The sequence below is a fragment of the Pollachius pollachius genome (assembly GCF_949987615.1).
Source record: "Pollachius pollachius genome assembly, chromosome: 3".
Lineage (NCBI taxonomy): Eukaryota > Metazoa > Chordata > Actinopteri > Gadiformes > Gadidae > Pollachius > Pollachius pollachius.
The window spans coordinates 38610398-38682486 of record NC_136936.1 but is presented as its reverse complement, the minus strand read 5'-3'; the positions used below and the strand labels follow the sequence as shown (position 1 = coordinate 38682486).

The window sequence follows — 72089 nt, the reverse complement described above, 5'->3', positions numbered from 1 at the left end:
TGTGTGTTAAGTTTTCTTTGCCAAAATTTATTTGAGGACTCAGTATTTCTGAAGTTGTGTTAGAAAACCTTATTCCATGTGTGAATTAGGCCATATTATTTGGCCATAAACTGAGCCATTTGAAGTTTGAAATTCATGTGCATCTGTCTCATCGGAGACTGCAGACGTGCTGTCAAAATATCAATTCGTCAGACTCAAATGCGCTCATGGCTCTTAAAGGGGATGGGAGCTGGCACTCTCATTGGTATATTGCACGTTACGCCCAAACCACACCTACGGGTAATTAGGCTACTTCAGACCAACCCTTTTTAGATTTGCGCCGGGCGCAAGAGTCATTTTTGCGCCGGTAAACTAGCGACATCGCCATAGAACCGCCCACAAAGCTACTTGCGCTTGGCGCTTCTCACTTGCATTTCAGACCGTTAAAATAGGGCCCATAGTGTTACGAGTAGCGTATGTGTGTGCGCGAGAATGGCAGTGTGTGTTTGTGAGTGACATCAGCGAGTGAGTGGACGAGCGAGGAGAGCGAGCGGTAGCTTGTGTGTGTGTGTCAGTCTCGTGAAGAAACAAATGAGTCTGGTTGTGTATAAGAATCAAGTAACAAGCCTGTCAATAATCGGTGGCCGCTTCATTCCGACCTATAAGCAGACCAACTGCCGGTCAAGCACACAAAACACTAGAGACAGTGATCAAACAGGCTATTTTTGCGCACTTGGCCCACTCTCGATAAATGTTCATATCGCATATGAGGACTTCGCAGGCTGTGGAGAAATGCAATCCTCCGTAGCCACGGAGCACTGTCATCACAGCGAGGGCATCTCGTCGCAGACTTAGGGCATCGATAAGAGGAGCGGTGTCAGCAGACTTTTATTTAGACAGATTATTAGCTATTTCAATCTGACAATTTGACCGGAGTGATACAATTTTGACATTAAATTTTTCTATTACCGGACAACGGAAACCCTGGCACTAACAGCTCATATCATGTGGCTGGATCTTGACTGGAAGGATAATGGGAGTTAGAAAGGGCGTGTCGCGCTTCTGCCTTCTCACACCGCAAGACAGGTTTGTGGCTTTGAGTGTCGCGATTTTGGTTTTGATACGCATATCGTTACAGCCCTAATCTCAACACATCGGCCTGGCCTAAAGGAAAGAGCAGTTTATGTTTACTGCTTCCAATGTTGTGTTGGTCATACTAAAGAATGATTTATTGCTTTTTTTGTGAATAATACAGAACATAAGGAACTTAACAAATTAAAAGAAATCACATATTAAATCGCAATTGCAATATTGGTCAAAATAATCGCCATTAGATTATTTCCCCAAATCGTTCAGCCCTAATCTGAATGCAGCTCCAAAATCATAATTTTCACACAGGCAAGACGCCAGACTCGCCCCTTCACACTGTAGGCTCTTTCAGTGTGTTATGAGGAAACAGGGGAGATGAAACGGTATTTTGTTCGAGCCCCACACCACTTGAGATCCTGTCTTGTGGAAGAGTGATGTGCAAAAACATGGATTAAGCGTGAATGGTTATTTGCCTAACAAAGGATGAATGTTGAGATTAGGGTTAGCCCTGCCGCTGGCCTGTTAGCTCCGCCGCTAGCCTGTTAGCTCCGCAGCTAGCCTGTTAGCTCCGCCGCTAGCCTGTTTGCTCCGCCGCTAGCCGTTTGCCGTTTGCCTTCTAGTGAGAGAGAAATGGAGGAAAAGAAAGCTCAGAGTGACCACACCAAGAAGAAGGTCCTTGGAGGTCTACTCAACGGTGCAGATGCCCCTAGCAAGAGAGTCCTCAACTCGTACAGCTACAACACCAGCTATTCAGTAAACCTAGAGAAGATGAATGCGAATGGAGCGGCCAAATTTGAAGCCTGTGCCCAGAATCTTGGTTTCACTGTCAAAGACGATAGTCAGAAGAAGGCTTACCAGAATAAGAGGATCTTTTGTGACCGCATGATCCTGAAAATAGAATCGCTGTGTGACATCACATGTGGCGAATGTAGCATGGAATACAGAAACAACTCGGCAGATCAACCGCTCTTAAGAGGCCAGTTCTGTATGCAAGGTTCGCACAACTGTGATGTAGCTGTGGACAAAGCTACGAAAGGTCTGCTGCCACCGGGAGGAACTTGGCTCTGCTATGAATGTTACAATGTTTCAACATCAAAGCTACTAAAGCCCCGAAGCCACGTAACGAAAACAGCACCACAGAACCTCCCCTGGATGCTAACGAAGAGGAGGAGGAAACGGCTTAAGTTGAAGCAGAGGACAGAATTAGTCCAAGAAGAAACAGAAACGAACAAGCGGAAAGCAAAAGCCATCACGACATGCTTTGCTGAGACTATTTTATGAGAAAATGCCAAAATGGACTAACAGTTAAGCGTCTCATTGACGGGAAAGTTGTTCTTACAAGCATCCTCCCCGCTGCAGCAGATTTGATAGCTATGGAGACAACAAACAAAGAGGATGTACACGTGGCAAAGATTGCTCCTATTTCTACCTCAAGTTATGCCACAACTTTAAGCATGACGAGGACACTGGTACGTTTGACTGCCGCTTCAACACTCTGAAAACTTTAAGTTCTTTGCTGCTGCTTTTCTATTTTTCACCAGCTAGCTACCTACTTTTTCGACATGCCTTTCAATCGGCTGACCATAACCAATTACGGATAACCTACCTACTTACCTGGATCTCTCAAACAAACCTCCATGGTGGTGCTAGGCTACTGCTTCGGAACCCCTCTTAGTGTTCTGTGTGTTAGTTTGGACACTTATCGTGTCGAAGGACTTCTGCTACAGGAACCATCGCCGTAACCTGGTCGAAGGTAAACCCTGGCGGGCTTCTACCTGTACTGGTGCGGTTGCATTGGCCCTCTGCTCTGGCTGGGACCGCTGCCTTCCTTTCGAGCCAACTCAGCTCCCATCTGGCGGACATCTTCCATCGCAGCTCAGTTGGGGGTAAAGATCTGGGCAGGTTTCCACCTGTCTCAGTGCGGTAAGCCCCTGGCTGGCTGTGACCGCTACCTTCGACTTAAGCGGACCAGCTAGCTAACGTAAGCTCCCTGAGCTAGCCGGCTACGTTGGCTTCCGTTTGCCTCCACCCTGATGGGTCCAGGCAGGCTAGTCTCTCCATCTACCACGCTTTAGTTGATTATCCTGTTCCACCGTCCGCCTCTTCGCCTGTTACAGCCACCATCCAACTCCAGCAGCGTTTGCTTCTTCAAAGCCTCGGCCATGGCACTTCGCTACACACCCATGCAGCTCCGCCATCTTATTCCCCAAATGCCTCCTTCCATTGAACTTTATGTACCGTTCCACTGCTATAACACCGCCCAATCCCTATTTCCGCCCCATCAATTTCAACACAAGAGCCCACAACAATAAAGTCATATTCTCAACGAATTTATCACTGACAAGCAACTCAACCTTCTCTGCCTTAATGAATTTGGTAAAAACCCCTGGACTACTTTGCACTCAAACTACTAAAAACTACCCCTGCTGGATATTCTTACCTGGACAACCCATGCTGTGACGGCAGAGAAGGGGGTATTGCTGCTGTTTACCATCAAGCCCCCCAACCCGGCCCACTCTCCATCCCTGCTGTCCCATCATTTGAACACCTTGCTTTCAAGCTACCCAGCCCCAAACCTCTCATTTCAATCATTTACCCCCCCCCCCCCCCCCCCCCCCCCCCTCTCAGGGGCTCCCTGTAGTCGAGCCCCTGAGAGATCGACTACAGGGAGCTTGAAAAAACTGGATCTACAGATCTACCATCATCCACACTTGAAGATAGCAAACGACCTAGCCCCGAATGATATTGGATGACGTTCAAAGACCTAATCTGACAGGGGCTAACGGCTATTGTATCACCACTGAACAACAAAGCCCAGAGGTCTGTGGCCAAACACTAAGAAAACTCCTTTGCTGTAAAGGCGGCAAGACTATGGAACATCTTGCCGAAGAAAACCAGTACAATAAATAAACTGGATCCCTTCAAAGTTGTGCTAGCCAAACTACTGAAGTCATTCCCTGACACACCGCCAACCAAAGGCTATACAGCAAAGAATAACTCACTTCTCGAGTGGAACCTGCAGAAAGGATCTATTGACGGGATGATGGGTGGACTTACATGATACTGTGGCCCGCTGCGATCCTCGCCGGACCTACTCTAAGATGAATGCTCAGATGAAGAAATGGAAGCACCGCTCCATCAACATGTCCCCCTGAAGGAAGAGAAGAAGGAGGTGAAACAGGAAAGTAACCTGTCAAAGCATCACCCTTAAATCACTATCTATGCTACGCCTGAACCAAGAAGATAGCATAGCAGCTCTTGTGAAAGTGTTCGCAGACTTTATCAGCGCGAGTCGTCTTCCTATACCTGACCCATCAACATTCAACGGCATCCACTCAGATTCAAAGACTGTAAAAAAGGCCAGAGAGTTATTTCCTGCTAGGCATAGAGTGGGCCTATCACCCATCGTTGACCATCTTAGAGGAGAGATATGACAATCCATTCCTTATTGCCAAAGCCTCCAGCGAAAAGAATAGCTTTGAACTACAATAACTTTCTGACTTCCTGCGCAGCTGTGAGGCCGCCATGTCTCAGATTAAGGGTGTTGAGGTAACATAATGACTGCACTGAGAATAAGAAAATGCTTGCTAAACTTCCAGACTGGCTGAGCTAAAGATGGAATAGGGAGGTCATGGAGGAAGAAGAACATAGTCGAAGGTTCCAAAGCTTCAGCCAGTTCGTCAAGTTCGTCACACATGAAGCAAAAATCACCTGCAACCAGATAACATCCCTGCATGCTCTAAAACCAAGTAAAAGTGAGAGGAGCAAGGATCCAAGGAAGAGAGGTCCTAGAGTAAAGGTATTAGCAACAAATTAAGAAGAAAGGGCTGCCACCACAAGCTGTGTGTGCTGTGAAAGGACAGGGCACAGTCTACACAAATGTTATAAATTCATGGATGAAACCTTCTGACTTTTTTTGCAAGAAAAGATGTTGTGCTTTGGCTGGCCACCCCTCAAATAAATGCAGAAACAGAATGATCTGCAAAACGTGTGAGAAAAAACACCCGACTTGCCTCCATGATAATCGCACCAAGGAAGGAAGGATATCAACAATGCCTGACGCATCAAGTGACAGGTCAAATGGATGCGAGATTAAATGATCACAGGATAGGGCAACAAGAACCTCACGTGAGGCAACATCAAATAGGGTCCTCCAGCATGTCAAATACACTCAAACGCCTACCATCATCCCAGTGTGGGTGTCAGCCACAAGTGAGCCTGATCGGGAAGTTCTTGTGTATGCACTTCTGGATACACAGGGAGACACAACCTGTCTCCTGGACGACACTGCAAAGGCTCTACACTTGAAGAACGCTTCAGTTCAGCTCAAGTGCTCCAAAATAGCTGCAAGAAATACTTTTGTGTCCTGTAGGAAACTAACTGGGCTACAAGTAAGAGGATTTTATTCAGACAAGAAAATCGCACAGTTCCACTTTTTTCAAAACCCGAAAATCAATAACGTTTGGGCTTATCGATACCAGTATCGAGTCTCGTCATTTCTTTTTCCTCCCGTAGGTCCTGTAACGTATTTGTGTGTCCCTCAAATCGCGGCACGGCATTTAAATCTAATCAATCCAATCACTGCAGCGTGTCCACCAATGTTTTTGATTGAAATTGTAAGCAAACAGGTATTAAAAGTAAAACAAGTGAAGTCTGGGAGTTAACTTCGCTCGCGAGGATGGCTGAACGGGCGAAAAGGTCTACAGTTTGGCTTCATTTTACCAAGCACAAAGATAAAGCGGAAGCAAAACGCAACTTATGTTGCAAAATCATTTCTTGTAAAGGGGGAAACACAATGGCTAAGCACATCAGCATTGTGCATCAAATAAAGGGGTTCTCCGGGTTGAAAAGACTCTGTCTCCTCCTCCTCCTCCTGCTGCACCACAGACGGGCCCGTCTTCATCATCCACTCAAAGTACCAGCGGTTAGCGCTAAAAATAAATAAAGTAAATAAAGATTCAGACGTGCTGCGTGATGATGTGTTCAGGTTGGCTCAGTAAAACGACTATTAGGTTATCACAATGCATTCAAGTGTAACGAAAAGAAAAGGGAAATTGAGATTTTGGCGAGAAACATGAGTAATAGTTGTATAGTGCTCTAATCATTTTAGAATATATAATTAAACTACTGATGCCAATATTTATTAAAAATGACATTTAATTTAAAATACAATTATTTATTTCCTAAATATTTTCCTAATCACTAAAAACATGATGAAAAGTGACAGTAGACAATACATTAACCAACAATTGTGAAAATGTATATATTTTTTTAAACCAAAAAAAGAAATTTCTTCGAAATATAGGACATTTCTTCAAATACATACAGAGCGCAGACCGGGGAAACAGTGGCAGTGGAGATTGGGGAGGTGTTGGAATAGTTTGGCATTACTCACAAGGTGGTTGTCATGACTGTAGACAACGCGTCCAACATGGATGTTGCTGCAAAGAAGCTGGACATCCTCAAACTGGGTTGCTTTGCCCACACCTTTAACTTGGCTGCGCAAAAAGTTTACAGCATTGCTACGGTGACCCGGTGGGCAGCAAAACTAAGAGCAGTCATCGTGTGGATGAAACGATCTTCAATGGCGAAGATAGTGCTAATAGAAAAGCAGCCCCTTCTCAAACTTCCTCAGCACACCATGATACTGGATGTGAAAACCAGGTGGAACTCCCTGTTTCTGATGGTTGAGAGGTTCCTTGAGCAGTATCCGGGTCTCCAAGCTGCAGTGTTGGATCCACGTTTAAGAAAGCCCATGGAGAGGGACCGACTGGATAGGATCACAGATGAGGACTTTACCAAAGCAGAGGAGTTCATAAAGTTCATGAAAGTCCTGTACACTTCTACACTGTGTGTATCTAGTGAGAAAACCCCCACCTGTGGACAGATCCTTCCGATACTCGAAAGGAATGAAACTGAAAGCCCACATCACAGTTCAGGAAGGAGACTCTTCGTTTGTATCCAAATTAAACAGAAGGTTTTGACTGACCTATCTGGACGTTACCAGGAGGAAAAAATCCAACAGTTCCTCGAAGAGGTGACAGCGATGGAACCAAGGTTTAAAGCCAAAAGTGTCAGGCACACCACCTGGGAACGTTTGCAGGAGGCAGCTGTAGCAACAAATGCTACAGAAGCAGATGTCCCAATCCCTGAGTCCCAGGAGGACAGCGACACAACCGAGGAGGCCATGTATGAGAATCCTGGGGTTGAAGTCAGTCCACCAGCACAACCCAAGAGAGCCTTGGAGGAGCTATTTGCCAAGGAGGAACAAGAGCGACGGAACATCCATATGAATAACTCCAACAGCAGCATTCAGCAGAGAGTATGTGAGGAAATCCAGGTCTACAGAAGCCTGCCTATGATTTATATGGCAGAGGACCCAGTTCTCTGGTGGTGGACAAAGAGAGTCACTCTGCCCCTGCTAGCGGAACTCTCTCACGGATACCTTAATGTTCAAGCATCTTCCACGTGTTTTCTACTGCTGGTGACACCATCAGCCAGGAGCGTTTGAGGATCATGCCTGACAAGGCAGACATGTTAATTTTTCTGCAAAAAAATACCTGTTAAATTATGAGCTTAAATTTTATTTCCTTTTGTGTGACACAGCATAGTATTTATTTGATTTATATACATTATGACTTATTTTTCATTTGGTGCTCCTGATATATTCTTTCTATTGTTAGTTTTATGTCATTTCGAAGTGGCCTATTACATTAGCCATGTTTATTGAAGGCTAGAAGCGTTTTTGTTATGCTCACTTGTTAAGCAATAAAAGCAATACCAGTTCTGTTAAAAACATATTGTCGCATTGTCTTTCCACCAAATAATAGAAAAGTATCGATAGTGGTATCGATAAAGACTCGGATCGATAAGGAGTATCGATATCGATATCAACAAATATATAAATATTAAAAAATATTATATATAATAAATATTATCTCTCTCCCGTTCTGCCTCCGACTCACACACACACACTCTCCGAGTGAGAGGCAGTGGCTCTAACCGCGGCACGACCCATGTTTGAATTGAAACACGAGGCATGCTTACTGCAAGTTGACCGTATGTAGAGAGCGGGGCCAATCGGAAGAGGGGAGCGTTAGGAGCTCATTTGAAACATTGCCGCGGCTCATTGAAGAAAATGACAGCTCCGAAGACCTGTACCTCTGAAGACATGTACCTGGCAATACCCAGCCCTAGTATTAAAGTCACTCTGTTTATTAGTGACCCAAAAGTTAGATAGTACTTTATTTAATGTTTTATATGCAGTATATGCTCTTTAAGTCATTTAAGAAATCAAAGGTGATAGGAGGGAGTGTAACTGCCGCATATTAGCAGTTTTATTGTCCCTACCTGTTATAACGATATTTATTGGGGCAGAACTAATTGCTGCTGTCATATGTTTCCGACACCTTTAAGCGACGGACCTTGCCATACATTGCCAAAGAAGCAGCACAATGAATAAGCTAGAAGTTTAAAGCTAAAGGTTAAAAGCACTCAAAGTAGAAGGAAAAACAATAAAAGGACAAGAAAGAAGAATATTCCGTCCTTAAGTAGTTAGCAGTGGACGAGTTATGTTTATATTTATTTATATGAAGAATGTGAACGATTTTATTGTGTTGGATTCCATTACATAGTTGGTGCGTGATCGTGATTTGCATACAATGTAAATTTTGAATATGTATATGCAAGTTGAAGTACTAAATGTACAAGTTATATTGAGCTGTGGGCTGTATTTAAGGTGTGTGTAGTGTATTTTGGTGTGTGTAACACCAACGTTGGTGCTGTAGTGCTGCCGCGATTAGACGGAAATTTTCATTGTCTTACTATTGACCGCCTATTTATTTTGGCCGTCTCAAACGGCTCACTGTAATTCACCTCCACACAAGTCTGTGCGCTTTGCTCACTTCGCTGGTTAATCTGCTATCCTCTTTCTTCCCCCTCCCCCTAACTTCACTGCTTTGGTATGAAAAAGGGCTGAGGCAGGTGAGTCCTCCGAATCAAGTCCAAGAATTAGACCAAAAGCTTCCAAAGTATGGGAGTAGGGCTGCAACAACGAATCGATAAAAATCTATGACTAAAAGCGTTGCGAACAAATTTAGTCATCGGTTCTTTGAGGCGCGAGATTAATACGTCACCAGTAGGCGCGGAACATGCTTCATGCGTGCCCACAGCGAGCCTACGAGCGCTATAGTGTGAGCGACCACTGCTTTTATTTTTCGACATGAAACATGGCGGAGGCGGAGAAAACGGTTCGACGAATTCATCCAAAGTGTGGGAGCACTTCACAATGCATAAAACTAAAAAGTGTGTTTGTTGCAATCTTTGCAAAAGTGAAATAGCGTGGCAAGGAAGCACCACGGTAATGATAGAACACTTGAAAAGAAAACACGTCGGAGTCATCCGTGACGAGGAAGGGGCTCGACAGCAGGGTAAGTCAATACAAAATCTCACATTTATTCCGTTTTCAAGTAAGAACATGCAACATAAGTCTCTCCTCTCTCTCGTTTGGTGTGTTAATGTATTTGTTATCCAGCTTTAAAAGCATGCAACGTTTATTAAACTAACGTAAGCATTAGCTGGTTAATGCGTGTACAATTTCTGTAGTAAGCCGGGTGAGATTTAAAAAAAACACTGCACTGTATGCAAGTGAGTAGGACATTTTGTAGTCAGACAGGGTCAAAATCAACATATTATATCTACTTAAATGCGTGTAAATAAGTACATTTTTACTTAAACCTGCATGAGTGTAAATAAATAAATAATTATTATAAAAATGTGTATTGTCTAATTGATCTTTGGGTTACTTACTGGCCTTAACATAACAGTAATTAATAACAAACAATGAGGCATATTAAGTTTATGTAAATAGTGCTGTTTTACATACTAATATTAACTTTGTCATTGCAGAAAAAAACAACCAACTATGAGTGGCTTCCTGATTGGAAGAACATCATGTACACCACAGCAAGCGTCTGTCTTGACATATAGCATCCTTAACATGCTAGTCACTAACATGAGGCCTCTGTCAATGGTTGAAGATGACGGCTTCAGGACGATGATTCACACCTTGAATCCTGGTTACACTCTTCCCTCAAGGACCCATTTCGCTAAGCTTATGGAGAGAAAATATGAACAGACATTCAATGAAGTGAAGACTGCTTTAAACAACGGCAACAACAGCAAACTTGCTCTCACCACTGGCGTTTGGACAAGTGTAGCCGTTGAGGCCTACCTCGGTGTTACTTGCCACTACATCACAGACGATTGGGACATGAAGTCAATCTGCCTCACTACCATGCCACTGCAGGACAGACATACTGGATCCAACATCGCAGAATGGTTGGAAGAAGTCTTAGCCAGGTTTGAAATCCCTCCTAGCAACATCATTGCCATAGTCCATGATAATGGTGCCAATGTTGTGGCGGCGGCACACATCCTGGAGGAGAAGAATGGGTGGTCCTCTGTGCGTTGCACTGGTCATACCTTGCAACTTGTGATCAATGCTGCGTTAAAGCATCCAAGCATTGAAAAGGCTGTTGGGGCTGCAAGATGTCTCATGGAAGCTACGAGCAAAACAACAACAGATGGCCACACCTGAGCACAGCCTTGTTCAAGATGTAAGCACAAGGTGGAACAGCACCTTTTATATGGTCAGTCGACTGATTGTGCAAAGATGGCCTGTAACAGCAACACTTTCTGACATCTCTGTCACACAGGAAGGAAAAAGGTACCTTCATTTGAAACCAGAACAGTGGATCCTGCTAGAAGAACTTTTAAAAGCCCTCAAGCCTTTTCAATGTGCCACTGTGTTCATGAGTGCAGACAAATACACAACAATATCTGCAATACCTCCAGTTGTGAAGGGGCTATTGAAGTCCACCGAGAGGGCTGCCTACGAGTCGGGCCCGTTGGAGGCTTTTCAACTCACTGCTACCAAGCAGTTCCAGGAGCGATGGAAAAGGGAGACTTCCTTTTCAGGCACAGCAGCAAACATAGTGATTATTGCTGCCGAACTCATGCTGCCGAACTTGACCCAAGGTTTAGGAAACTGATGTTTCTTTCCCCTGAAGAAATCCTTCATATTCAAACCAAAGTGCAAAGACTGGCGCTTGGAGAGATGGAGATGAATGTGCAGCAGCCCATCACTTCCACCGATACAGCTTCTGCATCAACACCTCCTGCCACTCTACTTGATTCACTCCTTGGTTCCAGTGAAGAAGGGGATGGATCAAGCGGAGATGATGATGTCAACACCAAAGTAGGGGAAGAAGTCCTCAGATACTTTGGAGAAAAGAAACTTGCTAAGGAAGAAAACCCATTGCAGTGGTGGAAGAATAACAAGGACAAATATCCGATATTGGCCAGGCTAGCCAAGTCCTACTTATGCATCCCTGGCACCTCAACACCACCAGAGCGGCCGTTCTCTGCCGCAGTCAACATAGCTTCCAATAAGAGAGCCAGCCTTAGCCAGAAGCATGTAGACATGCTTAGATTTTTGCATTGCAATGCAAAGTTCCTGACTAAAACGGTTAAGTGAACAATGAGTTTGTGTGTGTGTGTGTGTGTTAGAGCACCAAGCAAGACCGCGTTACTGTCAATGTTCATGTTGAAACAAATACAGTGTAGACTAATTGGTAATTTGCAGTTTTCTTTATTTTTTATCATGTATTTATTGTTCCAATAGATCAGGCACTTCACTGAAAACTGAAAACCTAATTTTGTGCACTTTATAAAAGAAAGGAGCCTTTTCATTTTTATATATATATTTACATATTAAAAATGTATATCATACATTGTATGGTTTATTTGTGTTATTCCAGTGTTTTAATATTTTTTTCATCATTTAATATGACTTAATAGCTCAGGGACGTTGAAGCAATAACCTGTTGTTTTTACACGTCTGTCTGCACTGTGAATTTATGTTCAGTTTTTTATGTTCAGAAAGTAATGTTCAGTTTTTGAATAAAGATGCAGCATTTACAAAAGTTTCAATTTTTTTATCTGATTCATCGAGTAATCGACCGATTAATCGATTACTAAAATAATCATTAGTGGCAGCCCTATATGGGAGTATTTCAGGCCAACTGGTACAATAGTGGTCTGTACTATGAAGGTATTATTGTAGCAAAAGTCTTTAGCACCTGTAACTGCAGATTTTGAATGAGTACACTAAAGTCACAGTAAATTCACATTTTAAACACAAAATAGGGTCTACGAGTACGCAAGTCTGTGTTACAGGTGCACAAATCCTTTTGCTACAATCATTGCAGCGCAGTTGGTGCAAAACACATTTGCACACCCGTGTTTCATAATCTGAGAACATGCCCAAAATGTGTGCATTCGTAAACCCAAATTTTGAACTAATGCATCAGAAGTTGCATACCTGTGAAAAGTTTCCTCACAAATAAAATTATATAGAACGCTATGTTGATTCAGCATTTTACTGAGCGAGCACAAGTCCATTGTTACAACTGCTCAAACCTGCTCCTGCAAGTCTCAGCTGTGGGGTTTTTTGCAGGTAGTTTTGCAACAGTCTAGGTGGTACATGTGTAGCAAAAGTGATTTGTATCCGTATGAGGCAGAGCGTCCGTGGGTGGGACAAAATTGCAGCACTAACCAATGAAAGTCGCCAGCAGGGGGTGCATTTTTCAAACTACACTGGAACCATCCAAGCAAAGTCTTACTTTCTGGAGTCTTGAAAGTAGACAAGAGGGCATCCTACACAACGGAGTTGGGTATCTTACATTATGTCAAATTAAATTACTTAGTTCAACTGAATTCCCCCCAAATTATTGCATTAACATGCCGCAAGTGTCCTTTAATGTATTTTAATGGTCTGCTTGGATGGTCCAAGTGTAGTTTGAAAAATGCACCCCCTGCCGGCGACCTTTGCTTATAGGTCGGAATATGGTCGGAATGAAGCGGCCACCGATTCTTGACAGGCTGGGTACTTTATTACACACAACCGGACTCGTTCATTACTTCACTAAACTGACACGTACGCTACCGCTCGCTCTCCTCGCTCGTCCACTCACTTGCTGACGACACACAGACAGCCAGTGATATGCGTACGATACTTTCTCGTGCGCACAAGATACTTTCTCGTGCGCACGGGATACTTTCTCGTGCGCGCCAGACACTTTCTCGTGCTCACGAGAAATGTTAAAAACATTATTTTTACCACATGTCCCTTTTCGGGTTCCGTACTCTCTACCACCGTGTCATGCCATGTTTTTTGTTAAAAGTTTGTTGTGATGCGTAACGTGGGTGGGAGAACACTACGTACATGTAAGGGGCGGGATTGAGCAGTTTTACATGGCTTGTAGGCTCAGAGAGCAGCGGTCAGCCTTATAAAATAGTGCTCGCAAGGCAACATCAAAATAATATATAATATATAATTTTACTACCGGTATATCGCCCAGCCCAATTCTGATTGATGTAGTAGTTGCCAATAGTGGGCTGTTACCTACTATAGGTGATTATATGCTGATAATTTTGCATTATAGCGAATCGGGATGCAATTAATAGTTTTAAAATATTCACCAAAAAATAAAAAGAAATGTTGTCATACTGATTGCTGTAGTCTGCCCTATATGAATATATTAATTAATTAATTTTGAGGCCCTAGTTTTTCTTCTGTTGGGCTTGCTGGTTTGACAGCTTTGCAGCCATATTTGTTATGTTTTGTATTTGAATAAATTATTATAATTTATACATTTTCTTAATGGGCCTACATTTTCCATTTTCCATTCCATTTCCATTTTTTTGCTTTAAAACATAACAGCCAAGTAAAAGGCAAGTAAAACATAACAGCCACTTGCCCTTTGGGCAAGTGCCTTAAAAAGCTTAATGTCAAGGCCTGGTTTATGGCTCGGTGACATTTTATGTTTTGGCCCTTCATTTGAGGAAAAAAAAATGAACACAATGAAATAACAAACACCTTAATTAGTCATTTAGATTAGTCGACTTCTCTAAAAATTAGTGAAAAGATTAGTCGTTAGAAAATTAGTCGTTATTGGCAGCAGTATTGTGCTGCTGTCAAAAGCGGACATGTGCGTATTGTGAATTGTATTTGCTCATTTGATTTATTTTTCTCTCTAAACCCAGTTCTGGAATTAAAACTCTGTTTTCAAACAAAGACCTCCGGCCTCGCGTGTACTACTTGGTAGCTACAGATATTTTGGTTGATTGATTTGGGTTATTCATTGAATATTTCTTGCACTTATAGAACTGTACTTAGTTAGAGCTTTTTGTTCTGGTAAAGTTATTGTAGTAGACTCAGGCCGGTGGCACATATAAATGTATCAGAATCAAAAGTAAAATAAAAAGGTAATTTCAATACTGAGACCAACTTTGTGATGGCTCATTGTATTCACGAAAACTGCAACCATACATATATAGTGTACAGTACCATTGCCACCTATTGGTTTTTCTTAGTATTGCTGGTTGTAAATACAAATACCTGCATAGATACTTGATAAGGAACACTGCTATAACTATTATTGGTAGTAGCAGCAGTATAATGATTTAAACATTTGAACAAGTTGGGACAACCCTTCAGTTAACTACCTATCAATTATCCAGTCGTATTGATTATGGTTTCTCAACTTACAGTTAACATATTACAACATATGCAACACTACTAGTTTTGGTATCTCCCCATCCCCCAGGAATTGCTGATGAGAAAATGTCATGCAATAATTGCCCCCCCCCCCCCAGCACACACGTAAAACATTGGCTCGGTTACTTGTCTAAACCGGCAGGAGCTTGCAACCCAACATCAATGAAACACAACAATTAACGGTTAAACCGTTAACTATGACATACATGAAAGACACGCACAAAAACAAAAAGAGCGCTCGAGTCACTAGGGGGCCCGTTGGTGCACGGAGGTCTGCTCTCAGCGCAGAGAGCCAAATAGCAACGGGTAGCTACGACGCCCGTCCAAATGTCCGAGGGCGATAGAGTGTATGAGTGTCAGTGTAATTATTCTACTCACGATTCATCGGTCATGAGTTCGGAAAAACTCCCCGCGATCCCAGGCGTTGTAGCGACGTGGTCAACCAACACGCTGGCTAGCATGGCTATCGAGTCTTCCAGGCAGATAATCCCGGTGGTGGAAATCCCAGGCAAGCAGCAGATGCTAGCGATACGGGTCCAGCGTCCAACGCAGCCATAGATCTCTCGAGTAGCTCCGACGTTTCGGGCGGACACCCAGCCGTCCTTTCGGCCCAATGCACAAAATCGAATGGCAAAAAGTCTCCACGATATGGAAGTAGCCGTGTAATAAGCGGTATAATGTATAGAACGTCGAGGTCATTATCGAAAAAAATTTCCCGGTCATGACCGGCTTTCCCTTACAGATATTACATGATACATTAATATAAACCTTTTGTTAATGTCTTCTTTTTCATTATTGATTTAAATATTTCGGCAGGAAGTATCCGCATGGATCCTGCCAAGGAAAGAGAGGTGACAGACTGGCTCCCAGCCTCCCACCAGGCAGCCTGATTCACTTATACGTAGCTTTAATGTCAAAAAAAGATACGGTTACATGAGTTTACTCTTTGTTCTGAATTTGTGTTTTTGTCTTTGGGTTGAGAAATTGTCATGTAAGGCAAGGGATAATGCCCGACTTGGTGTCCATTATCAGGAATGAATGGACGACGAGGCCTACAACTTGGGGCTTGTTTGTTCACGCCTTGTTCACGCTACATGCGTCCGTCGACGGATGACCGAGGGCGTGTCTGACGTGTAGGGGACTAGTCTTTGTAGACGCATACTGTAGCCAATCAAATCGCTTCCCGCTACAAAGCCGATGTGTGGATTAAATACAAAAGATGACACAAACAACAGGTGACTAAAAACAATCCTATCATTCCACATTTCTTTAAAAAAATATAACGCCCGAATTTTTCCTGCTTCTTCCTGCTTGTTATAGAGTGGCGAAGTCACGCCTTTTCCGGTAGAGCCCATGGGACCTATGAGACCGAAAAGTATGAATGGGTTTCAAATTGGAGAGAAAGTAATTATTTTCTGGTCCCATGCCCCGGATTACACATAGGCCTATGTTTTTTGTGGATTTAAATGATAATTTTTCATGCAAAGAAAACTAAACATTTCGCGAAGAAGATTGATAATGTTAGGTTTTTTGCAAGGGGAGGATAAAAGCAGCAAAAGAGGTGAAAACCATTATAAATTGGGGCATGTGGAGAGTTTCAGTTATGCCGATGGGGAGATTGTCAGTCTTGTCCACGCCAGTCGCAGGGAGCGTGACGGCACATACGAGACATGTAGTCTTTCTCATTGTGTTTTCTCTACAGCCTTTAACTGAACAATTGCACAATAAACGGTCAAACTCTTAACATGAGAAATTATCATTTAAATCCACAAACAACATATGTGTAATCCGGGGCATATAAAGACTGGGACCAGAAGATAGTTACTTTCTCTCCATTGAAACCCATACATATTTTTCGATCACATAGTTCCCATGGGCTCTACCGGAAGGGCGTGACTTTGCCGCTCTATTGCAAAATGTATCAAGTAGACGCGTGGGGTGTATTTGCATAACCGCGATCTGATTGAATCGAATACTCCGTGGTGCACTAACTGGAAATTACGATCACGACTGCCGCCGCGGCTCCCCCCCAGCAATAAACATCCCGCTTTGAACGGTGAACTCTTTACGCCTAGCAGCTATAAAAAGCTATAAAAGCTATAAAGACTACAAAATGACTCTATTAATGCAGGCTATGTGGAAAATGCGCCGACTTTGGCTCAGCCTGGCTCCGCCCTCTTCCGCTACGTAGCTAAATTGGCTGCCATTGAGTACGAAAAGTGTACATCGATCCACACTTCGCGATTTGACCGTTTTGAGTACACCATCCGGGTCCTTTCAGTACACTTATTTTCGCCCGATCTGAATTGGAACGCCCTACGTACTCAAACCTAGGCTAGTAAGTACGGATAGTATGGATATTGGAACACGGCACCGAACATTTCTCAACTTTTGATGCCCCACAATGCATTTCTTGAGCGCCCCATGCAAAGTCAATGAGATCCGTCGACGGACGGAGGTAGTGTGAATGAATGACTACCCTGGAAGCTAACCCTTGCCTCTGCGAAGCCCATTAATTCCTGATTATGGACACCTCAAACGGCATTATACGGCTTATACCATGGTCACTTGCCAAAGAAAAGAAATTAAGACCATTCATTTATATTTCCAGGCGTTTTACAATCCAAAATAAAGTAAAGTAGAGTAAGCACTGGTCATCTGGTTGTGCCAAGTCCACGAACAAATTTAATGATGAGAACGGTTCTCTATAGGGCTTCTTCTGCTTGGAATGAGCTCGCCTTTAGCATCAGACTCACCAAAAGAAGACGTTCTTTTAAGTATTTGCTTAAAAAAAAACATTGATGGATCCCATTTAGATCATCAGTAAGTGTGCCTGATTACTATCGGTTCCTATTGTTTGTCAGACGTGGTTTCATTTATTCACTGTTCATCTTTTTTGAATGAGTTCGTCGTTTATTGTTTGTTTTGTTTTATTCTTGTTTTATTGATATAGTGTGATTTTGTATTATTGTTTGTTTTAATTGTTGTTGCTTTCTGTGTGGACCCCAGGAATGCTAGCAACCACTTTGTTGAAGCTAATGGGGATCCAAATAAATAATAAAGAACTAAATAAAGCTTTTCAAAAGCCATCATTTAGTTTCCCTGGTAACGCCTGCGTATGACTAATACCTGGAACAATCATTACCCTCCCGTAAGGTTCTTATGCAACGGAAACGTTGTTCACTCCTCCAGTAAATAGGACGCACCTTAGATACGACTTGGCAACGGGAGGTTTTCTAGTCCGCTCAGCTATGAGCCAGAGAGCTAACGTTATGCATTGTACATATTTATAATTCGAAATTTGTCCCAGCCTTTATAGCACCGATACTCTAGGGTCTGAAGCATATGACCGTGTTGTCTGATTACAGTTTAATTCATTTTTCACAATTTACCAGCTCTCGTTTTGAAGACTAATCACCGCGGCATTCGTTTCAAAGGGAATCGCGACGGTCTATTATTTCAACATAAAGTGTAAATATTTATAATTTGAAATTCGGCCCAACCATTATACCACAGATACGCTCTATAGCATATAACTACTAGCATATAGCATACTACTACTATTCTGATTAAAGATGCAATTTTCAGAATTTACCAGCTCTCGTTTTGAAGGCTGAACAGACACTTTGACCGGAACTACAGGTGTCCATATATCAGGGATTAATGGACACCCTGCAGCCAATCAGAATCAAGTATTTCAAAGACCATGGTATAGTAATAATTTAAAAATATCTGAGCGAATTTAACAATTCTGGGTTATGTTTTAACCCTATTTAGGGTTCTCGGTGTATCCATCTATACGTTAAATTAGCTCAACCTTGTTAAGAACATGTAGAAGCTTCTCAATGGGCTTTTACAGTATGTTGAGTCAGAGTCATGAGTCAGTAGTTTGAACAATAGGGGCCGTCATGCAGTCTTTTGGTCTGTTCAGGTATAAATGTAGGGGCTTGACACAGGTAGAGCATCAGTTCACCAACCGATCTCTGAGAGACCTGAGAAACCAACACCGCAATCATGATGGGCAAGGTAAAGAAATATTAACTTAATTCATTGATTTCTATTTTTATAATAACATAAAAAATATATTTTACATTAAATATTATAGCCAACTTGTTATTATCAATAAGTAATAGCACAATGTTCTGTAATGATATACCATGGTTGACAAATGTTTTGTTTCAGATCACTTTCTACGAGGAGAAGAACTTCCAGGGTCGCTCCTATGAGTGCATGAGCGACTGCTCCGACATGTCCTCCCACATGAGCAGGTGCCAGTCCTGCAGGGTGGACAGCGGATGCTTCATGCTCTATGAGAGGAACAACTACATGGGCCAGCAGTTCTTCATGAGGAGGGGAGAGTACAACGACATGCACCGCATGCAGAGCATGGGAATGATGTTTGACAACATCAGGTCCTGCAGGATGATTCCCTTTGTAAGAGAACTTAGCAACAGTTCAACGTTACACTAACAAAGCTCAACTGTTAAATTGACTTTGTTTGCTAATAAATCAGCTTACACAGTTTCTCTGAATCTCTGCATTACAGCACAGAGGCCAGTTCAGGATGAAGATCTACGAGAGGGAGAACTTCGGTGGTCAGTCCAATGAGATGATGGACGACTGTGACAACATCCAGGATCGTTACCGCATGTCTGACTGCCAGTCCTGCCACGTGATGGACGGACACTGGCTGATGTACGAGCAGCCCCACTACAAGGGAAGGATGATGTACATGAGGCCCGGAGAGTACAGGAGCTTCAGGGAGATGATGAGCGGCCAGAGGTTCATGAGCATGAGGCGTATCACTGACATGTGTTAGTTTTATCATCAATAAAACATGATCTAACTTAAATTTGCTGAATTTCTTGCTTATTATTTGTGAAATAGGACCACTGAGCATACAGAAGACCATCAGCGCAACATTTGAAAGCCAACCTTGAGTGTTTTGAACCACTGATCTCATAGAGAGATTCCATGAGTTGGCCTAATGTCAGAACCAAGGCTTCCAAAGGCCTATCCCCCTGAGGTTTATCAAAGAAGAACTATCCCGTTAATCACAGATTGTAAGATTGTAATGGTAGAGAAGGTGTAGCAGTGCATTACCATCACTGCCACCATTTAATCAACAATTCCAACCCCTCAATTTGTCAATTTGTCACCTAGCCGGAGTATCTTCTAAATGTTCCTCCACCTTAGCCTTGTGAGACCATCCTGATTTTCACGGTTTATTTTAGCAATGATCATTAGCCATAGGCAGTATATCTTTCCTAATATGGGCACAGTCTTACATTGTTAAATTCTCACGACTGTTATACCGTTTGCTGGTCAACTCCCTCCAGCGAGCGTTGATTGATCCAGGCATTATTTTAATGTTTTCCAAAAATGGTCTCACGAGACTACCTCCACCTCAGAAGTGCTGTAGTTCAAAAAGACCAGGAAAAACTTAAAGGACACTGCCAGTCTGGGTGGTCCAACCATTGTAACCGCCTCCCCTTGCTTAACTAAAATATCTAAGATACAATTGTCAAAATCGCTGTGTTATGCTGATTCTGCATTTCGCATAAACACAAGACATTTTGTAGTACTTTCATGGAAATTCACGCATGTGGGTTCTTTTGTCCACATGCTCTGTACCAACCGATAGAGATTGATTGCAAAAGACAGTGGCAGTGTTACTATAGCAGTGCAATGTGTGTAATCCAAAAATATGAATTAGATAGGCAATTGTGAGTATGCACATATATGTGTGCCTCTTATAAGCTTGATTGTATTGCTAACTTTATCTGAGCTTTTACTCCAACTTATTTGAGATTTTAAAAAATAAGGAAATTGTGTGTTTACTTCAAGGCATTTCAATTAACAAGGCAAATATAAGATGGAATATTTGCCAACACAAAATACATGGATCTCTGAAAACTAGATAAAATAAAAACAAATCAATAAAAGTTGGACCATCTTGAGGCCACTGTCTGCTGTGGTTTGTTTTCTAGTAGGTGGGAACAGTATGAACGCTGTAGAAACTCTGTGGAAGCAATCGGGAGGCAAGACGGTGCCGGAAAATAAAAGAGGCAAACAAACAATAAACTAACATAGACCAATAACTTCAGCTGGGAAAACAACAATGAACAAAACAAAACAGATTAAATATGACTTATATTGTATACATCAACAATAAATAAAACAACTTGACCCAATGTCCAGTCGTCATTGCCTACAAACTTCATACGTAGTCACCATTCAATGATGTTTTTTTTAACACCTTCAACATTAGGGCACAGCCATGATTTACAGCTAGTGACATCAGCAGAGTGGCCCTCGCGAGCACGCATCCATCATCTGTCCAATACAAAGTGAATGGGAGGGGAGAGCCACACTCGAGGCCCTGCATTACGTGGGGCAGAGCCGCGGGTAAGGGATTCTTCGAAGGCTCGCGTGCGGTCAAGTGAACTCAGTGGCGGGTAAAGGGGAGGGAAAAAAGTTGAACTTCAGTTAACTTTATGGAAATGAGCGCGACTCGCAGCACGTGTTCGGCCATGTGTTTGGACAATCGGAATTTAGCGATTACTGGTGGAGCATACGGACTTGTGGTGGAATTTAATGTCCTGGTTTTAAGCCCTTCCAGCGACAAAGTGGTGAACTCTGAGAAGCAGCCACTGGAGAGGCTTTGAACAGGGCGCTGCCACAATCGAGGCAACGCATTTAGCGGGCCGAGCTGTTGGACTTGTGAGATCATCATGACCTTGCGAGTACCCATACTGTTTCTTTCTGCATTATCATTCTGGCCTTGACCCCATTGAAAGCCAATTAAAAAATAAATAAAAAATAGGTCGAACCGATGATAACCAAGAAATACCGCAGTCTGCCGAAATAAGAAAAAACATGGCGGGGCCAGAAAAGGTTTCATAATCTAACGAGCACTCTTAATTGTTTATCCAAATTAAGACAGAATCATTGTCAAATATTTACAGAAATCTACACAAAGGCTTTTTCGCAGAGAAGTACATGTTTTGCTTCACTTCAAACTAGATACGGCAAGAGCAAAGAGAACAAGAGCAGCACCTAGTTATTTTATCCATTTGGCAAAGGCCAGACAAATTTATATAAAAACCAAACTTGGCTATCTGGATGGTCCCATTAACTCCTCATAGCCTACTAAATCAACCCCCTCCTTGTTCAGGAGGGCTTTAGAATTCAAATCAATTACTTGATCATTTTGAATGGATGTGTTTTTGAAAATTTAGAATCAGAATTGTCCAACACAAATCCAAGTTAAAGTTCAATTATTGTGTCATATATATATATATATATATATAAAGGACAATATATCATCAATAAAAATATATGACATGATATATCAATATAAACCTTTTGTTAATGTCTTCTGTTTCATTATTTGATTTCATTGTTTCGGCAGGAAGTATTTGCATGGATCTTGCCAATGAAAGAGAGTTGGTAGACTGTCCTCCACCAGACAACCAAACTCAGTTTTACTTAGGTTTATTGAATAAAAAGATATGGTTACATATCTTTACCCTTTGTTTTGGGTAGATACAAATATTGTTGAGAAAATGTCACAAGGAATTACAATTAGTAATAACAAGTTCGTTTTGAATCCTCTTTAGGTTTTTCAGGGCAGTATCCATCTATACGTTAAAATAGCTCAACCCTGTTAAGAGCATGTGGAAGCTTCTCAATGGGTTTCTACAGTATGTTGAGTCAGGGTCATGAGTCAGTAGTTTGAACAATAGGGGCCGTCATGCAGTCTTTGGGTCTGTTCAGGTATAAATGTAGGGGCCTGACACAGGTAGAGCATCAGTTCACCAACCGATCTCTGAGAGACCTGAAAAACCAACACCGCAATCATGATGGGCAAGGTAAAGATATATTAACACAAATCATTGATTTGTATTCATGTAATAACTAAATTATATAAATTAAATATATTGTACATTAAATATTGCAGCCAACATGTTGCTATCATTTAGTAATAGCACAATGTTCTGTAATGATATACCATGGTTGACAAATTCTTTGTTTCAGATCACTTTCTACGAGGAGAAGAACTTCCAGGGTCGCTCCTATGAGTGCATGAGCGACTGCTCCGACATGTCCTCCCACATGAGCAGGTGCCAGTCCTGCAGGGTGGACAGCGGCTGCTTCATGCTCTATGAGAGGAACAACTACATGGGCCAGCAGTTCTTCATGAGGAGGGGAGAGTACAACGACATGCACCGCATGCAGAGCATGGGAATGATGTTTGACAACATCAGGTCCTGCAGAATGATCCCCTTTGTAAGAGAACTCACCAAAAGTTGAATTGCTACACTAACAAAGCTCAACTGTTAAATTGACTTTGTTTGCTCATAAGTCAGCTTAAACTGTTTCTCTGAATCTCTGAATTGCAGCACAGAGGCCAGTTCAGGATGAAGATCTACGAGAGGGAGAACTTCGGTGGTCAGTTCAATGAGATGATGGACGACTGTGACAACATCCAGGATCGTTACCGCATGTCCGACTGCCAGTCCTGCCACGTGATGGACGGACACTGGCTGATGTACGAGCAGCCCCACTACAAGGGAAGGATGATGTACATGAGGCCCGGAGAGTACAGGAGCTTCAGGGATATGATGAGCGGCCAGAGGTTCATGAGCATGAGGCGTATCACTGACATGTGTTAGTTTCCTCATCAATAAAACATGATCTATATTACATTTGATGGATTTCTTGCTTGTTATTTTTAGTGAAATAGGACCACTGAGCATACAGAAGACCATCAGAGCAACATTGGAAAGCTAACCTTGAGTGTTTTGAACCACTGATCTCACAGAGATTTTATGAGTTGGCCTAATGTCAGAACCAAGGCTTCCAAAGGCCTATACCTCTGAGGTTTCTTAAAGACTAACTATCCCGTTATTCACAGAATGTGTAATGGGAGACAAGGTGTAGCAGTGTATTAAATGTTTGCACCAACATCGCTGCACCTCCATGTCATACATATTTCCAACCCATCAATTTGCGATCTTCGATAATCTCCACCTGTCCATGGTATCTTCTAAAGCAGTATTTCTCAACTTTTGGGTCGGGACCCAAAACTGTCTCCCAAGGCCAGACCAGTTGAGGACAATTGTTTTTAAGGTTCCTCCAACATAGCATCATGAGACCAGCTGGATATTCATGTTTGAGATTTGCAATGATTATTAGACTGGCTATGCAGCAATTAATATCATAATATGGCTGCAGCCATACATTGTTAAACAAACTCTAGACTGTTTGACTACTTGTTGGTCAACTACCTCCACCTCAAAATTGATGCAGTTCAAAAATACCAGGCAAATCTCAAAAGACAATGTCGGTCTGGGTGATTCAACCATTGTAGCAATCAACATAATTTTTTTGTGCATATTCTGCATTTCCCATAAACAAAAGACATTTTGTAGTACTTTTATTGAAATTAATGTTATTTTGTCCAGCAAATTCTGTACCATCTGATAAACATTAATTTCAAAAGACAGTGTCATTGTTACAATATGCAGTGCAATGTGTGGAATCCGAATTAGTGTAGGCAATGGTGTGAATGCACATAGATGGGGTGCATCTGACTAATTACCTTGAATGTATTGCTTAATTTATTTGAGCTTTAATTTCAACTAATTTAAGATTTAATAATAAAAAAGGAAATTCATTATTAACATGAATGTATTTCAATTAACAAGGCAAATATAACATTGGATATTTGCCAACACAAAATACATGGATCTTCGAAAACTAAATAAAATGATCACGTATGAATCAAGAAGAATCGGGCCATCTTAAGGCCCTGACCACAGCCCTCTGCTGTGGTTTCTTCTCCAGTAGGTGGGAACAGTATGAATGCTGTAGAAACTCTGTGGCAGAAATCGTGACGTAATACGGTGATGGAAAAGAAAAAAGGCAAACAAACAATAAACTAACATAGACCAATAACTTCAGCTGGGAAAACGATGAACCAAACAAATGTGATTAAATATGACTCATGTTGTTCACATCGGCAATAAATAATACAATTTGACCCAATGTCCGGACGAGTTTGGCTAGCTGTGTCGCCAAAATAGGAAGTGAAGTTCAGGTTGTAGATGTACATTCTTAACTAGTACGGTCCCCAAACTTCATACATAGTCACCATACATAGTTTTTTTTAACAACTTCCACATTGGGGCGCAGCCATGACTAACAGCCAGTGAAATCAGCAGTGTTTCAAAATGACAGTTCACCATCTAAATATCCATATGATGGAATCATCAGGAAGACATATTTCGATGTTACTCTCAGACACCGCCCTCCTAAGTTTAATTGGTGAGACCTGAGATGTGACTCTAAAACCCAGGTCTTTCAGTGGCAAGTTCTCAGGCAGAACTTTAAGTCCCTGTTGTATCATCTATGCACTGCAGAGACCTGCTCGAGAACATCCTTAAAGCAACCCAGCAGTTTAGGATTAATTCTGTGGCATATGCCGCCAAATGCACCACTTCCAGCAATCGGTCCACGGTGTCATGTCAATGATTGAGGCACGTCCCACCGCGACTTGCGTCATCTAACAAACAAACCCATACACCTCACAGTGACTATATTGTACCGTGTCAAAATGACAATATTCCACAGCACTTCATTAGCACCGTCATATGCATGAGTGTTATATGCATTGGAGGAGCTGTTCAATAGGTAGGGCTTCATTTTGTCACTTACTGAAATAAAATCGTTACTCACAATAAGTTGTTTTAGCCGGTCTCTGTCAAACGTTCTGCTCTGCTTTGAATTAAAGTCGGGTTCTTTTGTTGAAATCAAAGTGCCTTTCCGAGGTACTTCCAACACCATGACATGGGCGGATGTATGGATCTCCATCTGGGCAGCGTTTAATATTGATGGCCGCGTCCCAGAGATGGTTAAGCCTCTCGGACACATATAGTTTATGCCACAGTGTATGTGTGTTCGTGAATGTGATTAGCTCAATCTGGTCAGTGGATTATTTTGATGTCCGAGAGAGGGTTAAGCCTCTCGGATGCTTATAGTATGCCATTTAGTATTGTGCATTTCCTATCCAACATCGTCATTATAACACGCCAAGTTTGCGTGGGTCATAACCATGGGGATAACACAACCCCCATCCTTCCTATAACTCCTAGCCCAAAACACTTTTTTTTATATCTTAGTGTCTGGATTTGAGCTTAAACACAGGGTTCACCTTCACTTTAACTCTTTTTCCAGAAGATCAATTTGGAGAGTTTGACCCTGTTAGAGCACGCGTAAGCCTCTGTATGGATTTCTATAGCATGTTGCTGGGTCAGTTGTTTGAACAATAGGGGCGTCATGCAGTGTTGGAGTCTATTCATGTATAAAAGTACCGGCTTGAAACACGTTAGGGTATCAGTTGACCAACCGATCCCTGAAGGACCTGAGAAACCAACACCGCAATCATGATGGGCAAGGTAAAATACACCAACTTATTTAAAATATTGAAGCCAACTTAGACACTTCCTTTTAGAATCAATGAATAGTGGCAACATCCAAGCATGATCTGCTATGGTTGACAAATGATTTGTTTCAGATCACTTTCTACGAGGAGAGGAATTTCCAGGGTCGCTCCTATGAGTGCATGAGCGACTGTGCCGACATGTCCTCTCATATGAGCAGGTGCCAGTCCTGCAGGGTGGAGAGCGGCTGCTTCATGGTCTATGAGAGGAACAACTACATGGGAAACCAGTTCTTCATGAGGAGGGGAGAGTACCGCGACATGAACCGCATGATGAGCATGGGAATGATGTTTGACAACATCAGGTCTTGCAGGATGATCCCCTATGTAAGAGAAGTCACCAACGTTACACTGTTCAATTGAATTGAACATTTCAGCTGTTAGATGGATTGTGTTGTTGTTATAAGTCTACTGACATTATCTTTTAATCTCTGCATTACAGCACAGAGGCCAGTTCAGGATGAAGATCTACGAGAGGGAGAACTTCGGTGGTCAGTCCTATGATCTGATGGACGACTGTGACAACGTCCAGGATCGTTACCGCATGTCCGACTGCCAGTCTTGCAACGTGATGGACGGACACTGGCTGATGTACGAGCAGTCCCACTACAGAGGCAGGATGATGTACATGAGGCCCGGAGAGTACAAGAGCTTCAGGGAGATGATGAGCGGCCAGAGGTTCATGAGCATGAGGCGTATCACTGACATGTGTTAGTTTTATCATCAATAAAACATGATCCAACTTAAATGTTCCGGTTTGTTGTTGGTTAATATAACTTAAGTAGCACTTGCATACACAGGTGAGGTGACCTATACAACTGCTAGGCAAAAAAGTTTTACTCATCCAATCAATAAAAAACTTTAGTTTTCTGAGAGAGAAATCAAAAATAGTAAAATAACTATGGAAGTAAATCTGTGGCATCGGATTTTGAAAATAAAAAGCCATTGAATTCTAAGCACTGAATATTTATGCATTGAAAAAACGTATCTGGATTTTTTGCCTCTGAAGTTAGAGAGCCGGAATAAGAGCGTCACTCGCTGGTTCTTTCTTTCTTAATACAAATGTTATTAAGAAATAATAAGGTTTAAGGGGCATCCCGCCCCTTAAACCTCGGCCCGGGCGGGTCCGAGGATCAGTGGTGGACGGGGTATACCGCCGCCACCCACCAGCCTGCGACAGAGAGCACCACGTCTCTTCCCCCAATCAGCGAGATGGGGGACACCTGGCCGCAGGGAGGAGAAAGCCCCGGAGCCGGCTTAAAAAGGACCACGGAGCGGGAGACAAGTCAGGAGTGACACGAAGGGACTACGCAACACGCCAGCGGACTAGAGGCTTACGGAGACCCTAGAGCGAGGACTGACATTCTAATTCGTGTTTAATAAATGCCGACTGCGGCTTAACCCTTGCTTAATGTGTGATTCATACCAGGAACCTGGCACTTTGGGAAGCGGGCTACCACAATACAGGCATTAGTTCATCGTTTATTTCATACTGCAGTAAAAAAAAAAAAAAAAAACGGTGTGCATGATAACAAAAACATAATCAAAACATTAGATCTCCGCCCCACCTCACCTTGTTATTAAATGTGCTTAGTAAATACATTTGATTTGATTTGATTAGCATTATACAGACAGATAAAATCGATAGGGCGTTTAGTAAGGTCCACCACCGTTGCTTCTCTCCCCATAAAAAGCTACAGTCAGTGTTTAATGACGTTGATTTACCTTAGAGCATTTCCTATGGTGTAAAATGCTGTTTAGAATTAACGTTTGTATCAAGAAAGAAAAAAACAGCGAGGGACGCTCTTATTCCTGCTCTCCTTGCTTGACCGCGATCAATCATCTAGGATCGATTGCTCTTCCTTGGGTCCCCGGATGTTAACACAGAATTTTTATACATTGAATTTTGCAGCTGAATTTGGCATGTTGAATTTGGAGACGTTGAAAATATTTAAGTTGAATTATTTAACATTGAAAGAATAAAGCTGAAAAGTGAGTGAAATTCAGAGGCAAAAAATCCAGATACATTATTTCAATGCATAAATATTCAGTGCTTATAATTCAATGGCTTTTTATTTTCATAAATGACCACGTTTAGACCTCCAAAATAAAAACCTACACAACCAAAAACATTGCAGCATTTGGGAAAATATTTGCACGTTAATATGTATTTATGGGGATGTTTGGTTCTATTCATGATATGCTGAATTATCGCCTACCTACCAACCACATCTGTATCATGCGTTGCTGAAACAGAGGCATACATCACTTTAAACTGTGGTACATCATTTACCTTTATTAGTTTACTCCACATCCATGAACCTCTCTGAAATTTAAATCTGACTGTAATGTTTTTGGAGGAATGCGTAGACAAAGAAATCCTGAAAATGTGTGCCTCTTTAGAGTAGCACACTTCAATTGAGAGTTTGGATTTCAGATAAGAGTGTAGACCATACTAACTAATAATAAAATGATCATAAATTATAGATACATGATAAAGTAGTTTTCCAGAATTAGTTTATTGTACCCTAATATTTGCCTTAAAGGGGACATATCATGAAAACAACACTTTTCCTGGGATTTGGGGTGTTGTTTTGGGTCTCTGGTGCTCCCACACGCATACAAACTTTGAAAAAAGTCTGTACATGATTTTTTGAGTGAGATATGCATTTCTGAAAGTACCCCGCCTACAGTTACCAAACGAGCAAGTCAGTTTCGGCGCCCCCTCCTACGTAGGAAGGTGGTGCAGTTGAATAATACCTCCCACTTCCCCACACCCCTCCAATCAGAGCATAGCTAAGATTTTGTGGACCAGCGGACGAGCAGCTCCGGCGGGGGGAACTCGGCGGCAGCTCAGCTCCGGGAGTATAATCCCTTTCTCTGCCGGCTGCACCGCCGGAGCTGCCGGACTGCTGCCGAAGCTTCAGCGGCAGTCCGGAGGAGATGAAAAGTCTGGCGTGCTACCCCCGCCAGACTTTTCAGCTCCCGGAGGACACCCGCCGGAGCAGCCGGAAAGCTTCGGCGTCAGTTCAGCTCCCGGAGTACACCGCTGGATGACTTCGGCGGTGGCAGGACTGCCGCCGAAGCTTGGCAGTCCAGCAGCTCCGGCGGTGCCGCCAAAGCTTCGGCAGCAGTCCGGCAGCCCAGCGCGGGGAGCTCGGTGGCAGTTCGGCATCTCAGCTCCCGGAGTACAATTCCTTTCTCCTCCATGTCGCGGTTCATGGACTTAAGAGAGTCAAGGCCAAAGTTCCTTTCCCCCAATTCTTCTCAACCATGGCCGAGATATCCCCCCCTACGAGTCTTTACTTGTTGTGAAAGTGCCAGAGACGTCAAACGCAGTCTTTATGATTCATAATATCATCCGAGGCGCACATAGCTTTTGGTCGTGATATTAGATATAATATTATATAAATACCCATATATAACATTAATATTATTATATTATATTATATTATATAGATATAGAGCTCCAGGAGTCCACAAACGGCAACAATCCCTTCTCCTCCATGCTGTGGTTCAGTCTGACAGCTCATTGGTCAATGGGCAGCAGCTCATTTGCATTAAAGCTACAGACACCAGAAACAGTGCATTCTGAAGGGACTGAAACAGAGGGGAATAGCGGTAAGTGAGATTTTTTTTCCTAAAAGCTATTTCCAGCAAACAGCTTCAAAAACATGTTTTCTGGAACTCAAATACTGTTTACTTGTTGTGAAAATGCAATAATATTTCTCCTTTAAATAGCTACTGTGGTTGTATGTTCTATCATTATATGAAATGCAGTGCAACGTAGCATTTGAATATTTTAAAAAAAGTTTCCATTTTATTTAGTTGAGTAGCGATTTTTATTTGTACTTCTGTATGTTTTTAAAAAGAAAGTAGCTAAAGCTTCTTTATTTTGAACTTTCCGACTTCTTTGTAAACATCTGCGATGCAGAGCTTTACTTCAAGCTTTTTACGATTTTGTCAACAACAAACCCCACGGTGTTGAAAAAGCAAAGAAATTTCAGCAGCTCTAAAGGGACCTGAAGTTGGAGATGGCGATCATTGAAGGAAGAGAGATAGCTGGTTGCCATCATGTGCAAACTTTGACGCCCAGTACTGGCGGGGCAGTTGTGAATCTAACAAAAAATATTTTAATAAAGAAAATAACATCAAACTGACTCAAACTGTTCTCTCAGTTCTATAAACTGGCAGAAAAATACTAAAAACTAGAGAACCACAAGGACAAAGGGACAGGACAAGTATAACAAACTAGGGGAACAAGGGAATAAGGGAATAAGGAAGTGAACTGGTATATAATGAGAGAGAATAATGGGGGAATGAGGTGCATGTGGGAAGATTGACAGGGAGCTCTGGGGAGGGGAATGGTCTAAGCACATCTGGAGGACAGGTTGAGAATGGAAACTAAATTAATAAAATGACATGACTCAGAATTTAACAACATTAAATGTCTACAAAGGCAGAAAATGGACACAGTCCCTCTCTTTGGAAAACAAATACTGAGCAGTGGCTGTCGAATGAGGTAGCAAACACCATTACTACACACAACTTAGATGGCTGCCACAGTCCCTAGGTGACTTATTTTGGGCTCCTCCAGACAAAGGACGATGGTGTTGAAAATCCGGTTTAATGCAAAATTAGGATAATGAACATGGCAAGAGTGCTCCCACGCCATCCAGGAGATCTCCCCAGTGTGTGTGGAGATGGCTGGTTCAACCTGTTCATACTGATTAATTAATATGCAACAGGCGTGCAGCCTCACCCAGCCCCAGAGTCCAATCAGACTCTGCTAGGTGAGGCTGCTTATACCATCCACACACACTCCCACAATCTCTAAAACAACAAGATGAACTGTTATAAGCTATATTAGCTGGGCAATAAGCTTTTCGAATGCGACTGTTGTCACTGTTCAATTTTTTGTTCAAACTTGTAAATGGAATGGTGTTTTCCAATGTTTACATTGGCATTATCTGCTGCATTTGCTGTGATGCAACTAATATCGAGTTCATGCTTTTCCTACATCAGAACTTGATGTAGGACATTTGCAGTATCATCATTGTCTTTATCAAAGTCAAGTAACTCACACTGCACTCCATCAGGCACAGAGAAATACCTCATGCACACTAAATATGAGACAATAATCTTTTTTAAAACTGGATCTTAATGATTTGTGAGGCCCCAGGCTTCAAATTCTGTCTTCTGATTTGTGTATTATCTGCAAAATCTATACTGGTGGTATACATACTTTTGAATGTATTTGACTGTTCTGACTCTATAACACTAAAAAAATGTTGTGGTCAAGATCTAACAAACAAAGCAAACTATTCACCAATGTCCACGGTGCAGGTAAAATATGCAAATATTAAGATATATTATATTATTATTAGATGGAGTTTCTCATTTTACCTTTTTTTCAGGTTAAAGGATTAGGGCAACTGGGGGTTCCTTGATGGATAAGGAAGGCAAGGTTTAAGGATGAGGGAAACTGGGTGAAAAATTTGCAACCAGTACGTAGAAAGCCAAGCTCTGCTTGAAGACCACAAACATAATGGAGACAACAGCACTCTTTTGACGCTGGAGCCATGTATCAGTCAAGAATCTTGGGGTCCTGTTCGACCGTCAACTGTGATTCAACCAACATGTTAGAAGCATAACTAGAATTGCCTTTTTCCATCTGAGAAACATTGCAAGAATCAGACCAATGTTATCTGCAGCGGATGCAGAGACACTGATTCATGCATTTGTTTCATCAAGACTGGATTATTGCAATGCACTGTTCTCGGGACTACCAAAATCGACCACAAAAAGTCTACAGCTCGTACAGAATGCTGCAGCTAGACTGCTGACCAGAACGAGAAGGTTTGATCATATCACACCTATTCTCGCCTCTCTGCACTGGCTAACAATAACTTTCAGATCAGACTTTAAGGTACTACTGCTAACCTATAAAGCCGTGCATGGATCTTCTCCATCCTACCTGAAGGACCTGATCATTCCTTATAGTCCTTCTCGGTCCCTCCGGTCTTCGGGAGCTGGCCTTCTTTCACTGCCGAAGGTTAAAAAGAAATCGGCTGGACAGAGAGCGTTTGCCTATCGAGCCCCCTTCCTATGGAATAGGCTGCCACAAGTGATCAGGGAAGCTGACTCTGTGGAGCTATTCAAAGGAAAGCTCAAAACGCACCTCTACGATCTTGCATTTGGAACATAGGATTGTGAAAACGACAGATGCGAAGTGAAGACCGCTCTGTTTGTTTGTGTTTTGTTAATACAGTATACATTCCCACTATGTACTGTTCCGTTCTAATTCACTATTCTGTCTGTTCTAGCACGTTGTGGTGACTGGACTGGATGCCTGGACTCTCCTCATGGTCAACCGGCCAGCACCACATCACCATTTTAACATGATGCGCATGTACTTACCTGTATGTCAATTATGGCACCCATTGCACTCCTGACCATCCCTGGAAGAAGGGATCCCCCACTATGCGTTTCTTCTCAAGATTTCTTCCTTGCTAATTTCAAGGGAGTTTTTTCTTGCCCTTGTGGGGGCTTGGGTAAAGGGGGGTGTCATAAATATTTGACCTGTTAAGCCCTTTGAGACTGTAATGGTGATTAAGGGCTATACAAATAAAATTGAATTGAATTGAATTGAATTGAATTGAATTGAATTGAATGTATGTGCATTGTTTGATAACAACACTGGCTTGGGATGGCTATGGGAGGAATCACAGAGGCAGACAATAAAAAGTGTTTGCCAAGCTGGAAAGCAGGTGTTCTGTAGACCAGCTCCGCTTTTGTATTACTCTCTTAAAGTTCTCAATAAAGTTGCAAATGTAAATGTATTCAGCGGTTTTCCGATCTCGTTCCTTGTTAGACTAAATGTTGTGTACTTTCCACAACAAGCTCTCAATTCTGATTGCAGCTTCTCATGGTTGATGGTGATTATTTAATTGGAAGCAAGTTGTGCAAATTGTCATAATATAATATTAATTTCATATGTCAATTTATTATATCAACATCAACATTAAACTGATGTTGCAGGAACCAAACCATTAAAACAAACCCTTAAGCATACTAAATTGTTCCTTTTCAATAGGTTGCTGCAAAATCAGTTTTTTCTTGGTCCAAGCGACAAATGTTTTTTTTTATTTTACATTAACAATGCAACAATGCCTACCAACTACATATTGTATCATACAATTCTGAGGCAAATCGAAAAAGGCTAATGTTTTTTTAGATTTAGAACAATCTAGAAATGTTTAGATATAATGTGTTTCCAAATAACCATTGTCCATTACATTGTGCTGCATGTTCATGTATTGTGTGCACCACCCAATAGATCTATTATTAGTTCTTCTATGGCCATCAAGGCTACTGGACATGTGACCAACCCCATTTAGCCCTCTATATGCCCCTATACCATGCTGCTGGGTCAGGGGTTTAAACAATGCAGGGGTAGGGGGTTGCTCAGGTATAAAAGTAAGGGCTTTTAACAGAAACAACATCAGTGTACCAATAGCACAGATTGTAGCAACAACCACCGCCATCATGACCATGGGCAAGGTAAGCATTGTCACCACACTTTGACATTTGTTAAATGAAAGTTAATATGAACAAATTCCATCAGTGATGTTGAACTTCTCACTTCAAAACACTCCTTTACAGATCACGTTCTACGAGGAGAAGAACTTCCAGGGTCGCTCCTATGAGTGCATGAGCGACTGCTCCGACATGTCCACCCACCTGAGCAGGTGCCACTCCTGCAGGGTGGAGAGCGGCTGCTTCATGGTGTACGACCGCACCAACTACATGGGCAACCAGTACTTCATGAAGAGGGGAGAGTACTCCGACTATATGAGCATGATGGGCATGAGGGACTGCATCAGGTCCTGCCGCATGATCCCCATGGTAAGGGAGAGTCCGTTCCTCCCATTTCAATTCTAATCATACTCATGAACCACATTCTAAGCTCTCTATTTAATCCCAACAGCACAGAGGCCAGTTCAGGATGAAGATCTACGAGAGGGAGAACTTCGGTGGTCAGTTCAATGAGATGATGGACGACTGTGACAACATCCAGGAGCGTTACCGCATGTCCGACTGCCAGTCCTGCCACGTGATGGACGGACACTGGCTGATGTACGAGCAGCCCCACTACAAGGGAAGGATGATGTACATGAGGCCCGGAGAGTACAGGAGCTTCAGGGATATGGGCATGAGCGGCCAGAGGTTCATGAGCATGAGGCGTATCATGGATTCCATGTAAATGCTGATAAATGAAATGTAAATAAAGACACAAAATGATTAACTGGTAAAATGAAAAGCTGTTGCTTGATGTGAAGTTTGTAATACACCTACATATTTGGCAAATACTATTATAAAATCATAAAATATTTAAAAAAAAAAGAGTTGCCTGCATAAGGGTCTGTTCAAATCAAGTCAATGTTAATAATCACAGGTACCATCTCAAAGGGCCTAACAGGCCATATATCTATGACACCCCTCTGACCCTAGCTCCCCAGAGGGCAAGAAAAAAATCCCTTAATTAGTAAGGAGTGGGGGATTTTAAATGGTTGGTTTATAAAAGTAATGTCTTTGGTGGCTGACTTCAATGTTAAGGCTTTCTTATATTCAGAATGTAATAATGCATATTATCATTGCCGCATTTGAAATAGCTACACAAATAGAAAAAAATACATTTATATACATTTACATTTATGACAGATCCGCACTGCATTAACATTCTCTTATGCCCTCCACACACCAAAGCTCAAGTTGAACTTTCTTGCATCCTTGTTTCCCACAGAAGGCATAAATCCCACGTGGACTCACTTATCTGAGTCATTATAATTGCTAAAAAATAATTTGTTGAAAAACATCAGGTGGGTGCAAAAAAACCCAGGAGGGGTGGTGCTTAATGATTAACGTGTGAATACGACGTCAACGCGTTTTGAGTATGCATTCTACGCATGTGCTCTATGCTTGAGTTTTGGTGTGTTTAGGCCTTAGATTGCAACTGAGGCTAATTCACATTTTAGGGTAATCAGCCAATTAAAGACGCTTTATTCCAAATTGGTTTACAACGCTTCATACACACATTCACGGTGGAGTCACCCATGAAAGCCAGCTCGTCAGGAACAGTTAAGGTTAGGTGTCTTCCTCGGAGACACCTCGACGCTCAAACTATCAACCTTCCGGTTACAAGTAAACGCGCTCTACCTCCTAAACTAAGCCAACCCTATAATTGGTTCATTGTGATAAAGCTTTTCTATTGTCTTCTATTCCTCTTTTGACTGCATAAAAGCAAATGTTGCTATTGGTGGATATTTTGTAATGATAAAAGGTTTCTTGTCATGTACAAACGTTATATGTTATAAGTAACAGATTTATATATTCCATTGCAATTGCACAAGTCATACTACTAAACAATAAATAATGAAATTGTATTTGAATGTCATTTATTATCGCATGTACATTTAAACAATTACTTATTTATTGAGGCTGAGAGAAATCAAAGTATAACAGCATAAGCGTAGTAAAGTACATAATAGTTCAGCAACCACATCACCATTAGAGCAAATAAACATAAAATGCTTGTCTATCTAAGACACTCGTTAGAACAATATGTAATCTTAAAAAATAAAGGCAATCACCTGATAGTGTAATTATTGTAAATTGTTCTAATTCAATTGTATGGCGGCAATTCCCAGCTTCTGTTAATTCTGCCAGAGTGCAGTGTCAAAACACCACCTTTGAATCTAGTCTGCTGATTCTTTACATAAATAGCTTATGGAAATTAAAAAAAATAGGTGTTTTCAAAAGTAAACTACTTATAGAAGATTTGTTTTTGTGAGTACCCCAAAACGAAATGAAACCATGATGAAAAATAATTTCTTGTAAGACTCTTCTTGAAAGCAAAGTATTTGTTTTAATGGAGCATTATCAGACGACCAAAAATCTTCAATTAAAAATAAGCATCTAAATGAAACTCATCCCATTGTGGGCAGTCAACATTGCAAAAATTATTAGGTCTGATATTAGCAAACCTTAGGTAAAGGGAGTGACTGTGGAGAGGTTGAGAGTGTTTTGGATGGGCCGGGGTGGGGAGGCAAAGTTAATGGGGGGAAGTGGGAATGCAAGACTACTAAAGGAATTAACACAATAAAGAAGTCAGGTCGGGGATAACATGGCGATAGTATCATACGTCTTGTATAAAGTGATGATACAAAGGCTAATGACCAAACCTCTTTCAATTGGAGTGAGGAAGGAAGCTACCTCTAGGTAAACGTTATAAACGTAGACATTTTACTGTATAAATAAATAATATGTACCTACTAATGAAATAAGGTTTTTATTTATTTGTGATATTATATCAGAAATTATATCATATTAAAAATAATATTCCCATGAAAAACCATGCATGTTTGTACCTCTTAATTTGGGAGAAATCACAATTGAGTGACAAATTGTCCTTCACTTATAAATACACTTATTATCCTTCACATATGTATAGATATGAATAGTAATTGTTTGTCAGTGAAATGGCTTTCTAAAGAGAATGACAACAGAGATGCCAGAAACGTGCAGGGGGATCCCCTCAGCATCAATAGGATTGTGTAGCTGAGTAAGGATTTTCTGACAGGGAGGGCCTCTGGTTGTTTAGGCTTGACATCATATAAAAGGAGCTTGGTATAACAGATGGAAAGGCAGTTCACCAGTAACAGCAATATGACCACCACTGACAGGAACATGATGGGCAAGGTACGGCTGATTTGTAAACGTATTTAGATACATGGTTAACATATTGCAGTTACCATTGCTGCAGAGGTTTACAAAGGGGTTTTATTTCACATAGCATGCAAACATGGATGCCATGTTTCAAATAGAGAACTAGGGCCACACTGAACCGCCCACACACAATGGGGGGCAGTATGCAAACCAAGGATAACTATTCTATAATACAGGACATTTTTCTGTTTTCTACCTTCCTGTCATTACTAATATGTGCTAATTATTCTACTCTTTCAGATCACCTTCTACGAGGAGAAGAACTTCCAGGGTCGCTCCTATGAGTGCATGAGCGACTGCTCCGACATGTCCTCCTACATGAGCAGGTGCCAGTCCTGCAGGGTGGACAGCGGCTGCTTCATGGTCTATGAGAGGAACAACTACATGGGCCAGCAGTTCTTCATGAGGAGGGGAGAGTACAACGACATGCACCGCATGCAGAGCATGGGAATGATGTTTGACAACATCAGGTCCTGCAGGATGATCCCCTTCGTAAGAGAACTCAACAATTAATTTATTTTCACCTACTTACACATTGTTTTTCATTGACTGTGTATTGGTTATTAGTCTGCTTACACTGTTTCTCTGAATCTCTGCATTACAGCACAGAGGCCAGTTCAGGATGAAGATCTATGAGAGGGAGAACTTCGGTGGTCAGTCCAATGAGATGATGGACGACTGTGACAACATCCAGGAGCGTTACCGCATGTCCGACTGCCAGTCCTGCCACGTGATGGACGGACACTGGCTGATGTACGAGCAGCCCCAGTACAGAGGCAGGATGATGTACATGAGGCCCGGAGAGTACAGGAGCTTCAGGGATATGGGCATGAGCGGCCAGAGGTTCATGAGCATGAGGCGTATCACTGATATGTGTTAGTTGATCGTCAATAAAACATACTAACTTGAACTTCCCATTTTCTCACTGGTTATTTGAACTTACATAACAACTGAATATACAGAAGAAAACTGATAATTTTGAATTTGCAGTGGTTTAGGTAGTTGGGTATAGGCCTATGAGGTATTTGTTCGGGAAACGTTTGTGTTTAACCTCTGAGTTATTTTCTTAACGTAACTCTTATTCAGGTTACATTTAAGTGACAATTGCCGGTCAATGCTGAACTTGGGTAGGCCCCTGCCTTAAGTTGAATGTTTTTACTGAAGGAACTTGAATACTGAGGACAAACAAAGAACCAAACTCCACAACACCATTGTGAACGCACTAATCCAACTTAGGTGCGGTGTGTTAGGTGTGTTATCGCACCAGTTCCAGTCAAATTCTACTGTGGTTTCGATTGAGAACACTTGCAGTCGGGGATCTTATGGAGACAAAGTTAATAGGAATTATTTCTAACCCTCTTTCATTGCTTTACTTCATACCATCGCTCAAGCACTTTCCTCTCCTTCATGCCAATTTCTAAACAAGGTGACTGCTCTTCGTCTCTTTCACCTCCATCCACCTCTTTAAAATATAAAATATCATACTAGAGCCTCTTCTTCAGCTCCTGCCAGTGCAGTGTGTTCTGTACTTCCCTTTAACATCCTTTTAATATCAGGCTGAGGCTAGCCAAGATTACAGCCAACATCAATGATGTAAGATACAGGTCAGTTCACCTGGGCCGACCAATACATGCGATTAATAATCAACACATGAATAATGATCCCTGTCTGTACCTTCAGATCTTCCACCTTTTCCTCAGCTCCTAGATAAAACAGAGACTCTGGAGAAATCTATACTTCCTGTCAATGTCCTCAAATATGACCTTGATGTCAGGCTGGGGCTAGCCCAGAAGACGTGTGGTGCTAGATACAAAATAGATCCCATTTCACTATGTACCCGCTTGGGGGATAGTAACATAGTAAAGGGTGGACACTGATTTAAATGAACTTTTTCTATATTTTTTTTCTATTTTTTATTTCTATCTATCCTCATTAGAACACACGATATTAAAGCAAACATTATTACGTCATTGGACCACACATAGTGCCAATATCAGTTCTGATAAGTTTATGCTTCTACATATAGAGTGGTCAGGACAAAAGCGTTTTGTGGTACTGAGATAAATAAGACACAGGTGTGGCTTCTTTACCATTCAGCCTATACCAACATAGACTGAAGATATACCTGGGTAAATCAGACCCTATAGGCGTGAGATGCTTCATGAACCATTTCCAGAGTCCATGTCCATATACCTTGAATCTCTGAATAAAACACTTGTTAAACCTTTACCAATCTGTTGAGTCATACCTAGCCCCGAATCAATGATACCAGAGGCATCAAGATTACGCATCATCAACACACATAAGTGCATTAACCTTCACTTCCTATTTCGTTCTGGTTCAGCTTTAGAGATTGTGTTTGTTGTAATTAGGCCGATCCATTGACAAATATATAGTTGTGATGATGATTTAGATTTAAACTATCAAGGCTAGACAACTTCTTACTATTTTCTCTATTTTGGCTAATACAGAGCAGAAACAACCCAACAAGCGAGCTTCTCAGAAGCACATACATAGCAGGGGAATTGGTTGCGTAAAATAAATAATTTGGCTCTGCAGGCTGACATTTTAAGTAGGGCTGAAATGATCAGCAGTGATTTTGTTCACAAAATGATGAAATCAGACAGGGAAAAAAGGTCATTTTAAAATGTCAAAGAAATCCAAATAAACAGTGTCTGTTTTTTACATATTTCAGATCAGTTCGATGAGAAGAATAGCAGCATATCTAGTCACTATTCAGCTACCATAACTAAATTATTCTTTATTTTGATTTTATTAAAAATAATATAAAATTCAACTCTTTACAAAGTTAAACATTCTTTGTGAAACATGGCTGCAATGTGTGAATTGCGTTTTTTTCTTAAATGTAAAAACAGCTACACAGCTAAACTGGTCTTGGTGATGATCATCCATCAGAGACATAAGTTGTGCGGTGCTTGCAGATGAGTGGCTTACGACTGCTTGGTCGCTTTCATTTTCTTCCACCTCATCCATGAGCAACTCTGAGAGGAGTTTACAGATTAATGGCTAATGGATGCATGGATGCTTCTGCATCATGAACCACTGCTACATGAAGAGCTGCCAGGGGGGTTCTTTGTCAAACTTGAACATGGCTTTAAAGTGGGCAAGCTGATGAGATGCACACCTTTTACACAATGGCTCTCACCTTCTCCGCTTCAGTGTCACCGGGACACCCTGCTGCCTCAAGAATATCTGATCCAAACAAGAATCATAACTTGAGAACATATGAGTGTATTTGCTACATGAATGCAGATATGAAATCAATATAGACTAAGTAATATGCAACAGGTTCATTTATTAAAGTGTATTACAATTTTATGTTTACCAGTTTATTTAGGCGTAAAAAAAAAACATAAAGCATTGAATGTGGAGTTTTATGTTGAGAAATATGTCAGCACTGGGTCTTTTTTTATTCCCGAAAACCTACCAACAAATTTCACACAAAAGAAGACAGAAGAGTAAAAATGCTTGTATGTGTGTTGACTCAGCAGGGATGATATTAAATGAGAATAGTAGATCTACAGGAGAATAAATATTTGAAAGCTTACTGTTAGAGCAACTGCCAATGGCGTCGGTTTAATTTGAACATTGACACAGGTTTTGTTTTTAGATAATGCATAAGGCAAGACATAGTATTTCTATATTTATCAAACCAAATGTGTTCTATAGTCATGTGTTTTTTTTAAGTATATAAATATATATGATGAAATCTTGTACAAAAAAATGTAATGTTTAAAGAACTAAAATAAAAACCTATTTCCTATATATATATATATATATACTATCGAACAGCACAAGACAATAGATTGCCATTGGCTCAATGACTACTGTTAAAATGCATTGTGTTATCTGATGAAAGGGATCAGGAAAAACTCTAGTCTTCGAGAGACCAGTCACATGACAGGGTCACACAGCCCTATACAGGCCTCTATACTCTTGCTGGCTAAGGGCTTTTCACAATGGGGGCCAAAAATTCTTTAGAGGTATTGGCAAGTATAAAAGTAAGGGTAAAACCAAACCAGACAGCAGCAACAGCAGTAACACCAGCTCATCCATTATCAAGTATGACCACCACCGGCATGAACATGGGCAAGGTAAGCAACTCAAAAAAATGAAATAATACATTCATTGTATAACATTGAAAATATCTAAACTTTATCTTTGAATGTCAATTTAACAATATTGAAAACATCTATCTTTTTTCAGATCACCTTCTACGAGGAGAAGAACTTCCAGGGTCGCTCCTATGAGTGCATGAGCGACTGCTCCGACATGTCCTCCTACATGAGCAGGTGCCAGTCCTGCAGGGTGGACAGCGGATGCTTCATGGTCTATGAGAGGAACAACTACATGGGCCAGCAGTTCTTCATGAGGAGGGGAGAGTACAACGACATGCACCGCATGCAGAGCATGGGAATGATGTTTGACAACATCAGGTCCTGCAGGATGATCCCCTTCGTAAGAGAACTCAACAATTAATTTATTTTCACCTACTTACACATTGTTTTTCATTGACTGTGTATTGGTTATTAGTCTGCTTACACTGTTTCTCTGAATCTCTGCATTACAGCACAGAGGCCAGTTCAGGATGAAGATCTACGAGAGGGAGAACTTCGGTGGTCAGTCCAATGAGATGATGGACGACTGTGACAACATCCAGGAGCGTTACCGCATGTCCGACTGCCAGTCCTGCCACGTGATGGACGGCCACTGGCTGATGTACGAGCAGCCCCAGTACAGAGGCAGGATGATGTACATGAGGCCCGGAGAGTACAGGAGCTTCAGGGATATGGGCATGAGCGGCCAGAGGTTCATGAGCATGAGGCGTATCACTGACATGTGTTAGAAATGTAACATTTGTAATAAAAATCTAATTGAATTCAAAGTCATGAATCTGCATATTTGTTTTCAGATGTACAAAGCAGTTTGAAAGTAAATGAAACAACAAATATTTTGAATTTTGAAATGAGTTTATAGCATAATATTACACATAATTAGAACATAACTATGACGGATCCACGAGTCCAGCCCCCCCTAGCCCTTCACTAGTGGGCTTCATGAGGCTTGATACCACCAGACCACTTCACAAATGCATATTAGTCTAAAACCTCTCAGCTCATTTTTGAAATCCAAGAGGTGTTGTAAACTAGTGCAGGCCAAAATGCCACTGTTAACAATTGGAAAGACCTACAACCAATCGGAGCCGCCAAATGTAGGAAACATCAGCGGCAGCCTTCTTTGTTGTTTTCGAACAGGCCTCAGCAGCGCTCCCATAGGGCAGTCCTCTGTGCAGTCATCGTATCAGTCAGCCACATTGAACTGAACATGAGCTTGCGGAATCGTCTGGTTCCAAGGCTAGGCTTAATACACTATTATCATTTTGATTATATTCTACTAAATGCATCTGGATAATGACCAGTGTTGGGCGATTACCTTCCAAATGTAACAAACATATTATAACTTCATTTTAAAGGAAAACCTTATGTTACAATGTTACTTTAGTAACATTCTTATCATTTGCCGCCTCCAACGGGATCATCACCTTATTGTGGTGAGGCGGTTTGCGAGTCCCGATGACCATTAGAGCTATGCCGACTGGAGCCCTAGACTCCTGGCAGGGTCACCCATGTCGGACAGGTCAAAGGCTAGGGGCCAGACGAAGAGTGATCCCCTGGTCCTCCAGGTTGGGGGTTGGGCTGAGGGCTAATAACCCTCTCCTGGAAAAACAGAAACCCTAACCCAATTTATTACAGAAACCAGAAGCAGAACCAATTCATTAGATGAAGGGAATACCATGACCGTACCTCATAGTAGATGCATGATGATGCACAGGCGCCAAAGCCAGAAGGACGCACCTGGGCTGATACGGTCATTGGTGCACCCGAAACACACCATGAGGATAGGAAACTGGAATGTGCGCACGTTGCATAGGACTGGAAATCTCGATCAGGTGGCAAGGGAAATGGGTAAGAGAGGAATAGCTATCATAGGTATTAGCGAGGCGCATTGGACAGGCCAAGGAAAAGTACAACTGGCAGATGGCGAGACTTTTATTTACTTTGGATAATGACATCCACAGAGCTGTGGTAGGTATACTTATGTCCAAAGAAGCAGCTGGAGCCCTTTTAGAATGGACACCAATTTGCGAGAGGATCTTCCAAGCCAGATTCCATTCAAGGCACATCAAATTGACGATCATACATGTCTACGCACCAACTGAGGACAAAGATGAAGGAATCAAGGATGAGCTCTCCTCAAGGCTACAAGATGTACTGGATAGGAAGAATGTCCATAATATGTTGATTAACACCGGAGACATGGATGCAAAGGTTGGAGAGCAAAATGTGAATTATGAAAGAGTTATGGGTAAACACGGGCTGGGAGTGCGGAACGACATTGGAGTAAGGCTTTGCGATATGTGCGACATGAATGAGCTAGTAATAACAGGAACATTAGTTCCACATAAAACCATTCACAAAGCGACATGGATATCGCCAGAGGGAAAGACCAGAAACCAAATCGACCATGTTTTAATCAGCAAGCGATTTAGGAACTCAGTGAAGGATACAAGGGTCTACAGGTCTGCAGATGTGGGAAGTGATCCTTATCTTGTATGTAAAACAGTCAAACTAAGGTTAAAGAGACCTCTGAGGTAAAGGAACACCAACCGAGTCAAGTATGATACATCCAAGCTGGGAAATGAAGATGTACCTAAAGCTTTCAACATCAGCTTACAGAATAGGCACCATGCTTTACAACAACAACAACAACAACAACAACAACAACAACAACAACAACAACAAGACCTAGGAGAGGACCAATGTGAAGTAGAGAGGGATTTTGAGGTAATGCGGAAAGCGTACACAGAAGTTGCAGAAACTGTCTTAGGTAAACCCTGGAAGAAGAAGAAACCATGGATTAGCGAGGAATCATGGCAGTTAGTCAATCAACGGGAAGCTACCAATAAGAAGATCTTAAGTACTCGTTCAGAAAGGGTGAAGACACAACTAAGGGTGAAATATGTAGAGAAGAACAGAGAGGTCAAAAGGAGTATCAGGGCAGACAAGAGGAGATGGCTAGATAACATCCCAAGTCAATGTGAAGAGGCTGCATGAGGTCAGCACATGATGAAAAACCAAGACAAAGTACAGCAGCGATGGATAAGAACGGAAACCTACTCAGTAAGAAGAAGGATGTACAGGATAGATGGACAGAGCACCTTAAAGTAGTGCTGAACAGGGAAACGCCAGGGAATCCGATAACCATCACGACGAAGTAGGATTTTATTTGGAAGACGAAATTCAGGAAATGGCAGTGAGCGAATCAACTCTGGGTGAGGTAAAAGAGGCAGTTAAAAACTTGAAGAGCTGGAAAGCACCTGGCATTGATAACATCACACAGAATTAGTTAAAAAAGACAAATGTGGAGTTTTCGGCAAGGAAAGTACACGAGTTGCTGTCGAAGGTGTGGGAGTTTGAGGCTATCCCAGAAGCTTGGAAAAGAGGGTTGATCATAAAGCTGCCGAAGAAAGGCAACCTGAAAGATTGTAAGAACTCAAGAGGCATAACACTGCTGTCCGTCGTTGAAAAGATACACGGACGAATTGTCATTGACAGAATGAGAAATGGCGTTGACAAGAGACTGAGGATGGAGCAGGCGGGCTATAGGCAAGGAAGAGGAACAACAGACCAAGTCTTTATACTGAGGAACATCATAGAACTGTTAAACTATATGTGAACTTTATAGACTTTGAAAAAGCTTTCGATTTGGTTCACCGTGACAGCTTATGGATCATTATAAGTATGCAACAATACGGAATCCCAGAGAAGTTCGTGAGGATAGTGAAATTGTTCTATGAAGATTTCAGTGTGCTGTTGAAGACCAAGGAGAGGGAGGCGAGTGGTTTTGACATCACGACTGGGGTTAAGCAAGGCTGCAATATGTCAGGGTTCCTTTTCCTGATTGTTATGGACTGGATAATGCGAAGGACAGTCAGTGAAGGACAGAATGGCATTAGACGGAAGCTAACATCAAAACTTGATGACCTCATTTTGCTGATGATGTGGCATTACTATCTTCCACAAGACAGCACATCCAAGACAAAACCACTAGAATGCACGAGGCAGCCAAGCGGGTAGGGCTTAGAATCAACCTTGGAAAGACAAAATTCTTCAACGCGAATCAACGCGAAAAACCAGACAAGAATAAACATTGATGGGCAGGTAATCGAGGAGGCGGAAGAATTCACATATCTTGGAGCAAAAGTTAGTAAAGAAGGAGGCGGAATGAAAGACCTACAGAACAGGCTCTCAAAGGCAAGGGGGGCATATGTCAGACTAAAGAGGATTTTGGAACTCAAACAGCATCTCGAGGAGAACTAAGCTAAGACTGTACAAGACCTTGGTGTTACCTGTCTTGCTGTATGGATGCGAGCCATGGAAAATGAACAAAGGTGATGACAAATTAGTTGATGTATTCAATAACAAGTGCCTGCGCAGAATTCTCCGTGTTCGATGGCAAGATCATATCAGGTCTGAGGACCTGCTTAAGAGAGCTGAGATGAAGCCACTTAGTGAGGAAGTCAAGATCAGAAGATGGAAGATGATCGGCCATATCTTGAGGCAGAATAGAGAAAGTGATGGCAATGTGGCAATGACGTGGGCACCGGAAGGGAAAACAAGAAGAGGAAGACCTAGGACAACGTGGAGAAAGAGAGGAGAGATGGTGGCTGGGGCTCATGGGATGAGGTGCGAGTTGCAGCAGCGGACCGAGGGAAATGGAAAGGTTCTGTAAAGGCCCTATGTGCCACGAGGCATTTGGAGGACAGGTAACAGGTAACATTATCATTTCAACTTTACTAACATTGTAGTAATGTGTTACATATTACCTTTAGCAGATACAGACGCCAAGGAGTCAAGCGTCTGCTATTAGAACTGGTTCTTAAGAGAGCGCCGAGCATCACCTCTAAACAACCTATAGGCCTTTGTTTTAAGCACTTAAAGGTGACATATACCACCAGGTGTTAATGTGCTTGGTCGTTACAAGTCGTTTTCAATATCTGCCTCTCCGGACATCACAAGTTGGTGTAAAGGTGACACATATAATATATCACCTTTAAGTAACATTAAGAAAATAGTTCAGGGAATTAAGAAAATATTTCAGAGTTCACCTAGACCCTGCACAGCCTCCCATGATCCCCCCACACCCCTCTTACTAACTCATTGGATGTTGTATATCCTGGCACCTAATGTACGCACTTAATGTATGTTGTACGTTCTGGCACTTAATATACACACTTATTATATCTTTCACGTCCTTGCACTAAACAAAATACTTAGCATTGTGTAGCATCTTATCCTAACCGTCTTTGTTGTATATGGGGAATGGATTAACCTAAAAATTGTTCTATGAACATCCTTACTGTACCCACACCGATATATTGTTTGTATTTCTTCTGACAAATGCACTTATGTATGTCGCTTTGGATAGAAGCGACATACATAAGAACTATTTCTGCAGCATCAACATTTTAGTGTTCTTCATAAAGGTTAGTATTTTGAATCCACTGTTGTAGTTTTATAGACGATTGATGCCTTTTTCCCCTCCTGTGGAATCCATAGCACCCTCAGTAGAACCCTGGTTGAGTTGATGAGTTCAAAAGTGATTGGATTGTGAATTGTAGTTGTGTATTATGTTTTTATATGATCCTGTGTGTCACAAAAAAGCTCTACTCTTGAACAAGCGGCCATGAGTTAGTTTCCCCTCCCTCTGGATGACTTAACATATCTTTGCACCTCATGCCAACACATTGTTACGGCCCGAGGGTGAGGGAGCCCAAACACATGACGACATACAAGGGTTGTAAAGTTCAAATGTTTATTTGATGGGAATGAGCAGAGGCTGGTTTATACGGAAGCCTGACCTGGTCGATGGGGAAACCAGCAAGGAGGTGCGGAATGATAGCACCGCAGTAGAGAGAAGATCTAGACAGAAGCAGAGGGTTAGAACCCGATGTTCTTGAATATAACGACGAGGATACATAGAGACAAAGAACGCTACTGACATTGCTAGACTGTTTGCCAATCTGGTGAAAAATGATTGAGAAGACACAGTAGATAAGCAGGAAGCGTTGATTAAGATGATCCACAGGTGTGTCTGGTTGAGTAGGAGAAAGGCGGACTCATACAGACAGTCAAAACACACAGGGTGATCCAATCTCCCGCCAAGATCTACGGCAGACGCTGTAACACACATAAATCTGCAAAAGAATAATGTATATACAAATAGAATGACAATTGAACAGTTAGTTTGGTTGTGTAATGCAAGACAAAACCTTTACTGGTCCAAACTGAAATGTTCCTACAATATTTCTACCATTCATATCTTCTGCAATTGTTTAATTCAATATCAAATAGTATTCTTTGTTGAGTAGATAAATATCTAAATATATTATTTTTTTCTTACTGCCTTAAATCTTTATATAGTGTGTCATCCTAAACCAGTATTACTACATTCAAGAGTGAACACAATTAAACTAAACCACTATTTTATTACTACATTCAAGAGTGAACAAACTCTATTCCAAACTATGGGTATAGAAAAGGCTGATGGTCTAGAATCATTTTCTCCATTAGTGTATAGAAACATTAGTGTATAGAAACATTGGAAACAAACAGTGAGTGACATTGGATACTGCTGACTACTTGCTTCCCTACAATGGTCCCATAGATTGTTTGGATGCCTCTCTCGGTATAAAACAGGCTTCCATCAAGCATTAGAGCTACAGCACTGCCCACTACATCAGCAATCATGCACGGAAAGGTACGCTCACAGTGGACAGAGCAGACCATTGTTCTGTTCATCATTTACTATCTAATTGTTTATTGCAAACATGGTAACATTTTCATTCTCTATTCCAGATCATCTTCTACGAGGACAAGAACTTCCAGGGCCGCTCCTATGAGAGCAGCAGCGACTGTCCCGACATGACCTCCTACCTGAGCAAGTGTCACTCCTGCAGGGTGGAGAGCGGCTGCTTCATGGCCTACGACCGCTCCAACTACATGGGCAACCAGTACTTCATGAAGAGGGGAGAGTACTCCGACTACCAGCGCATGAATGGGTTCAGTGATTGCATCCGTTCCTGCCGTATGATCCCCATGGTACGACTTGTCACAACCCTGCATATTTAGCACCTTGACATCTCAGAACATCTGAGAGACGCCGTTTATTAAATGTGGCTACCACTGATGGTTGGTGGTACAGTTCTGTTTTACAGCTGTAATACAGCCAGCATTGTTGGTCTTCAAACATGCATAGGTTCACTGATCAAACAAAGCCAAACTGTAAATGTCTGCCTCTCTATGTCTCCGTACAGCACAGGGGAGCCTACAGGGCCAGGATCTACGAGAAGGAGAACTTCGGTGGCCAGATGCACGAGATGATGGACGACTGTGACAACTTCCAGGATCGTTACCGCATGTCCGATTGTATGTCTTGTAACGTGATGGACGGACACTGGCTGATGTACGAGCAGCCCCAGTACAGAGGCAGGATGATGTACATGAGGCCCGGAGAGTACAGGAATTTCAAGGATATGATGGGCGGACAGAAGTTCATGAGCATGAGGCGTATCACTGACATGTGTTAATTTATTTTGTAAATGAACAAATAAAGCACTATTATAAAATAAAGTATTTCATCTGTTGCTAATCTGTTGTGTTACCTGTGTGGTCTTTATCAATACAATTTGACCCAGAAAAAAATGCTAAAAATAATATATAAATATTTACATATCAAAGGCTTCTATATATATTTGTATCCAATTAAAACGCAAAAGTGTGAAGGACATTAACTGAGAAACAGCATTCAGACATTATTTCTAAATATATTTACTATTAAAGTAAATATATTTTACTGTAATAGTAAAATATATTTTTAAATATTTTTTACTATTTTTACTATATAGTATAGTATATACTATACACTATACTATACATATATTATAGTATAGTATATAGTATAAACTATAGTAAAATAGCATTATATTATAGTATTAGTTTTAATATATAGCAGTAGATCTACTTACAAAAAGTTGGATTTAGCGCTACTGCTAAACCTAACCATCTCAAAACTTTGTAGAAGTGCATGTCATTATTTAAAGCGATGAAAGTGTTGGTGGTTCAATTGGCCCAACATCCCAACTATAGTTAGTTACTTTAAAAAGATTACATAACCCTCTGAATTGACAGATACGATTATTGCTGTATTTGAATATTGTCAAACACTATCATCTTTCATCCAACCATCAATCCAGTCAGCCAGCCATCACACCATTCAGTCAGCAATCCGCAATACATTCCTCCATCCTTGCATCGTGGTTGTTACATTCATACTTTCAGCATTCTATTCATCCATGCGTTCAACCCTGCTGGCATCCATCCAGCCATGCAAACAACCTTTAATCCATCCATTCTTCATCCAAATATCCACCCATGCAGATATCCCTCCATTTGTTTATCCCACCACCCATCCTACCATCTATCTTGATGTAGTACCGTTGTGGTAATAAAAAGCCTAAACCGGCTCTATTTAAATTGACCTATTAGCAGCATCTAGTGGCTTGAGCTGGAGCTGCAGTTATAGCTATATCATTTGGAGATTTTCTCATGATGGTTGGGAAAAATTCCACAGATAAGAGCGGCAGAATAAAAATGACATAGTGCAGGTTTAAATTGCTGTATGCAAAAAACAACAGTTGCCTCTGCTTTGAAGCACTCCTGGATCACCCAACAATTTAACAGAGAGCAAGCCCAATCCAGAGGAAAATAAAGTATTTTTTTATCAGAGATTTTAGCACGCTCACAATCCCTCTCAAACGAAGCAACCAGAATCTTCTTTACATTAATGGTAAGAACCCCTTTTCTTGTGAGAAGGGCCACAAGTACTGTACGGGCCCCTGGGCTGGGGGTCTTAGGGCCGTCGATGGCCCCCAGTGGAGGTCAAGGAGTTGAAGCTGGGAGAGGGGGGAGGGGGGTGCAGCATGGGCAAAGCCCCCTGGACCACATATTTCCACCTGGTATGACATATTTCAAGCATGGTAAAATGTATTGTAATAAAATTAATGTTTGAAACAAAACGATGAATTTACAATAGTAAAGATGGTTAATAGATATCACTGGCCATCTCGGAGAGACTTTATATCAGCCTGTTTATTTTTTATCTATAACTGGTGGTGCTGCAGAGCCACGCCGTGTTTTTTAGGGGGCTTTTGGGACCCCCGCCCCTGTGGACCCCTACCCCTCTTGGTGCTCCTGCTTGTGCGCACCATGCTCTCATATACTGATTTGCATACAATGCTCACACCAATTTGCAAGCCATTCCGATATGACTATAATGTGCTTAAGATCATAGGACCACATCTACTGCAAATTGTATAGTTTCAGCCCTTCTGTACTAAACACAAAATTGAGTCGCTAACGCATGGCAACACCTAAGACTCCTCCCTGCTAGTGAATCTCACCCTCGGCCACCGAAGAAGAAGAAAGGGAACTCCTTTCAAGAAAAGTAGCAGTTCAGTTCAAGAGATTAACCTCCTCACCAACTGTAGGAAACTCTCGATCTAACTGTGCAATCTCTTAATCAACCAAAATGTGAGGTAATGATGATATCAGGTCTTGGATCAAGTTTACGTTTTGAGAATGCTTTAAGCCACCTCTCTCTTTGAACAAGTTCTCTGTTCTGGCTGAGCCGAGCCAGGCTAAATGGCCAATTTTTTTTACTTGTTTAACGTTATGTTATGTTTTGAGCATCGGTACATTGAAAATATCACACAAATTAGCAATCAAATAGACAATTGTATTAGGTCACATTATGCCGATGGTTTGCAGCAATAGAATATGACTGCAGCAATTTCTTTTTTTCTGCAGCAATAGATGAAGTTCTTTATTTTATTGTTAACAATCTCTTCACTATACTCAATGTCATTTATATATTTAGAATGCCCATGTTGGTTGATAGCTCATTTACAGTTGAAGTATCTCAAAAACAAATATAAATGGTAACATAAACACTTTTTTTGTTCATTTATATTTTCAATTTCACAGTCACCCCCTTATCAGCAATACCAATATCAGAACAATAGCCAAACCTCTTTTCACATAAGCCACCAGCACAAATCAGGTGCTTTGAAGTCCACTTTGTGGTACACATTGATACACAAAGTTCTATTGTACAGGGGGCCTCTGTTCCATGTTGCTCTGTCAGGAATTTGAACAAAAGGGTCATGTATTCTTTGGGTGTGGGGTCAGGTATAAAAGCAAGAGAGACACACAGATGAAACTGTGCAATCACTTTGGGCCAATACACAACCAACTGCAATCATGACTATGGGCAAGGTGGGTAGTAATTTGAAATGTTTCATCAAACGGGTGTTTAGTTCATGTAATACACATCTGAAATACACTGCTTTAAGATAGTGACCTTTTTGGAAATTCTTTTCAGATTATCTTCTACGAGGACAAGAACTTCCAGGGTCGCTCCTATGAGACCAGCAATGACTGTTCCGATATGACCTCCTTCCTGAGCAAGTGCCACTCCTGCAGGGTAGAGAGCGGCTGCTTCATGGTGTACGACCGCTCCAGCTACATGGGAAACCAGTACTTTGTTAGAAGGGGCGAGTACTCTGACTACCAGCGTATGGGCATGAGCGATTGCATCAGGTCCTGCCGCATGATCCCCATGGTAAGCGGTATTAAACATTGACTTTGAAAACAAACATCCTCTTCTGTGCAAATGTATAGCCTAATTGTATTCTGTACCTTGACTAAAGTCAAACCCTAGTGATGATTGTTTTTAATATTTACAGCTGATTGAAATGTGTCTCTCCACGTATGTTGACTTACAGCACAGAGGCCAGTTCAGGATGAAGATCTACGAGAGGGAGAACTTCGGTGGTCAGTCCAATGAGATGATGGACGACTGTGACAACATCCAGGATCGTTACCGCATGTCCGACTGCCAGTCCTGCCACGTGATGGACGGACACTGGCTGATGTACGAGCAGCCCCACTACAAGGGAAGGATGATGTACATGAGGCCCGGAGAGTACAGGAGCTTCAAGGATATGGGCATGAGCGGCCAGAGGTTCATGAGCATGAAGCGTATCATGGATTCCTGCTATTGAAGCCAGTGAATAAAATTCAGTAACTTTTAATACAGTATCACTCACTTGTAACTAGTTACTTTCTTTTGACTTTTGAAAATTTTATGTCAATGATCTTATTAATACATGACTGGATGGCTAAACATGTTTGATGGTTAGGTAGCAGCAGTTTACACCTTTTAACATATAAATACCATCATCACACCAAATACATTTATTTCCCATTATATGGTCAGAAGAATATAGTATAGTGGTGTTAAATGAGAAGCCAAATCCCTAGCTGATCCTTAATGGCAGGCTGACAGGTACACTTTGGATAAAATAATAAATAGTAAAATATGGCAAGCACAAACAACACAATAAAATGGCAGCGTTAAAGTTAAAAGTTAAAACAATGCCTATTTTTGTAATAATTGTGTGGCGGGCACTGAACACACACAAACACACACACACACACACACACACACACACACAGACACACACACTCACACACACAATCAAAGCTAAGTTGTCGATATATAATATTGATATTCCTCTAGAAATTGTTGAGAAGACACAGTACACATAGTGTACTGTAATACATTGCCTGTCATGCTGTCTGGGCCTTGGGGTGATGACATAGAGTTCTACAGCTGGAGACAGAAACACACATACCACAATAGTGGGTAATCAACCCTAAATATAAGCTGTCTGTCAATATGTCAATGTGTCATGATAACAACCGATACATCCTCTACTGGCGATGGACCTTAAATGCATGCTAATCACTTTGTTCAAGATAGTATGATGATCAAAGCTGTCTTTTTTTTGGAACCTACAGATAATCTTTTTATTGCACTCAATACAATAGAACCATGGAGAATTGAGGGGTCCGTGGGAGCTGTTTCACTACATTGGCTGAGTCCATCCAGTGTGTAGTTTGACTATAGACTGAATCCAGAACCTCTGGGTTGATTTCATAAAGCTCTCAAGCAGGTCTGTAGCGACCATTTAGAAAAATAGCTGCCATGGCCCTTAGCACTCGGTTTGTCTTCATGGCTTGCTCCAAGAAAGCCTTAAGAAAGTCAGGTGACGTAGTATAAAGAGCCACAAATGACATGGAGGTTAGGAGGTTGTGGTGGATGAATGGCTCGTATTCAGGTCTTTCTCCCACGGGTTTTGGTCCATGGTCTTTTATAGATTTAGGTGACTTAGGCAACCAAAATTACTTGGTTGGGTTTAGGCAACAAAACTACTTGGTTAGGATTAATAAAAAAAAAAAAATGTCTAGATTTCATGAAATAATAAACATGACCATTCTCGCAAACATTTTCTGACTTGGTTTCTGTTTAACGTTCTTATTTGTAAATGGCATTGTACGTAGAGTGGTACAGTGTGTCTTGTGTTTGTTGGGGGGAGCGGGGTTCAGTGGAAGTCCCAATTCTTGGTCTTTACTAACTGCCAGTTTACTGTCAGTTGAGCTATGTATACTTTTTGACGACCTACATTCAAAGCAAGTCAGAGTTGATATAAAAGGGTTTTATACGCGTTTGGACAATAAACGATCTGTACTGTCACTGTAGATGAGAATAAATAATTGTTTTTCTATTTAGATGTTATGGCTCAAATTAATTAACCTAGATAAATATAGTTTGGACTGTTTTCAATAAGCAAGTGTTAGTTAAGGTAAAGGACATCCTATAATGGGATTTGTTTATGGTCTCTAGGAGCTTATCCAATAACTGAAACATTGAATTGATAGCCTGTCAGAGCAGCATGTTCCATACTCAATCCCCGCCACCAGATGGCACTGCTGGGCCACACTCATCAGTTGGTAAAGCTGTCCAAGAGCTTAGCCCTTGGAGAAAGCCCAAAACGGTAATTATTGTGTTATTAATCAAAAGCTATAAGTAATGAATCAGTCATTTGTATGGTCATGTACATTTGCCTACAATGTGTGAATATTTATATCCCAATTCAGAATCGCACACTGCTGACCACACCTATGCAGACTCCTGTGGGATGAAGTGTTGTGTTCTTGTACCAACCTCAGGTCAATACAAGTAGCCCACAAACCAGCCCAAGCTGCATGCTGAATCCCACTTGAAGGCAGTAATCCATTATGTACATCAAGAAAGCTTGTGTTTCAAAAATAAGATTACACTGTAGGCCTATTATATATGAGCTAATGGGAGTTAACATGTCATTAGGAGCTATTGCATTTCTCACTTACATAAAGAAAGACCCACAGTGGACGTGTTTGAATAATTTTAAATAATTACCCTATATTTCGTTTCTAATTAACTATGCATTTGTATAGAGCAAGGTTACGTGTGACACGTGCAAACATCTGGGATAGACACTGAACCAGTCTTAGATGCAATACTCATGTTTTATGTAAAACAGCAGGGAGAATCGGTGGGGAGAAGTCTTTAAATCAGTAGGCCTGAGACACACAGGGAGAGGGAGGAGACGGTTAGAGAAAACAGAGCCTTATCCTTACTAGATCACAGCACAAGCTCAATCAGGTTGGGGACCACGACAACACGCAAGTGTGGTTTGTCGACAAAATGAGTTGGTCGAAGCCTCCCAAGGAAAAACTTCCTCTACGATATTTTTTTCTTTATTAATTGTATTTGTATATCTCCATGTAGGCCGGCCTACAATAGCTCTATATCCTATTTGTAATAAGCGTAATCCATCGCGTTGAAATGCACTAAAAACATTGGTCAGAAGAGGGCGACGTTGTTTCAAAGTTGTCGCTCAAGGTACAAAACGAACACTTTCTATCATAACATTGATTGCCATTTTAATGATCCAACCCATATCCCGAACACGAATAGTAATTGTTATAAAAAAAAAAAACAACAACAACATATAAATACACTAACAAATGCAAACTTTTTGTAAAATTTGGAATAGGCTTACATGTAGACCATAACCTAGAGACAGATTTCTGAATGAAGAAAAAAATAAAGTCCATGTATGCTCTTATAAGCGGGCAAATACACGCCCGGCCAGGCATGAACGCACATGGAGTGATACTCGCACACTTAGCATGCAGCACTATATTCTTTTAGTGGGTACGCTTGTCTAAATTGGCATCGTGCCCATGTGTCGAACGTACGCATCAAACGAGTTCCACTCCATCGGTCCGGCGCACGAATGCTGGTCACGTTCAGTAGCACCCAACATGCTTGCTGGGAAGATAATTCATTTCCCTGACCATTATTCCAAAGATGTTTGCTTTAATTTATTTCTGATTGGGGAGAGTCTAGTAGTACTTCATCGTTCAAAAGAGCAAACTATAGGCTAATTAAAAAATATAAAAACACTAAATAGCAATAAGGAAAAGTATTGGTGCCAATCACAATGACGTTGATGCCTTCTGCATCATACCTTCCACAAGAAATGCCTCAGGAAAAGAGCACTCTCCTCCCCCCCTCTCTCTCTCCCTCTCTCCCTCCTTCCCTCTCTCTGTCTCTCTCCTTCAATCTCACTCTGTCTCTCTCACATACACACACACACACACACACACACACACACACACACACACACACACACACACACGACCACACACACACACACAAACACACACACACACACACACACACACACACACACAGGCCTACACACACAAACACACACCTAGGCCTACACACACACACACACAAACATAGGTCTACACACACACTCACACACATTCCAGTTAGCTCAAAGTAAAACGAGTCCTCCATGTTATAAAGAATATATATATCCCACACCGCAGTTTTAATTCTTCAGAGGGGAGCTCAAATTCACACTGAGGAAGGCGCAGCTTGTTAATCAGTGTTAGAGTTTGGTGGTAAACCAACCTCCGCAATGTGACAATAATTAACACCAAACAGTGGGGACTGGTAATGAGCAGACGAGAGGGAGAGCAAGACGACGGTGGAAAGCACAGCGTGGTTAATCAATGTTTCTAAATGTAGGCCTATGTCAGCGCTAAAGCATGGACAGGCAGACCTCAAACAGCAACTGGCATCAAGTGGTGGGGTTTGGTTAAAAAAATATGACTTGACTACTACTCTTCAATGTTGACTGTGTAAAGGAATCAGGGCGCAATTACAACAAGTGCTGTGTGCATGCAATTACATTAGTTATTTGAAATGAAAATAACTCCTTTCCTAATTAGGCCAAGCACACATGCACCACGACAAAAGACATGCAAGCACCACACAAGAGGTGGTTTAAGAGAACAGGCGTGCTAACTGGGGGGGGGGGGGGGGGTTCTCACCTCTCAGGCATAGCAGTCCGTCCTCCACGTGTTCCTGTTGGATAGCATCATTTGTATTCCAGCAAGACACCTGCGGGCTATGACTGATGATATCCGCTAATTCCACAAGCATCTTCCACCTTTAAGGCTCTTAAGCTTCTAGGGGATCACATTACAATCCTATGAGCTTACATTTGGCCTGCGTTTTCTTTATCTTCGTCTTTAGCTTTTCGGAGCTCTGGGAAACCCGTCGCGGGCCAACTGTGGACGGTTATCGGCTGCTGCAGTATGGCATGACCTGCTTGGCTCAGTATGTTTCAGACACTTTTTCATTCCTTTCTCCACATAATAAGCTACTCAGGATGTAGGCCTACATGTAATATGTATTGTATGCTATTGTGGTAGTTTCTTGTTTGTAGCCTATACATTTAAAATGTACCGACATGTTGTATCGACATGACGACTTGAGTGTGGCTTTGCTTCTCCTAGACAAAACAGAATTAAGTGGATGCTATGCTCTGTGTCCACTGAGGCAGAGTTTAGTTAACCTGGAGTGACTTCTTTATACCTGCAGAACTCAAATGGTCCATTCACGTCTCAGCAATTAAATGTCTATTTATAACTGAGAGGCCCAAGTTTCCTCGTAACTCTGCTAATGTTCAGTGGTGGGTATACAATTGCCCAAATGTGTAAGTGTGTGTGTGTGTGGGTGTGTGTGTCCGTGACTCCCTGCATGTGTGTGTGTGTGTGTTTGTGTGTGTGTGTGTGTGTGTGTCTGTGTGTGTGTGTGTGTGTGTGTATGTGTGTGTGTGTGTGTGTGTGTGTGTGTGTGTGTGTGAGAGTGTACAGGCCTTAAGTGTGTGCATGTCTTTGCTCCACTTAACTTTGCTAACTTCATTTCAAATGTATTTTATTCAAATTTAGCAACCTAATTTCTTGTTAATTTGGTTCTTAACATTAATTTAAACCCAAACCTGATCAATATTTGACAGCCTTTACCGTGTGTGTAAAAAAAAGGGCATTTTCAGGAGTGAGAATTAGATAGGACAGCGATGACGTGTTTCTTGCTAACGACTTTTGTGTTTTTCTTGGGCCTGCACTCAACAGGAAGTTCATGTTCAACCTGCCGTCACCAACATTGCAGGATAACACATTAACCTTGAGGCTAGACTCTCCTCCTTACTGTACACACCGAATAACACTTAACACCTCCGCAGGGCTGACTTGAGCCATGTACCAGAACCCTCATTGTTTCACTTATTGCAGTATATTATATAATGTTAGCCTGCAGGCGTAAGGTATACTCTGGGTATAGGGTTGGGAGGGATATGACCCTATACCAATATTAAGAACCGACGCTATCATTGCAATCGTTTCGACTGAGAACACATTTCACGTACCCCCCTCCTGACCTATACCATGTTTGTCGATAATAAAAACTCTAACACATGACCCCGGCTCACCGGTGTAAACCCGTGTCAGCATGTGTTTGTGTGTGTGTTATTCTCTCACATGGATAATCTCTACAATCTAGACCTGAAAAAAAAAGAAAAGAAAACACCATCATGTGTGGCGACAGAGCCAGTCACAGAGCCCCCGCACCACTCCTGTCACTCCATTGCGCTGTCACCTTGGCAACCAGTGTGGAGGTGAACTGCCAGCTGGGCCAACGACCTCTGTTGGCGACGCTCCACAACGGTAGACCATAGTGCAGGAGGGGGGGGCGACCGAGTGGGTTAAAGACAGAGTAGGACCTAGCTCCATTTTGTTTTTTAAATGTGTACACGTGTATGGGCTTGGTGGGTGCAATGGCTGTACATCTAGAGTCGTGTTGTTGTGTCACCATCTAAGATAGCTGTTCGAACCGTACACCCTTATGTTGTTTTTGCTATACTGCATAAATGTAGCGACCGCAGTGACATTTGGGGAGGTCGATTTAATGTTTGGGCTTCCCCAACAACAGTGTGTGCGTGTGTGTGTGTGTGTGTGTGTGTGTGTGTGTGTGTGTGTGTCTGTGTGGATTGCATTTCATTACAATGCACATTTCACGTAACCTTTTCTAAACAAATTTATTAAATAATCATACTATCCATGAAAATAAACACAACAAACAAAAATAAATAGTCAAAATCATTACACAAAAAATACACGGTTGGCCTATGTGTGCATACCAAGGGGAATAATGTGCTTGTTTTAAAATACCTATTAATAATTCACCATACAAAACTTATTTTGAAACACGCAATCATCAAACATGAGCAGAACTGATGCACCACACACATGACACACACACATTAGAAACTGTATGAAGAAACATGATATTATTGCTTATTACATAAACACATCCTAAAAAATAGAGTAAATTAAATTATCATTTTGCTACAAAATATATTTAAGGGAAAAGAAGCTAACTGCAGCATTACAAGGAAACCCCCTCAAACATAGTCTTTGAAAATGAAGTTCACTCAATTTGTCATTAAGTTTATAATAAGTTTTATTTTAAAGTTACTAAATTAACTAATAAGAAAAAGCTGACTGTAATTGTAAAGTTCAAGTTCAACGAAAATTAACTCTACCTTAAACTTTCAAAACACTTCTCTGACGCAGAGGGCAGAGAAAACGAGATAATTCTTTGCAAGTCATAGAATAAAAACATTTGGATGGCTTGTTTTTCAGACCACAGGGACGCACGAAGGGGACACTTGGTAATAGTTTACGAGGTAAATAAATAGAAGAGCAAACTTGAATGGGCGAGTACCTTGTTAAATATTTTCTACAATGTCTGTTTCCCAAACTTTTCCACATATGAAAGTTAGCCGTCCGCTCTGTGGCTGTGCTCGGGGGGGTCCTTGGGTTCACGTGTCGCTGTACATTCTCTTACAGTCTAGCGACGGGGGTGGCGTGTCTGCGCCCATGGATCCCACCTGTGAATACGCGTCCTCCGGTGTGTGTGGAAGTCCAGGCGGCGTCATTCGCTTCTCTTTCTGCCTGCGGTTGCAGAACCACACCCTTACCACCTCTTTCTCCAGCTGCAAAGTGTCAGCCAGGGAGGTGATCTCCTGCGCGGAGGGCTTCGGAGACTTCAGAAAGTGGCTCTCCAGCGCACCTTTCACGCTCACCTCGATCGAGGTGCGCTTTTTTCTCTTCCTTCCCTGGGCTGCAATCTTATCGATGCTCGTCGGGCTTCCCGTCGTGGAATCTGCCTCCTCCAGCCACTTATTGAGAAGGGGTTTGAGCTTGCACATGTTCTTAAAGCTCAGCTGAAGCGCCTCGAATCTGCATATGGTGGTCTGCGAGAAGACGTTTCCGTACAAGGTCCCCAGCGCCAAGCCGACGTCCGCCTGGGTAAAGCCCAGCTTGATCCGCCGCTGCTTGAACTGCTTGGCAAAATGCTCCAAGTCGTCTGACGTGGGGGTGTCTTCGTCCGAGTGCGGGTCGTGGCTCACCTCGTGGTGCGACGGGTGATGGTGCACGTGGTGACTGTGGTGGTGGTGGTGATGGTGGTGTCCTCCGTGGTCGAGCTCCGGGGATTCCCCGCGCACGAGTCCCGGGTGCATCAGGCTCTGGCCCCCCTGTGAGCCCAGCATCCCGTTCACGGTGAACCCTCCGGGCTGGGAGTAGAGCAGGGACTGCTGCTGCTGCTGCTGTCCCTCGGAGATGCTGATGTGCGCCGAGGACGCCGCGCCGCCCCAGCCAGCCCCCGGGTGCGCCTGGTGAGCTCCCAGGTGGGGAGACCTGTGGTGCAGCGCAGAGCCTGGGTGCAGGTCCTCCCTGCCCGTGTTCCTCTTGACGTCCTGCGGCTGAGGACTGGATGACCAGGGGGAGACGGCCTCGGCCGCGGCCACCGCGGCTGCGGCGGCTGCGGCTGCCGCGTGGGGTAGCGATGTCACCCACTGGTGGGCATGGCTCAGCATGTGCCCCCCGTTGCTGGTTGCCATGGCGCCCTGCATGAAATCGCTCTGTACCATTTTGATGGAGGGGTCCCCTCTGTAGCCACCGGAAACCGAGGTGACCGCTGTGTTTCCGGGCTGCATGCCTCCCCTTCTGTCGGAGTGGATGAGGGAGCCGGACGACAGGATCCTGTTACTGGTGAGGTATGGACTGGAGGTGGCTGCGGCCATTCCCCAAACCATATATGCCGGTGATCGCTCTTCTGCAGTGCTGTGTTTACCTTACTTGTTGCTGTCCATATAGGCCGCTCGGTAGCTGAGAAGTGCCTACAGTTACTAATCTAAATTAAATGATCGACTTATGAAGATATGAGTGGTGCATCAAAATCAGACTTCATCATAACCATCATCATCATCATCATCATCATCATCACGCAGTCCGCTACGAAAGGAGCTTTGGCCAAAAAAAAGTTTGTTTTTCCATTAACACCGCGAGTGTGTGGTTAATCCATTATCTCAAGACTGTATCAATAGGAAATGTCTCTGTGATGTTTACCAAAGGAGGAATCTCTTGGATGTTTTCTGCGGCTTGTTGTCACCCCGCTGTGCAATAATTAAGGTTTTGATGTCAATGGAATTCAAACGATCAACTAACTCTAAAAAAAAGAATAGAAGCCTTGGCGCCGTGTCCAGTGTCTCGCAGTGTGTGTCTCTTCTCCGCCGGCTCCTACCGCGTCCTCTGAAGCGCGAAGACGCGAGTGTTTACCCGACGCGAGGAGCACGCACGCCTATCCTGTCCTCATCCAATTACAGCCCTGCGCTGTAAGAGGGCCCCGGCTGATTGGATATTATGGAGAGGAGGAATCCTGTCTGCCTTGATGTGCGGCTTCTTCCAAGTAGTTCGAACAAGTAAAGGGCCATATTGGTAATGGCATGATGATGATTTTTTTCCTCCGTTCGACAAATCTGTCAACACGACAAAGTAATATGATTAAAGAAATCATGTTTTTAATTATGCCCACTCAGAAAATCATTTGGTGTGCTACTAAACAAGCAGGGTCATAGCATAATCTGAGCCTACTCATATAATAATCTATACCTATTATATTTAGCAGCCTATTAAGTTATTGTTTGCGTTGCTGATTAAGTTGTTGTTGCTATTATTATAAGACTATTATTAGTAGTATTATTGTTATCACCATCAATATAGGGATACTGTTGTTTAATTATTATTGATCGTGTGGTTATTTATTGTGTTGTAAACGGGGGGTCAAACAAAAAACAGATGTAACCCAAACGGAAGGTTCTAATTGGGTGTGTAGCGCACCGAAGCTTTTGTGTCAGCCCGGTCGGCCGCCTCGGGGGTCGGGACGCGCCGTGCATCTCAATGCGCTCCTCTCGGGGAAGGAGAGGCCAGGAGGAGTTCAAGGTGCGAGCGAAGCCCTGGGTCGGAGTTCTGCAAAAACAGTCGTTTAAGGACACGTCGGCTGCATGTAGCCGCCTAACCGGTCGGTGAACATTTACATTAGTGTTTATTTGAGTGAACTTAACTTTTATGAGCAGACTGTGAGTTATAGGCCTATGGATTAGGGCCTACTGGTAATAACACAACGGAGATAGGCTACGTGCTTCTGACACGTTTAAGCTGACCGATTTGGAACAGTTTTGTGAATAAAAACTATTGGCGCATGCGAAAATGAAGATATAGGGCCTAAGCAGTATTTGCATATAGGCCTTTAAGGCGATGGCCTTGATTCAGCAAGATTGATCATGCTAGAGCCTACATGTTTAAGTCCCTAGCAAATGTCTAACTCGTAACCATTCATTAACCCCGTTACAGACCGGCAGCCAGACGGACAGAAACACCAGGACATCAGCTCTCCTTAACTATATGTGCTGATGTCCCTACCGTCCCGATTACCATGGAAACTGGTTAAGGGGGTTCTGCAATCCCCCCCCCCCCCGCCCCCCCTCAAATGAGTCAAGAGACCTCGTTATGGGGTCGTCGAGTCGCCGAGTATTCACGGATTTACCCCCAAGAAAAGCGCAATGAAACGAGGCTTGCCGGACTGGGGGTCAGATATTCTGCTGCCAGTCCCAGGTAGGGAACACAGAATCAGAAAATGTCGGATAGATTCAATTAGAAAAAGTTTCCATCTCATGTTATTTTTCGAACGCAGAACCCTACCACACTATTTATCAATACAATTCTTCAATCTGCTAAAACAACTCAATTTGCGATATTGTTTGGACAAAAAATAATTTAATGGGATGCTGACGTGCTTGCCGTTTATAAGCTTACCTTATTTGAACATATATAATATATGTTACAAAACAAAGTTAATATTGCCAATCACCCAAATGAAAAAAGAAACACACCATTCTTGAATGTTTCCAACCTCACTAGCACAGTGTACAGAGAACCAGAAATTCAGGGAATCCAGTAATGTTTTTCTTGTGTTGTGTTGGCTGAGCAATGGGTTCTCTATTTGTTATTCATGAAGGAAGCTGGGTGAAGAGGCCTTCCTTTAATGCTCTCTCTCTCTCTCTCTCTCTCTCTCTCTCTCTCTCTCTCTCTTTCTCTCTCTCTCTCTCTCTCTTTCTCTCTCTCTCTCTTTATCTCTGTCTCTCTCTCACACTCTCTCTCCCGCTCTCCTCATGGCTCCTTTTTGCTCTCTCTCTCTCTCTCTCTCTTTCTCTCCCTCTTTTACTCTAGGCTCTCTCTTCTTTCTTCTCTCGCTACACTCTCACTCTCTCTTTCTCTCTCTCTCTCTCTCTCTCTCTCTGTCTCTCTCTCTCTGTCGCTCTGTCTCTCTCTCGCTCTCTCTCTCTCTCTCTCTCTCCTCTCTCTAGCTCCTTTTTGCTCTCTCTCACTCTTTCTCTCCTGCTTTTTATAAAAAAAATCCTTGCTGGAAGGATTTGTCTATAGTGAGATATTCCATATTTCAGGTAATTTGACTATTGTTCCTTCATTTGGATCATGGTTTCCATGAAAGCATCTTTACCCTGCGATTTTTTTGTTTCTCCACTTCACGCTTGGTGAAAAGTCTTCAATATTCACTGCAGCTTGGTCATTCTGGCCCAGGGCGGTTTCTTGGTTGGACTTTTATATGTTAATGCCTCAGAAGAAGAAAATTGCAAAGGATATTAGGGCCTTCATCTGTGTTCCACAAGTTTTCCATTCCAGGAACCAGATGTTTTGGGTCCAATTTTCTTAGGCATGAGAAGAAAAGAGCACAAGAAAACGTAGTGTTGGGTTGCTGAAACCTCCCCATACGAGTCCGTCAAAAGGTCTGTATTGATTATGGCCTGCTGACCAGCTATTATAAACACCAGCACACACACACACACACACACACACACACACACACACACACACACACACACACACACACACACACAGACACACACACACACACATACACCCACACACACACACACACAGACAGACACACACACACACACACACACACACAGACGCACCAAAAACACATGTGGGCAACTGTATCATATGATTAATTTTGTGTCTCAGAATTCAATGGGCCACTGCAATCTGTAATTTGTGTGTGTTCATGCCTGTAATGATGCACATGTATATGTATATGTGTATTTTCAACCCAGTTAGTGCATTCGTTTGCAGTACACAAAGATTGGACAATGTCAAGCACCGGCCCCTTTATTTTGACCTTTGATGCTTTGCAAGAACCGGTCGTCACGAGTCGTTCAGTGGCCACGTGTGTGTTTGTGTATGTGGTCCGCTGCTCAGAGAGCACACAGGAGACCTGGGGGTTTCAGGCCTGTCTGTGTTCTGTTTGTGGAGCACGGCTCTTCCACCCCATCCTGTGGTCCCGAGCATTACTCTGTTCACGACCTTGAGGTCTCCCTGAGTCTCTCGGAGAGCCTCCCAGCATGAGCCTCTCCCCCCCCCCCCCCCCCCCCCCCCCCCCCCCCCCCCCTACACCCATTACCCACCGCTGTGCATTTGAATCAAAGACCGCCCGAGACAGGGAGGGATGGAGGGAGGGAGAGAGAAAGAAAACGAGGGATGGAGAGAAAGACAGACGGAGAGGGAGAATAAATAGAGAGAGGGAGAAGAAAGAGAGAGAGAGAGAGAAGAAAGAGACAGGAAAAAAGAAACCATGGAGAATTCTAAATACGTCCATGTGAATCATTTTATTCATTATATCTTAGAAGCATTTCTTCAGACAAAACCCAAAGAAGATGCCGGCTCCAAAGTTAGCTCTTATTCAACAAGGCCCTTGGATCTTTGCTATTGGAAACCCTTATTGAGTTCATAACAAGAGTGAAGATGGGATATTTAGAGAAATGTAAATAGGTGAGTTGGGGGAGCAGCCCATCTGCTAAGTGTTTTGTATTAGTCCGTTACAAAGAGCCATCGCATTAAACAAGGAGGCAGAAGACTTGGGATCATCACTTTAACAGCAGTGGAACCATCAATTACCATGCCCTGATGTGCCATAAATGAGGATACCCAGAGGACTACAGCACTGGTTAAACATCGTTGTTGTGTGGTCCATTACGTCTGAATGGGGGGGGGGGGGGGTGTAATCGGGATTCATTAATCCCAACAGATGATTTCATAGGGGCCAAAGTGACAAGGAATAGCTCAGGAAATGCAGCAGGGAAATGGACAGAGATATTACCGCTTTCTACGTGTGTGTGCAGGTGTGTGTGTGTGGTGTATTTGTGTTTGTGTGTTTGTGTGTGTGCGTATGTGTGTGTGTGAGTGAGTGTGCATGTGTGTTAGTGCATATACAGGTGTGTGGCTTGCTTTGCCAAGTTTTGAGTGTCTAAAGACATTAGCATAATGGCTAAAGATCTTGAAATAATGGTCTGGCTTCAAGCGCGTTGGGTTCTATTGAATATTTATGTTAAACAACGTCATATAACAGAAACATCTGGATTGGCATCAAAGTGACAGATAGGAAATTGAGAGGAGATGAGGTTCCTTTGCTCTGGTATATTTTGATATTCAAAATATATACTTATGGCATCCCCATCGCGCTGCTCTGCCTGTAAATGGAAAAAAGCAGAGGTTAGGGGGAAGAAAGGGAAGCGAGAGAGTCTTTCATTTCCCGTTTCCTTTGTGAGCTTCAAACCTTCCGGTCCAACATTCCTCCCAGCCGTTCAAACGTTCTAAAATATTGATGTTCTTTATAGAACAACATTAAGGTTTGAAATGTCCCGATGCACCGGGGGACTCACACTTCAATTAACCGACCACCGACCACTACAGACTACTGAGTTAAAAATAAATAAAACTTAAACAAACAAAACAAACAGCTCAGTTCATCGCGCCCGACATGAGCGCTGCACATTGAGGCTGTGTCAGCATCCCAACGTCTGCGTTTGGATGTCCTGGCGTACATACACAATCGCTGGCTGAGTCCGTCTCTTTTGAATAACACTGCAAAGCGACAGGGGAACTGACTCAGGAAATACCTGCAGCTCTGCAGGCTGTGGGCACGGACAACTGCAGCCCTGTGCCCCAAAGCCAGCCAAGGGCCAAATCAAACAGCCCGGCGTCCCTGAGGGCCTCACTGGCCCGCCAGACTCTGGCCGGCCCTGGGCCCTTCATGAATAGATGGATTTCTCCGGCCACCCCCTCCTGGGGCCTCGTGATTACAGGAGTTCTCTGTAGTCCGCCGGGCTTCTCAGGTGGATTTGGCAGTAAGTAGGAAATATTAAATAGAGAAAAATTAAGTAACTGCCGATACGTGTGGCATGTCTAATACGCCGTGTTCCAATAACACCCCTTCCAAATCCCCCTTTTCCTGGATCCGCTCCCCCCCCCCCAGATACGCGTTTATTCCTCCGTTTGACAAATCTGTTAACGTTGTTTACCGTCGGCCAAACTTAACCAATTACCTGCAACCGAAGTGCGCCTCTAATATGAAATAAGAAGGACTGTTGCATTTCCAACTGTGTGTGTATCACCTGACGTGATTCAGAACCAGGACCCGTGCAAAGGTGTGGACCCAAACAGTCACGGGAACGATACTGAAAAAAAAAACGTTTGCCTCGAGGAAGAGCTGGCGTGGCAGCAGCTACAGCATAATCAGCCAGGGTCGGCCGGATAATGCTTGACCCTCCTAACACCGTGTGCCAGAAGAACGTACTCGCAGAGAGTGATACGGAGAGAGAGAGAGAGAGAGAGAGAGAGGGGGCGAGAGAGAGAGAGAGAGAGAGAGAGAGAGATGGCAGGCCATGCCTAAGAATGTAGAAAAAGCCTGATGGTACCTCAGGGGTAGGATCCACTGTTTGATGCAAGTCAATAATAATAATAAGTGTACAGTAGAACCGAATAAATCATTGGAAAGATTCCCAGTCTAAACACAGCGGGCCGATAACGACACGGCTATGAAACTCACAGCTTCCTGCCACTCAGAAACGGTTGCATTGTTGCGTATAATAAGGGGGAAAGGGAATTTGCTTCTATTTCGGGTTTCTGCGGGCGACGCAAGCAGCGTCCATTTCTTGTAAAGAAGGGCCGGTGCCCAGGTTAGAAGTTGTTATAGAGTTGTGTTTCACCCTGTGCTTTGGATTTGACAAACGACGTGCCACGTCTCTGGGGGGGAGTTGACTCAAAGCACTATTCATTTATCTAGGTGGGCAGAGGGCACCAAGCAGAAGGCTTTTTAGGGCCCAGTAAAGTGCACAGTCGAACCGAGCTCTGGCCGTGGACGGGCGAGCACTTTATTCCTGAGAGTGCAGTTGTAGAGTCACTTCATAAACCAAATGCAGATGTCATGCTCCCATGCATAAATGCACATTTGAGACATACGTAAAACACTTGCATAAAATATAGGCAAATTTTCATTAGCGATATCGAAAAATGTATATTTACAGTAGTAATACCAGTAATGATGCACCGAAACGACGGCTCCAACTTTCTCAAAGTAGAGGGGAGGCTGTTTTCCTCAGGCTGTTGTCCTGTTCAACTTCTCATCCTCCACCCCCCTCAGCTCCACCCAGCCACCCCCCCGCCCCCCCCCTCCCTGGGCGCTGCAGCGCGCGGCCAGGCCCATGAGGAGACGCAACCTTGGCATGCGGGCGGGCGGGCGGAAAATACAAAAAAGCTCAACGTGTGTACTTTACCGTCTCTCTCTTTGATGTACGCTATCAAAGACCCTGTCTCCTCCCCCCTCCTCGGACTAAAGGCTACTATTGTTTTGTTGTTGTTGTTGTTCTTATTGATATTGTGTGGTAGCTCGTGTTTGGAGTGTGTGTGTGTGTGTGTGTGTGTGTGTGTGTGTGTGTGTGTGTGTGTGTGTGTGTTTGCGTGTGTGCGTGTGTCTGAAGTGTGTTGAGCACATGCATGCTGTGTGTGTGTGTGTGTGTGTAGTGTTTATTTGTGTATGTGAGTGTGGGGTTTCCAGCCTCATAACACAAAGCAGCCTGACCATGACTCTGATGCTAATGTGGAGGTGGAGAGGGTGGATTTTAATGAGCCACGGAGCAGATCAGAGGGGCTGGGGAGTGGATGTTGGGGGGGAAGGGGGCGAAGGAGAGAGCAAGGGGGAGAGAGAAAGGGGAAGTGGGAGGGTGAGGTGCATATGGAGGAGGAGGAGGAGGAGGAGGAGGAGGAGGAGGAGGAGGGGGTGTTAGATGGGGAGAGAGAGAGAACAGGTAGCATTGAACATCAAAATCAAAAACACAACAGCGAGGGGAGCCCGACCTCCACAAAGCCATGACCCCCTTCCCCCCTCCATTATGTAGCACCGGGCGCTACACAAGGCGGGGTTGTAGGGGGGGGGGGGGGGGAAGGTGCATCTACATACTAGGTGTCTCCCCCATTTTCTCTTGACAGAAAACCCCAACTCAAAACAAGGCTGATCCTCACCGATTCTGTGTTGTCGGTACGTGACATTGAAATGCATCGCTAGGTGGAACCGCAACACATAAACCAAATCATAAGCCATGCCTTAATGAAGTAGAATCCGGGGTAATCACAATATTCATAATATCCATAACTTGAAACAGCACTATAATGTTGTTGACCTCAGGAAATCTGCTATTTATTATTATACTAATAACCAGTATGACCAGGTGGTCCTCGTTTCCCACACAGCCCTTCAGTTGGGCTGTCATGACGGACTAACAACCAGAGGGGGAGAGAGAGGGGAGAGAGGGGGAGGGGAGGGAGGAAGGGGGGGGGGGGCACTTGAACCAAAGTGTCAGAAACTCTAAACACTGTTTCACTCTGTCGGCAAAGTGCATCTGGAGACCAACAGCAAGGATGAAGGAAAATAACGGTGTTGTTTATCTTTTCTTCCATTCTTAGAGGAGGGTTCATTAGTCCCTGTGTGAATCAATCTGCCTGTCCTTAAAGGCCTGTCAATGTATCCCTGATGGGTTTGTGTGTTTGTGTGCGTGTGTGTGGGTGGGTGGGTCTGTGTGTGTGTGTGTGTGTGTGTGTGCATGCGTGTGTGTGTGTGCGCGTGTGTGTGTGTCTGACGGCCCCGCCGTCACTCAATGGATATTCAACCTGAAGGCCAATTAATCATCATGATTAATTCACTCACAAAACACTTGCAACTGTTTTACTGTTTCAACTACGCTGGGCCATATAGACTGACCAGCAGGAGAGCGAAAGAGAGACAGAGAGAGAGAGAGAGAGAGAGAGAGCGAGAGAGAGAGAGAGGGAGAGAGGGAGAGCGCTGAGAGAGAGAGAGAGAGAGAGAGAGAGAGAGAGAAGAGAGAGTGAGAGAGAGACAGATATACAGAGAGATGGGTAGAGAAAGAGGGAAGAAAGGAAGAAGGAAAGACAGATAGAAATAGAAGGAAATATAATTTTTAGTTCCACACACACACAATTGGTATATTTGACTAAGCTACTCTACTGACAGTAGAAATTGATCAAATTTGTTCATAATTCTGTAAAAGAAAATACAGCATTCCGTAACAAAGGATATTTAAACTGTCGTTATTTGTATCTGAAATTGCACAGGTGAAATTCATGCCACCAGCCTCTTCATAAATTAATTTATTCACCTATGCATATTACCACAGTACATTAACAAGCTCTCCTTCAACACATGAACGGGTTAAACTCGAACAAATGCTTAAACACACACACACGCGCGCAAACACGCATGCATGCACACAGACAGACACACACACACACTCAGAATCACATACAAGTGCACTGTCATCTTTGGCCCATTGATATGGAGTGCTCTGTATAATTGCTTTTGCTCTTCAAATCCATAATGTTAACACAGTCTTGGAGTTTGAATATAAATGACATGAATTTGCTTGCAGATATAATGGAGAAGGCTCCAGACTCCATGCTTGAAAAAATGAAGAATGCAGGTTTTTTGACACTGCTCCCTGTGTACATGCTTAACCTAATATTGCCCCAGCTTAACCGAAAAGTCCCTACTTCCCCCAATGAGAAAAGAAATCAAGCATTTAGAAATACAATATGAATACCGCAGTCCATCCAGCAGTTATTATCTCTGCGTGTCACAGCTGAGTTAATGGACATGGGCCAAACTGTTGAGATTATCAAGGGAAATGGGAGCTAGAATCTGGCCATGAAAAGACAATTTCACTATGGTAGCTCATTGAGAAATGTATAGAAATCTATCATTGAGATGAGTCATTCAATCGGATTGGCTGATGAAGTCAAAGGCAATTTTATTGGTTGGATTGGATCTTCATAGAACAGCTCTTATAATGTGTCTATCTAATCATTATATCATCAATTGATTTTTCGATTTGATTCATGATCACTATGTTTCACCTTTATTCCTTTTTGTGCTTTCTTTTTGTGAATCCTTACTGATTCATTTTCAACGCAATTTATCTTTATGTGGGTGATCACATCGATTGTCTGAAATTTTCATCACACAAACAAACAAACAAACATAAATTGCTCTCTTGTCAGTAAATATAAAGTGTCCTTAGGGCAGACTTTACCATTAGGTGCACAGCCCCTTTCCCTGCCTAAGACCCAATGACGGCGTCCCTTACCTACACATACTGCGAGGTGATTGAGTGAAACTATTATAAGTTATTACTGTACCCGTGAAGTTTGTTATAATGGTGGGAAATTATTCAAGGAATTACTGCACTTATCATCACTGAGGAATTATATAAGAATACATATTTTCTCAGTCAGAAGTCTAAATCTTAATCTTTCTCCAAATGCTTTTATCATTAAATCAATCAAAACACTTTATTTGTCCCTGAAGTGTAATTTGCAGAGGCATGTAGAATAGTACATTTAGCAAGTAAACAGTATATAGCTAATATTAACTTGACACTTTAAACAGCTATTGAAGGCATCGGGCTATTGTGACTTTCCAATGATTCCCAGCTTCAATGTAGGCAATTGAGTTTTGTTTGCGTGTGTAACTTTTTGTCCTTGCTATTTTGTTTGAATATCCTCATGCTCACCTAATACTCACAAACAAACAAAGGCCAACACACCACAGCTACTGCCACTATCTATTCCAACACCACCACCATCACTGCCATTACCACCACCATCACCACCACTGCTACCACCACTCTCTCCGCAAACACCAACAATACAGCATCATCGCCACCACCACCATCCCCACCGCCATCACCAGTACTACGGCCATCACCAGTACTTCCGCTATAACCACCTCCATCATCAATGCCAACCAAATCATAACAACCAACACCACCCCCACCTCCACCACCACCACCACCATCACCATCATGGTCGCCAACACCACTGCCCACCACCACCCCTTTATCACATCCTCCACTTTAGCCAAACGCCACGCAGAGCCGTCCGCCACGGGCCCTCCACGCATTCCCCCCCCCCCCCGCTCCGCCCGTGTTTGAAGAGCGGGACATGAAAGCGACCGGCGGGGCCCCTCCACGCGGGGCCCCAGTAACGGATCTTAATCAACCGGCCTTGCGTGCTATTTTCCGTAACAAAAGGGGGAAGGTGGGGGGCATGCTGTGATTTTGAAGGGGTGGAGGAGAGTGGTGCGGGCTGGGGGTTTGGTGGGTGGGCGAAGGGGGGGCTAGGGGGGTCCATTTCAATCCAATTAGGGTCCAGGCCGATTGTCTCGGGAGATGAGAGAGTAATTGCTGTTTGAACACGAAGGTCTTTGTTTTGTGCTCCAGTAGATTGATAAAGGCAATGCGGTGCGCGTTGAGGAGCCGCCGGAGATGGGATGAATCTCTGAACTTACAGTACGCGGGGCTGGAGCTCACTGGAACAATACGATTAGAAGACAATTAGCAGTGTGAAAATAATGGCGTTCAGTGTGCTCGACTGAAAGGAGAATGGAAGTTGTTATTGAGCCACACATTGCGGTGTCAATAAAAAAGATCGTCCTGTAGTTCATTAAGGCAGCGTGATAATTGTGTGTGTTGCAGACTTGCGAGTTTTGACACAGTCTAAGAAAAGGTAACAAATGTATAATTTTTATGTGTAATCTTGGAGAGGAGGGTGTCACCGGCTCATCTCTGATACATACGCCTCCACAATTTGCCCCACAGATGCACATACACACATACACACGCACACGTGCACACCCACAGAAACACACCCGCACACACATGCACACACACGTGCACACCCAAACACACACAGATAATTGCACGTATACAAACACGTATAATTTGTGTGTTTGCACACAGACACACACACACTCACTCACTCACACTGACACACACAGAGGGACCCACATAGCCGGTGGCCCCTCTGACCTCCGACCTGTCTGCTGATCTATTGATCCCGTCTGGTCAGGCCCTCTGTAGCGACACCACACAACCAAATAGGAAAT

The 72089-nt window shown here is 42.7% G+C and overlaps 7 protein-coding genes across 10 annotated transcripts; 6 read left to right on the top strand and 1 right to left on the bottom strand.

Annotated features, from left to right (window-relative positions):
* Nucleotides 1–18868: 18868 nt before the first annotated feature.
* Nucleotides 18869–19508, top strand: LOC307072812 (gamma-crystallin M1-like; the record flags this gene model as incomplete). The annotated part of the gene is made up of 2 exons (XM_079732301.1): nucleotides 18869–19123; nucleotides 19236–19508. The coding sequence occupies exons 1-2, from the start codon at nucleotides 18920–18922 to the stop codon at nucleotides 19506–19508; spliced, it is 477 nt and encodes a 158-aa protein (XP_079588427.1). The 5' UTR covers nucleotides 18869–18919.
* A 3218-nt stretch (nucleotides 19509–22726) lies between these two features.
* On the top strand, nucleotides 22727–23367 carry LOC307072815 (gamma-crystallin M1-like; the record flags this gene model as incomplete). Its single annotated transcript, XM_079732304.1, has 2 exons — nucleotides 22727–22981; nucleotides 23095–23367. Exons 1-2 carry the CDS (start codon nucleotides 22778–22780, stop codon nucleotides 23365–23367), a joined length of 477 nt encoding a protein of 158 aa, XP_079588430.1. The 5' UTR covers nucleotides 22727–22777.
* Nucleotides 23368–26267: 2900 nt separating this feature from the next.
* On the top strand, nucleotides 26268–26910 carry LOC307072811 (gamma-crystallin M1-like; the record flags this gene model as incomplete). Its single annotated transcript, XM_079732300.1, has 2 exons — nucleotides 26268–26522; nucleotides 26638–26910. Exons 1-2 carry the CDS (start codon nucleotides 26319–26321, stop codon nucleotides 26908–26910), a joined length of 477 nt encoding a protein of 158 aa, XP_079588426.1. The 5' UTR covers nucleotides 26268–26318.
* Nucleotides 26911–33743: 6833 nt separating this feature from the next.
* Nucleotides 33744–37863, top strand: LOC307073852 (uncharacterized protein; the record flags this gene model as incomplete). Its single annotated transcript, XM_079733811.1, has 5 exons — nucleotides 33744–33758; nucleotides 33861–34103; nucleotides 34186–34457; nucleotides 37217–37475; nucleotides 37588–37863. 5 exons carry the CDS (start codon nucleotides 33744–33746, stop codon nucleotides 37861–37863), a joined length of 1065 nt encoding a protein of 354 aa, XP_079589937.1.
* A 3205-nt stretch (nucleotides 37864–41068) lies between these two features.
* On the top strand, nucleotides 41069–41850 carry LOC307072807 (gamma-crystallin M1-like; the record flags this gene model as incomplete). The annotated part of the gene is made up of 3 exons (XM_079732296.1): nucleotides 41069–41098; nucleotides 41211–41462; nucleotides 41575–41850. 3 exons carry the CDS (start codon nucleotides 41069–41071, stop codon nucleotides 41848–41850), a joined length of 558 nt encoding a protein of 185 aa, XP_079588422.1.
* A 5963-nt stretch (nucleotides 41851–47813) lies between these two features.
* On the top strand, nucleotides 47814–52188 carry LOC307072806 (gamma-crystallin M3-like; the record flags this gene model as incomplete). 4 transcript variants are annotated; one of them, XM_079732294.1, is made up of 3 exons in its annotated part: nucleotides 47814–47825; nucleotides 51507–51746; nucleotides 51910–52188. In XM_079732294.1, 3 exons carry the CDS (start codon nucleotides 47814–47816, stop codon nucleotides 52186–52188), a joined length of 531 nt encoding a protein of 176 aa, XP_079588420.1. The 4 variants fall into 4 exon arrangements, with proteins under 4 accessions (XP_079588420.1, XP_079588421.1, XP_079588418.1 ...); XM_079732295.1 differs by lacking the exons at nucleotides 51507–51746; nucleotides 51910–52188 and adding exons at nucleotides 47924–48166; nucleotides 48382–48654; XM_079732292.1 differs by lacking the exon at nucleotides 47814–47825 and adding an exon at nucleotides 48044–48166.
* Nucleotides 52189–59256: 7068 nt separating this feature from the next.
* On the bottom strand, nucleotides 59257–60534 carry pou3f3a (POU class 3 homeobox 3a; the record flags this gene model as incomplete). Its single annotated transcript, XM_079732272.1, has 1 exon — nucleotides 59257–60534. The coding sequence occupies one exon, from the start codon at nucleotides 60532–60534 to the stop codon at nucleotides 59257–59259; it is 1278 nt and encodes a 425-aa protein (XP_079588398.1).
* Nucleotides 60535–72089: the final 11555 nt, after the last annotated feature.